At 48.5% G+C, this 70,973-nt stretch overlaps 1 protein-coding gene and 1 pseudogene across 1 annotated transcript; both read left to right on the top strand.

Annotated features, from left to right (window-relative positions):
- The first annotated feature begins 10,417 nt into the window (after positions 1-10,417).
- Positions 10,418-32,864, top strand: LOC139359272 (uncharacterized). The gene is made up of 3 exons (XM_071081902.1): positions 10,418-10,580; positions 24,113-24,594; positions 32,354-32,864. The coding sequence occupies exons 1-3, from the start codon at positions 10,418-10,420 to the stop codon at positions 32,393-32,395; spliced, it is 687 nt and encodes a 228-aa protein (XP_070938003.1). The 3' UTR covers positions 32,396-32,864.
- Positions 32,865-57,514: 24,650 nt separating this feature from the next.
- On the top strand, positions 57,515-58,393 carry LOC139359325 (zinc finger protein OZF-like; annotated as a pseudogene).
- The last annotated feature ends 12,580 nt before the right edge of the window (positions 58,394-70,973 follow it).

Here is a 70,973-nt window from a genome sequence, read left to right as displayed (position 1 = left end):
AAATCCCATTTGGTCATGATGAATAATCTTTTTATTGTATTGTTAAATTCAATTTGCTAGTATTTTATTGAGGATGTTTACATCAATCATAATTAGAGATATTGACCTTTAGTTTTCTTTTTGTGATGTGTCTATGTCTGTTTTTTTTTTTTTTTTTTTTTTTTTTTTTTTTTAATCAGGGTTATATCTGGCCTTGTAGGATGAGTTTGGAAGTATTTTCTCCTCCTTCATTTTTTGGAAACAGTTTGAGTATGAATAGTATCAGCTCTTCTATAAATGTTTGGTAGAGTTTTGCTTGTTTGGGAATGAATGCCTTTATTTCTCTTTCATATTGGAAGGATATTTTCATCAGACATATTAGTGTACGGTGAAAGGTTTTTGTTTTTTTTTCCCTTCAGCACCTTAATATGTCATGTCACTCTTTCATGACCTATAAGGTTTATACTGAAAAGTCTGCTTCCAGATGTGTTGGAACTCCATTGTATATTTGTTACTTTGCTCTAGATGCTTTTACTCTTTACTTTACTCTTGACTTTTGAGAGTTTAATTATTAAATGCCTTGAGGTTGTCTTCTTTGGGTTAAATCTGCTTGATGTTTCATAACCTTCCTGCACTTGGACATTGACATATTTCTCTAGGTTTGAAAATTTCTCTGATATAATCATTTCGAATAAACTTTCTACCCCTATCTCTTTCTTTACCTTCTCTTTAAAGCCAATAACTCTTAGATTTTCTTTTTTGAGACTGTTTTCTAGATTCTGTAGGCATGCTTAATTGTCTCGTTATTCCTTTTTCTTTTTACGTCCTCTGACCATGTATTTTCAAATGGCCTGTCTTCAAGCTCACTTCTTCTTTCTTCTGCTCAATTAATTCTGCTATTAAAAGATTCTGATGCATCTTTCAGTATGCCAGTTGCATTTTCCATCTCCAGAATTCTGCTTGAATTTTAAAAAATTAATTCAATCTCTTTGTTAAATCTATCTGACCACATAAGATAAATTTTCTCTGTGTTATGAATGACTCTGAGTTTTCTCAACACAGCTATTTTGAATTCTGTTTCTGAAAGGTCACATATCTCTGTTTTTCCAGAATTGGTCCCTCATGCCTTGTATAGTTCATTTGGCAAAGTCAGAGTTTCCTGGATGGTATTGATGCTAGTAGATGTTCTTTGGGGTCTGAGCATTTAAGAGTTAGGTATTTATTGTAGTCTTTAGGAGTTAGGTATTTATCATAGTCCTGAAAAGAATGCTTTTCAATATCCTTCCTTCTTAGGAAGGCTTTCCAGATTTTTGAAAGGACTTGGGTGTTATGGTCTAAGCTCTGTTGGCCTTATGGGGCACCCCAAGTCCAGTAATGCTGTTGGTCTTGCAGATTTGTAGAGCTACCCCCTTCATGATCTTGGGCTATGTCTGGAAGAATTCTCTGGATTACCAAATAGACACACTTGTTCTCCTCTCTTACTTTCTCCCAAACAAATGGAGTCTCTCTCTCTCTGTTATGAGCCACCTAAATGTGGGGGTGGAGTGCAACAAGCACTGCTGTAGCTACCACCAGAAGAACTGCACTGGGTCAGGCCTGCTGTCAGTACAGCACGGAGTCTTGCCCAAGGGTTTCTGTAATCGCTGCCTGGTTACCACATATGTTTGCTCAAGGTCCTGGAGCTCTACAATCAGCAGGTGGCAAAGCCATCCAGACCTGTGTCCTTCCCATCAGGGCACCCCCACCACAGTCCCATGGGAAGTTCTGCCAGACTACTGCCAATGTTCCCTTGATGGCCAAGGGCTCTTCAGTCATCTTGTGGTAAATGCTGCCTGGCCTGGGACTCACGCTTCAGGGCTGTGGGCTCCCTTCTGATCCATGGCAGGTTCAGAAATGCTTTCCAAGAGCCAACACATGGAATCAGGGACCTCAAGAGCCCACATGGTGCTCTAGCCCCCTATGACTGAGCTGGTGCCTAAGATGCAATGCAAACATATCCTTTATGTTTCACTCCACCTTTCTTAACCAGAAATATCTGAGCCAGCAAGTCTCAGAGTCTCACCGAAGGCTTTCAATGTACCACCTGGGTATTACTGCTGGTCATTTAGGCCCCAAGGGCTCTTCAGTTACCAGGTGATGAAGCCTGCTAAGATGGGGTCCTTCCCTTCAAGGCAGCAGGTTCCCTTCGGTCCTGTGCTGTGTCTAGAAATGTTCAGGGCAAGGGCCTAGAAAGGGGGCCTCAGACTCTGACTGGCATTCTATTCCACTGTGGTTGGGCTTGTATCTAAGATACAAGGCAAAGTCCTCCCCACTCTTCCTTCTTTTCTCCTCAAGTGGAATAAAGGGTTCTCTTTTGGAGCTGCAACTTGTATTAATAAATCCTTGGGTTACAGGAGAAATGATGTCAGCACTCCCTTAGTCACCCCAGCCGATGTTTAAGTAGCTGTCGGGCCTCCTCAGCGTTCTGGCTTTGGGCCCAGTTCAGCACCAGGATTCACCTAGGCATTGCAGTCCTTGTGGTCTAGACTGCCTTTCAAATTTATTTAAGACTCTAGAGTATTTTCTTTCACAAAAAACAAAGACTGTTTCTCCTATGTCTTTGGTGCATCTATTAGCAATATGACGTTAATGCCAGGTACTGTTAGTTCTCGCTTGATTTTTGGTTCTTATGAAGGTGCTTTTTTATGTAGATAGTTGTTGAATTGGGGTTCTTGAAGATGAAAAATATTGGTGAAATCTTCCATTCTGCCTTCTTGCTCTGCCTCCCTGAATCTCAGAATATTTTTAATATCACTTGTGATTTATTCTTTGACTAATTTTTCTTTCAGGAGTGTGTTGTTTAATGGCCACATATCTGTGTATTTCCCAAATTTTCTTATTGTATTTACTTCTAGTTTAATTTCATTATTGCCAGAGAACATATTTGCACAATTTCAGTTCTTTTAAATTTGCTGAAACTTATTTTATAGACTAACATATGGCTAATTCTGGAGACTGTTTTACATGAGTTTATGAGTGTGTATACATTAATGTTGGATGGAGTATTCTATAGATTAGAACTATTAGGTCTAGCAGGTTTCTAGTGTTGATGAAGTTTTCTATTTCCTTGTTAAATTTAAATCAAATTTCTCTATACATTATTGAAAGTGGGGTACTAAAGTCTATGTTATTGTTGAATTGTCTTTTTCTTTAATTTTGTCAATTTTTGCTTTAAGTGCTTTGGTTCTCTGTTTTTTTTTTTTTTTTTTTTTTTTGTTTTTTGTTTTTTTTGTTTTAAATACTTTAAGTTCTAGGGTACATGTGCATAACAAGCAGGTTTGTTACATATGTATACTTGTGCCATGTTGGTGTGCTGCACCCATCAACTCGTCATTTACATCAGGTATAACTCCCAATGCAATCCCTCCCCCCTCCCCCCTCCCCATGATAGGCCCCGGTGTGTGATGTTCCCCTTCCTGAGTCCGAGTGATCTCATTGTTCAGTTCCCACCTATGAGTGAGAACATGCGGTGTTTGGTTTTCTGTTCTTGTGATAGTTTGCTAAGAATGATGGATTCCAGCTGCATCCAAGTCCCTACAAAGGACTCAAACTCATCCTTTTTTATGGCTGCATAGTATTCCATGGTGTATATGTGCCACATTTTCTTAATCCAATCTGTCACTGATGGACATTTGGGTTGATTCCAAGTCTTTGCTATTGTGAATAGTGCTGCAATAAACATACGTGTGCATGTGTCTTTATAGCAGCATAATTTGTAATCCTTTGGGTATATACCCAGTAATGGGATGGCTGGGTCATATGGTACATCTAGTTCTAGATCCTTGAGGAATCGCCATACTGTTTTCCATAATGGTTGAACTAGTTTACAATGCCACCAACAGTGTAAAAGTGTTCCTATTTCTCCACATCCTCTCCAGCACCTGTTGTTTCCTGACTTTTTAATGATTGCCATTCTAACTGGTGTGAGATGGTATCTCATTGTGGTTTTGATTTGCATTTCTCTGATGGCCAGTGATGATGAGCATTTTTTCATGTGTCTGTTGGCTGTATGAATGTCTTCTTTTGAGAAATGTCTGTTCATGTCCTTTGCCCACTTTTTGATGGGGTTGTTTGTTTTTTTCTTGTAGATTTGTTTGAGTTCTTTGTAGGTTCTGGATATTAGCCCTTTGTCAGATGAGTAGATTGCAAAAATTTTCTCCCATTCTGTAGGTTGCCTGTTCACTCTGATGGTAGTGTCTTTTGCTGTGCAGAAGCTCTTTAGTTTAATGAGATCCCATTTGTCAATTTTGGCTTTTGCTGCTGTTGCTTTTGGTGTTTTAGACATGAAATCTTTGCCCATGCCTATGTCCTGAATGGTACTACCTAGGTTTTCCTCTAGGATTTTTATGGTATTAGGTCTAACATTTAAGTCTCTAATCCATCTTGAATTAATTTTCGTATAAGGAGTAAGGAAAGGATCCAGTTTCAGCTTTCTACTTATGGCTAGCCAATTTTCCCAGCACCATTTATTAAATAGGGAATCCTTTCCCCATTTCTTGTTTCTCTCAGGTTTGTCAAAGATCAAATGGCTGTAGATGTGTGGTATTATTTCTGAGGACTCTGTTCTGTTCCATTGATCTATATCTCTGTTTTGGTACCAGTACCATGCTGTTTTGGTTACTGTAGCCTTGTAGTATAGTTTGAAGTCAGGTAGCGTGATGCCTCCAGCTTTGTTCTTTTGGCTTAGGATTGTCTTGGAGATGCGGGCTCTTTTTTGGTTCCATATGAACTTTAAAGCAGTTTTTTCCAATTCTGTGAAGAAACTCATTGGTAGCTTGATGGGGATGGCATTGAATCTATAAATTACCTTGGGCAGTATGGCCATTTTCACAATATTGATTCTTCCTATCCATGAGCATGGTATGTTCTTCCATTTGTTTGTGTCCTCTGGTTCTCTGTTTTTAGATGCATAAATATTTATTATTTTATATTTGTCATGGCTTGACTATTTATGTCTCTGTCTCTTGTTACCTCTTTTTTTTTAAGAAAAAAATTGGTATTAGTATAGTTGATCAGTTATCTTTGGTTACTGTTTGCATGGCCTACGTTTTTTCATTCTTGTTTTTTGAAACTACTGTAGCTTTAAATCTAATGTTTGCTTTAGCAGACAATATATAGTTGAATTATTTTTTAAAAATCCCTTCTACCAGTTTGGTTTCATTTGAAGTCTATTTATATTTAATGTGACTACAGACAACATAAGATTTACTTCTGCCACTTTGTTATTGTTTTCTATATGTATAATGTCTTTTTAGTTTCTCTTTTTGCCTATTACTGCCTTCTTTTGTATTAAATATATATTTTATAGAAGACCATTTAAATTCCTTTTTTCTTTTACTGTAATATTTGAGTGATTTTCTTGTGATTGTCCTGGGAGGATAACAATTAACATCTTAGTTTATAACAGTGCTATGTATATTAATACCAGATTTGCTTCTGTCTAGCTTATTTCCCTCTCCCATCTTTATGCTCTTATTGGTATACAAATTCCAGTTTAAGGAGTTTTGGGGCTGAGATGACGGGGTTTTGTAAGTATAAAATTATGTCATCTGCAAACAGAGACAACTTGATTTTCTCTCTTCCTATTTGAATACCCTTTATTTCTTTCTCTTGCCTGATTGCCCTGGCCAGAACTTCTAATATTAGGTTGAATAGGAGTGGTGAAAGAGGTCATCTTTGTCTTGTACTGATTTTCAAAGGGAATGATTCCAGTCTTTGCCCATTCAATATGATACTGGCTGTGGGATTGTCATAAACAGCTCTTGTTTTTGAGGTATGTTCCATCAATACCTAGTTTGTTGAGAGTTTTCAACATGTAGGGATGTTGAATTTTATCAAAGGCCTTTTCTGCAACTACTGAGATAATCATGTGGTTTTCGTCCTTGGTTCTGTTTATGTGATGGATTATGTTTATTGATTTATGTATGATGAGCCAGCCTTGCATCCCAGGGATTAAGCTGACTTGATCATGGTGGATAAATTTTTTGATGTGCTGCTGGATTTGCTTTGCCAGTATTTTAATGAGGATTTTTGGATCATGTTAATCCAGGATATTGGCCTGAAGTTTTCTTTTTCTGTTGTGTCTCTTCCTAGTTTTGGTATCAGGATGATACTGACTTCATGAAATGAGTTAGGGAGTAGTTCCTCCTTTTCAATTGTTTGGAATAGTTTCAGAAGGAATAGTACCAGCTCCTATTTGCATTTCTGGTAGAATTCTGCTGTGAATCCATCTGGTCCTGGGCTTATTTTTGTTGGTAGGGTATTAAATACTACCTCAATTTCAGAACTTGTTATTTTCTATTCAGGGATTCAGCTTCTTCCTGGTTTAGTCTTGGGAGGGTGTATGTGTCCAGGAATTTACCTATTTCTTCTGGATTTTCTAGTTTATTTGCAGAGAGGTTTTTATAGTATTCTCTGATGGTAGTTTGTATTTCTGTGGGGTCAGTGGTGATATCTCCTACATCATTTTTTTTATTGTGTCTATTTGATTCTTCTCTCTCTTCGTTTTTATTAATCAAGCTAGCAGTCTGTCTATTTTGTTATTTTTTTCAGAAAACTAGCTCCTGAATTCATTGATTTTTTAGAAAGTTTTTCCTGTCTCTACCTCCTTCAATTCTTCTCTGATCTTAGTTATTTCTTGTCTTCTGCTAGTTTTTGGATTAGTTTTCTCTTGTCTCTGTAGCTCTTTTAAATGCGATGTGAGGGTGTTGATTTGAGATCTTTCTAGCTTCCTGATGTGGGCATTTAGTGCTATAATTTCCCTCTTAACACTGTTTTCACTGTGTCCCAGAGATTCTAGTACATTTTCTCTTTGTTCTCATTGGTTTCAAAGAACTTCCTGATTTCTGCCTTAATTTCATTATTTACCCAGGAGTCATTCAGGAGCAGTTTGTTCAATTTCCATGTAATCATGTGGTTTTGAGTGAGTTTCTTAATCCTGAGTTCTAACTTGACTGCACTGTGGTCTGAGAGATTGTTTCTTATGATTTCAGTTCTTTTACATTTGCTGAGGAGTGTTTTACTTACAATTATGAGGTCGATTTTAAAATAAGTGCCATGTGGCACTGAGAACAATCTATATCATGTTGATTTGGGGTAGAGAGTTCTGTAGATGTCTACTAAGTCCACTTGATCTAGAGCTGAGTTCAAGTCCTGAATATTCTTGTTAATTTTCTGCCTTGTTGATCTAATACTGACAGTGGGGCGTTAAAGTCTCCCACTATTATTGTGTGGGAGTCTAAGTCTCTTTGTAGGTCTCTAAGAACTTGTTTTATGAATCTGGGTGCTCCTGTATTGGCTGCATATCTATTTATAATAGTTAGCTCTTCTTGTTGAATTGTTCCCTTTACCATTATGTAATGCCCTTCTTTGTCTTTATTGATCTTTGTTGGTTTAAAGTCTGTTTTGTCAGAGGCTAGGATTGCAACCCCTGCTTTTTATTTTTCTTGCTTTCCATTTGCTTGGTAAATTTTTTGTCATCCCTTTATTTTGAGCCTATGTGTGTCTTTTTACATGAGATGGGTCTCCTGAATACCACGTACCAATGGGTCTTGACTCTTTATACAGTTTGCCAGTCTTTGTCTTTTAACTGGGGGATTTAGCCCATTTACATTTAAGGTTAGTATTGTTATGTGTGAATTTGATCCTGTCTTCAGGATGCTATTTGGTTATTTTGCACACTAGTTGATGCCATTTTCTCATAGTGTTATTGGTCTTTATATTTTGTTGTGTTTTTGTAGCGGCTGGTACCAGTTTTTCCTTTCCATATTTAGTGCGTCTTTCAGGAGTTCTTGTTGGGCACGCCTGGTGGTAATGAAGTCCCTCAACATTTGCTTGTCTGGAAAGGATTTTATTTCTCCTTCGTTTATGAAGCTTAGTTTGGCTGGATATGAAATTCTGGGCTGCAATAATTTGAAGTCAGGTAGCATGGTGCCTCCAGCTTTATTCTTTTGACTTAGGATTGTCTTGGCAATGCGGGCTCTTTTTTGGTTCCATATGAACTTTAAAGAATTTTTTTCCAATTCTGTGAAGAAAATCATTGGTAACTTGATGGGGATGACATTGAATCTATAAATTACCTCGGGCAGTATGGCCATTTTCACAATATTGATTCTTTCTGTCCATGAGCATGGTATGTTCTTCCATTTGTTTGTGTACTCTTTTATTTCACTGAGCAGTGGTTTGTAGTTCTCCTTGAAGAGATCCTTTACATCCCTTATAAGTTGGATTCCTAGGTATTTTATTCTCTTTGAAGCTATTGTGAATGGGAGTTCATTCATGATTTGACTCTCTGTTTGTCTGTTACTGGTGTGTAAGAATGCTTGTGATTGGCCGGGCGCGGTGGCTCAAGCCTGTAATCCCAGCACTTTGGGAGGCCGAGACGGGTGGATCACGAGGTCAGCAGATCGACACCATCCTGGCTAACCTGGTGAAACCCCGTCTCTACTAAAAAAATACAAAAAAAAAAAAAACTAGCTGGGCGAGGTGGCGGGCGCCTGTAGTCCCAGCTACTCGGGAGGCTGAGGCAGGAGAATGGCGTAAACCCGGGAGGCCGAGCTTGCAGTGAACTGAGATCCGGCCACTGCACTCCAGCCTGGGTGACATAGTGAGACTCTGTCTCAAAAAAAAAAAAAAAAAAAAGAATGCTTGTGATTTTTGCACATTAACTTTGTATTCACCTATTTCTAAGGCTAAAGTCCATTGCCTTCGTTGCCCTCAATAGACTCTTAAAAAAGGCTAAATTGGGCCACGTGCAGTAGCTCTTGCCTGTAATCCCAGCACTTTGGGAGGCTGAGGCAGGTGGATCACAAGCTTGGGAGTTCAAGATCAGCCTGGCCAACATGTGAAACCTCTCTCTATGAAAAATACAAAAATTAGTAGGATGTGGAGGCACACAACTGTAATCCCAGCTACTCGGGAGGCTGAGGCAGGAGAATCACTGGAATCCAGGAGGCAGAGGTTGCAGTGAGTCAAGATCATGCCATTGTACTACAGCCTGGGTGACAGGGTGAAACTCTGTCTCAAAAAGAAAAAAAGGTGGGGGGGGGGGTTGGCAAGCTAACACTTGAAATGGTGGTCCAGAGCTCTTAAATATGTCATCTTTGTAAATCTGATATATTTACTAAAATATTTTAATCAGATCATTTTCTGATTATAAGGGATAATGCAATTTATGGTAACTTTAATTTATTTTAGCCTATTTTATAAAGTTTATAAAGTTCAACAACCATTTTTATTTCAAATCAAGATGTAGTCTCACCATGTTACCCAGGCTGACCTTGCTCTCTCTTCCCTGTTTCTCAGGGGCCTACATGCTTCTCGGTCTGGCTGAATGTCTTCAACACAGATCGCTTCCCAGTCCCTCAGGGAAACACTCCTCGGAGATCCCTGTCCTGAGGGTCTCTCTCTCCAAACCTGTTTCTTCTGGCTTGGGCAGGTTCCATGACCCTGGAGCTCTTGGCATCCATACCTGTCTCCAACGGAGAAGCTGTCTTGCTCTCCCTGTTTCACCTCAAGGCTGCATGGCTTGCCTAGCATGAGCGGTAGGCAACCGTGACTGGCCTGGTCTTCTTGGACAGGCGGTGTGCCATTTACCCTCTGCACCGTCTCGTTCTTGAGGGACAGCCTCTCCTCTGCTCCTGGGTGGACTGACTCCCTGAATCTTCTGGCCCCGTCGAGGATACTGGGCGTTCTTAGATTTCCCTTGGAATCGATGGACAGGTCCCTTGGGATCCTCTTCACCGGGCACAGGCCTAGACAACGCTGTTGGTTTCGCCGTCGCCCCGTACGGCCGGGCTGGCACACATTACCATCGTCGGCTCGAGGACACGCCAGTGCCACGCGTGGGGCCACTGGCTTCACCGCGGAACCGCCCCTGTCCCTGTTTGCGCGTGTCCTGGAAGGCTGTAGCACCCTGCAGGAGCCCCGGAGCTTTTGCAACCGGGGGGCAGGCCTCCGCTCTTTCAGAGGCGGAGGGAGGCCTAGGGCTCATGGGTCTGTGAATTTTCAGCTGCCACCACGACTTAAGTCCCAGAGGATGATTCTGTGCTGCAGCGAGGCCCCGCCTGCCTCCGCAGATGATGGCGAGCCCATCCTTTCTCACCCGGAGGGGTCCAAATTCCAACTGAAGAGGAGTTCTGAGACCCCAGGAGAAGCGCTGAAGCTCCCCCTCTACCGGTGGAACTCGGCTCAAGGAGGTCCTGAAGACAGGACTCCGGGGGTCTTGGTACTGGGATGCCCGCGGCCGCTTCTCCCACGCCGCCCCCTGCTGGTGCCCAGATCCAATGGGCCGCCGGGGCTGCAGCGGGAGCCCCCAGTGGACCTCCCCCAGCCCCACCACACACACGGCCCCTCCCACCCCATTCCCGGCCCGGCGCCCGGCAAAGCCGCCGTTGTTTAAATGGGCCGCAGCCTGACTTACAGGTGGCTACAGCGAGTGGGCCCGAACCGGCAGGCCAAATGCGCGTCTGCGAGACGCCAGCGATCCTCCATTCACAGTGATTTCCACGGTTGTCTTAGAAACCAGCCCCTGAAGCTTGGCAAAGCAGGAGCCCTCCGTGGCGGTGCTTGGGTGTCGGGGCTGCGAGGCTCCTGCCTCACCTCTCCACGGGGTCGACAGGAACGTCTCTGGACGGACGCCGGGAGTCGCAACGCGCCGGCCAGGATGACAAAACCGCAGGCGGAGTCCGGGGGAAGCGGCGCGTCGTCCCAGCCTCAGGCCCGCCCGGACGGTGTTGGGGTGAGTCTCCCCAAAAGCCTTGCCCCCGTGATCTCCACGACAGGTCCGCCCGCCTGTCCGTGGGCTGCTCTCTCCCGCGAGGGGCCTTCGCGCCCGGAGCAGAAGCCTGCAGCGTCAGGGGGGCTGTGTGCCTGCGGGGGCTGCGTTTCTGTGCCGCTGCTGCCGTGTGACTGTGTGTGTCTGCGTCTCTCCCATCCTCTCTTGTCTCTCTGGCCCTCACTCTGTGTGTGTGTCTTTCCCTCTTTCTGCCGGTTCGTGGGTGCCTGCCCGTGTGCGCGGGTGCGTTCGGACGAATGCGCCCGGTGCGCCCAAAGGCGACTTCTTGCGCGTCGGCCTGGCTCTGCCGAGCCTCTTTCTTCTGCCTCTGTGCCTGGGTCTTGCGGCGGGGTCGTCACTGGTTTTCGCCGCCGTTCCACTTGGGGTCCCTGAGGGCCTCGACCGCGTGAGGAGATGCGTCTTCCCCAGCAGCAGTGGAAATCTCGTTACCCTTGCCGAGCGGACTCTCTCCTGGGATCAAGATAACCACAGTCCAGCCAGGGACAGAAGCCCCAGAGGATGCTCGTCGCCCTGCAGGAGGGGAGCAGACCCGCCTCAGAGGAGACGCTTGGACCTTTTCACGGCTCTTCTCTGAGAAATGAAGCCGCACCACGGCAGAAGCTTGAAGAGGAAGCCGGGAAGGGGAGATGCCAGGCCTCCCGGTCCCTGGAAGGCTGGCCTCTCCGGACAAGTCAGCCGTTGGGCAACCCTCCCCTTAGGCCCGCGGTGGTGGCACCGGGCAGTGTCGGCCTGGGCTCCGGCCTCTGCTCTGTCCTCCCTCTTGCTCTGTCTCCCCTGTCTCTCGGGGGCCTACACGCTTGTCGGTCTGGCTGAACGTCTTGGACGCAGATGGCTTCCCAGTCCGTCAGGGAGACACTCCTCGGAGATCCGTGTGGTGGCGGTTTCTCTCTCCAAACCTGTTTCTGCTTGCTTGGGCAGGTTCCATGACCCTGGAGCTCCTGGCTCCCATACGTGTCTCCCACAGGGAAGCTGTCTTGCTCTCCCTGTTTCACCTCATGGCTGGGTGGCCTGCCTAGCATGAGCGCTAGGCGACCGTGACTGGCCTTGTCTTCTTGGACAGGCGGTGCGGCACTTCCCCTCTGCACTTCCCCTCTCGTTCTTGAGGGACAGCCTCTCCTCTGCTCCTCGGAGCAGGTGGACTGACTCCCTGAATCTTCTGGCTCCCTCCTGGATCCCAGGCGTTCTTTGATTTCCCTTGGAAGCCACGGGCAGGTCCCTTGGGACCCTCTTCCACCCGGGCACAGGCCTGGACTCCGCTGTTGGTTTCGCCGTCGCCCCGTACGCCCGGGCTCACACGCATTCACATCGTCTGCTCGGGGATCGGCCAGTGCCACGCGTGGGGCCAATGGCTCCGCCGCGGAACCGCCCCTGTCCCTGTTTGCGCGGGTCCTGGAAAGCAGAGGCAGCTTGCGGGAGCCCCGGGGCTTCTGCAAGCGGGGCTAGGCCGCCGCTCTTTCGGAGGGGGAGGGAGGCCGAGGGCTCGTGGGTCAGTGGATTTTCGGCTGGCACCACGCCTTAAGGCCCAGGGGATGATTCTGTGCTGCTGCGAGGCCCCGCCTGCCTCCGCCGATGATGGCGAGTCCATCCTCTCTCACCCGGAGGGGTCCAAAATCCCATCTCAAGAGGAGTCCTGAGACCCCAGCGGAGGCCCTGAAGCTCCCCCTCCACCGGTGGAAGTCGGCTCCAGGAGGTCCTGAAGACAGGACTCCGGGGGTCTTGGGACTGGGATGCCCGCGGCCCCTTCTCCCACGCCGCCCCCTGCTGGAGCCCGGATCCGGCGGCCGCCGGGGCTGCAGCGGCAGCCCCCAGCGGCCCCCCCCCCACCCCCGCGCCCCCCTGCCCCGGCGCGCACACGCCCCCTCCCACCCCATCCCGGGCCCCGGCGCCCCGCGCAGCCGCCGTTGTTTAAAGGGGCCGCAGCCTGACTTCCAGGTGGGGAGCGCGAGTGGGCCCGGCGCGGCAGGGCCAGTGCGCATGCGCGAGGCGCGAGCGGCCTCTGGCGTCACAGCGGTTCCCACGGTTGTCTTAGAAACCGGCCCCCTGAGGCTTGGCAAAGCAGGAGCCCTCCGTGGCGGTGCTTGGGTGTCGGGGCTGCGAGGCTCCTGCCTCACCTCTCCACGGGGTCGACAGGAACGTCTCCGGACGGACGCCGGGAGTCGCAACGCGCCGGCCAGGATGACAAAACCGCAGGCGGAGTCCGGGGGAAGCGGCGCGTCGTCCCAGCCTCAGGCCCGCCCGGACGGTGTTGGGGTGAGTCTCCCCAAAAGCCTTGCCCCCGTGATCTCCACGACAGGTCCGCCCGCCTGTCCGTGGGCTGCTCTCTCCCGCGAGGGGCCTTCGCGCCCGGAGCAGAAGCCTGCGGCGTCAGGGGGGCTGTGTGCCTGCGGGGGCTGCGTTTCTGTGCCGCTGCTGCCGTGTGACTGTGTGTGTCTGCGTCTCTCCCATCCTCTCTTGTCTCTCTGGCCCTCACTCTGTGTGTGTGTCTTTCCCTCTTTCTGCCGGTTCGTGGGTGCCTGCCCGTGTGCGCGGGTGCGTTCGGACGAATGCGCCCGGTGCGCCCAAAGGCGACTTCTTGCGCGTCGGCCTGGCTCTGCCGAGCCTCTTTCTTCTGCCTCTGTGCCTGGGTCTTGCGGCGGGCTCGTCACTGGTTTTCGCCGCCGTTCCACTTGGGGTCCCTGAGGGCCTCGACCGCGTGAGGAGATGCGTCTTCCCCAGCAGCAGTGGAAATCTCGTTACCCTTGCCGAGCGGACTCTCTCCTGGGATCAAGATAACCACAGTCCAGCCAGGGACAGAAGCCCCAGAGGAGCTCGTCGCCCTGCAGGAGGGGAGCAGACCCGCCTCAGAGGAGACGCTTGGACCTTTTCACGGCTCTTCTCTGAGAAATGAAGCCGCACCACGGCAGAAGCTTGAAGAGGAAGCCGGGAAGGGGAGATGCCAGGCCTCCCGGTCCCTGGAAGGCTGGCCTCTCCGGACAAGTCAGCCGTTGGGCAACCCTCCCCTTAGGCCCGCGGTGGTGGCACCGGGCAGTGTCGGGCCTGGGCTCCGGCCTCTGCTCTGTCCTCCCTCTTGCTCTGTCTCCCCTGTCTCTCGGGGGCCTACACGCTTGTCGGTCTGGCTGAACGTCTTGGACGCAGATGGCTTCCCAGTCCGTCAGGGAGACACTCCTCGGAGATCCGTGTGGTGGCGGTTTCTCTCTCCAAACCTGTTTCTGCTTGCTTGGGCAGGTTCCATGACCCTGGAGCTCCTGGCTCCCATACGTGTCTCCCACAGGGAAGCTGTCTTGCTCTCCCTGTTTCACCTCATGGCTGGGTGGCCTGCCTAGCATGAGCGCTAGGCGACCGTGACTGGCCTTGTCTTCTTGGACAGGCGGTGCGGCACTTCCCCTCTGCACTTCCCCTCTCGTTCTTGAGGGACAGCCTCTCCTCTGCTCCTCGGAGCAGGTGGACTGACTCCCTGAATCTTCTGGCTCCCTCCTGGATCCCAGGCGTTCTTTGATTTCCCTTGGAAGCCACGGGCAGGTCCCTTGGGACCCTCTTCCACCCGGGCACAGGCCTGGACTCCGCTGTTGGTTTCGCCGTCGCCCCGTACGCCCGGGCTCACACGCATTCACATCGTCTGCTCGGGGATCGGCCAGTGCCACGCGTGGGGCCAATGGCTCCGCCGCGGAACCGCCCCTGTCCCTGTTTGCGCGGGTCCTGGAAAGCAGAGGCAGCTTGCGGGAGCCCCGGGGCTTCTGCAAGCGGGGCTAGGCCGCCGCTCTTTCGGAGGGGGAGGGAGGCCGAGGGCTCGTGGGTCAGTGGATTTTCGGCTGGCACCACGCCGTAAGGCCCAGGGGATGATTCTGTGCTGCTGCGAGGCCCCGCCTGCCTCCGCCGATGATGGCGAGTCCATCCTCTCTCACCCGGAGGGGTCCAAAATCCCATCTCAAGAGGAGTCCTGAGACCCCAGCGGAGGCCCTGAAGCTCCCCCTCCACCGGTGGAAGTCGGCTCCAGGAGGTCCTGAAGACAGGACTCCGGGGGTCTTGGGACTGGGATGCCCGCGGCCCCTTCTCCCACGCCGCCCCCTGCTGGAGCCCGGATCCGGCGGCCGCCGGGGCTGCAGCGGCAGCCCCCAGCGGCCCCCCCCCACCCCCGCGCCCCCCTGCCCCGGCGCGCACACGCCCCCTCCCACCCCATCCCGGGCCCCGGCGCCCCGCGCAGCCGCCGTTGTTTAAAGGGGCCGCAGCCTGACTTCCAGGTGGGGAGCGCGAGTGGGCCCGGCGCGGCAGGGCCAGTGCGCATGCGCGAGGCGCGAGCGGCCTCTGGCGTCACAGCGGTTCCCACGGTTGTCTTAGAAACCGGCCCCCTGAGGCTTGGCAAAGCAGGAGCCCTCCGTGGCGGTGCTTGGGTGTCGGGGCTGCGAGGCTCCTGCCTCACCTCTCCACGGGGTCGACAGGAACGTCTCCGGACGGACGCCGGGAGTCGCAACGCGCCGGCCAGGATGACAAAACCGCAGGCGGAGTCCGGGGGAAGCGGCGCGTCGTCCCAGCCTCAGGCCCGCCCGGACGGTGTTGGGGTGAGTCTCCCCAAAAGCCTTGCCCCCGTGATCTCCACGACAGGTCCGCCCGCCTGTCCGTGGGCTGCTCTCTCCCGCGAGGGGCCTTCGCGCCCGGAGCAGAAGCCTGCGGCGTCAGGGGGGCTGTGTGCCTGCGGGGGCTGCGTTTCTGTGCCGCTGCTGCCGTGTGACTGTGTGTGTCTGCGTCTCTCCCATCCTCTCTTGTCTCTCTGGCCCTCACTCTGTGTGTGTGTCTTTCCCTCTTTCTGCCGGTTCGTGGGTGCCTGCCCGTGTGCGCGGGTGCGTTCGGACGAATGCGCCCGGTGCGCCCAAAGGCGACTTCTTGCGCGTCGGCCTGGCTCTGCCGAGCCTCTTTCTTCTGCCTCTGTGCCTGGGTCTTGCGGCGGGCTCGTCACTGGTTTTCGCCGCCGTTCCACTTGGGGTCCCTGAGGGCCTCGACCGCGTGAGGAGATGCGTCTTCCCCAGCAGCAGTGGAAATCTCGTTACCCTTGCCGAGCGGACTCTCTCCTGGGATCAAGATAACCACAGTCCAGCCAGGGACAGAAGCCCCAGAGGAGCTCGTCGCCCTGCAGGAGGGGAGCAGACCCGCCTCAGAGGAGACGCTTGGACCTTTTCACGGCTCTTCTCTGAGAAATGAAGCCGCACCACGGCAGAAGCTTGAAGAGGAAGCCGGGAAGGGGAGATGCCAGGCCTCCCGGTCCCTGGAAGGCTGGCCTCTCCGGACAAGTCAGCCGTTGGGCAACCCTCCCTAGGCCCGCGGTGGTGGCACCGGGCAGTGTCGGGCCTGGGCTCCGGCCTCTGCTCTGTCCTCCCTCTTGCTCTGTCTCCCCTGTCTCTCGGGGGCCTACACGCTTGTCGGTCTGGCTGAACGTCTTGGACGCAGATGGCTTCCCAGTCCGTCAGGGAGACACTCCTCGGAGATCCGTGTGGTGGCGGTTTCTCTCTCCAAACCTGTTTCTGCTTGCTTGGGCAGGTTCCATGACCCTGGAGCTCCTGGCTCCCATACGTGTCTCCCACAGGGAAGCTGTCTTGCTCTCCCTGTTTCACCTCATGGCTGGGTGGCCTGCCTAGCATGAGCGCTAGGCGACCGTGACTGGCCTTGTCTTCTTGGACAGGCGGTGCGGCACTTCCCCTCTGCACTTCCCCTCTCGTTCTTGAGGGACAGCCTCTCCTCTGCTCCTCGGAGCAGGTGGACTGACTCCCTGAATCTTCTGGCTCCCTCCTGGATCCCAGGCGTTCTTTGATTTCCCTTGGAAGCCACGGGCAGGTCCCTTGGGACCCTCTTCCACCCGGGCACAGGCCTGGACTCCGCTGTTGGTTTCGCCGTCGCCCCGTACGCCCGGGCTCACACGCATTCACATCGTCTGCTCGGGGATCGGCCAGTGCCACGCGTGGGGCCAATGGCTCCGCCGCGGAACCGCCCCTGTCCCTGTTTGCGCGGGTCCTGGAAAGCAGAGGCAGCTTGCGGGAGCCCCGGGGCTTCTGCAAGCGGGGCTAGGCCGCCGCTCTTTCGGAGGGGGAGGGAGGCCGAGGGCTCGTGGGTCAGTGGATTTTCGGCTGGCACCACGCCTTAAGGCCCAGGGGATGATTCTGTGCTGCTGCGAGGCCCCGCCTGCCTCCGCCGATGATGGCGAGTCCATCCTCTCTCACCCGGAGGGGTCCAAAATCCCATCTCAAGAGGAGTCCTGAGACCCCAGCGGAGGCCCTGAAGCTCCCCCTCCACCGGTGGAAGTCGGCTCCAGGAGGTCCTGAAGACAGGACTCCGGGGGTCTTGGGACTGGGATGCCCGCGGCCCCTTCTCCCACGCCGCCCCCTGCTGGAGCCCGGATCCGGCGGCCGCCGGGGCTGCAGCGGCAGCCCCCAGCGGCCCCCCCCCCACCCCCGCGCCCCCCCTGCCCCGGCGCGCACACGCCCCCTCCCACCCCATCCCGGGCCCCGGCGCCCCGCGCAGCCGCCGTTGTTTAAAGGGGCCGCAGCCTGACTTCCAGGTGGGGAGCGCGAGTGGGCCCGGCGCGGCAGGGCCAGTGCGCATGCGCGAGGCGCGAGCGGCCTCTGGCGTCACAGCGGTTCCCACGGTTGTCTTAGAAACCGGCCCCCTGAGGCTTGGCAAAGCAGGAGCCCTCCGTGGCGGTGCTTGGGTGTCGGGGCTGCGAGGCTCCTGCCTCACCTCTCCACGGGGTCGACAGGAACGTCTCCGGACGGACGCCGGGAGTCGCAACGCGCCGGCCAGGATGACAAAACCGCAGGCGGAGTCCGGGGGAAGCGGCGCGTCGTCCCAGCCTCAGGCCCGCCCGGACGGTGTTGGGGTGAGTCTCCCCAAAAGCCTTGCCCCCGTGATCTCCACGACAGGTCCGCCCGCCTGTCCGTGGGCTGCTCTCTCCCGCGAGGGGCCTTCGCGCCCGGAGCAGAAGCCTGCGGCGTCAGGGGGGCTGTGTGCCTGCGGGGGCTGCGTTTCTGTGCCGCTGCTGCCGTGTGACTGTGTGTGTCTGCGTCTCTCCCATCCTCTCTTGTCTCTCTGGCCCTCACTCTGTGTGTGTGTCTTTCCCTCTTTCTGCCGGTTCGTGGGGTGCCTGCCCGTGTGCGCGGGTGCGTTCGGACGAATGCGCCCGGTGCGCCCAAAGGCGACTTCTTGCGCGTCGGCCTGGCTCTGCCGAGCCTCTTTCTTCTGCCTCTGTGCCTGGGTCTTGCGGCGGGCTCGTCACTGGTTTTCGCCGCCGTTCCACTTGGGGTCCCTGAGGGCCTCGACCGCGTGAGGAGATGCGTCTTCCCCAGCAGCAGTGGAAATCTCGTTACCCTTGCCGAGCGGACTCTCTCCTGGGATCAAGATAACCACAGTCCAGCCAGGGACAGAAGCCCCAGAGGAGCTCGTCGCCCTGCAGGAGGGGAGCAGACCCGCCTCAGAGGAGACGCTTGGACCTTTTCACGGCTCTTCTCTGAGAAATGAAGCCGCACCACGGCAGAAGCTTGAAGAGGAAGCCGGGAAGGGGAGATGCCAGGCCTCCCGGTCCCTGGAAGGCTGGCCTCTCCGGACAAGTCAGCCGTTGGGCAACCCTCCCCTTAGGCCCGCGGTGGTGGCACCGGGCAGTGTCGGGCCTGGGCTCCGGCCTCTGCTCTGTCCTCCCTCTTGCTCTGTCTCCCCTGTCTCTCGGGGGCCTACACGCTTGTCGGTCTGGCTGAACGTCTTGGACGCAGATGGCTTCCCAGTCCGTCAGGGAGACACTCCTCGGAGATCCGTGTGGTGGCGGTTTCTCTCTCCAAACCTGTTTCTGCTTGCTTGGGCAGGTTCCATGACCCTGGAGCTCCTGGCTCCCATACGTGTCTCCCACAGGGAAGCTGTCTTGCTCTCCCTGTTTCACCTCATGGCTGGGTGGCCTGCCTAGCATGAGCGCTAGGCGACCGTGACTGGCCTTGTCTTCTTGGACAGGCGGTGCGGCACTTCCCCTCTGCACTTCCCCTCTCGTTCTTGAGGGACAGCCTCTCCTCTGCTCCTCGGAGCAGGTGGACTGACTCCCTGAATCTTCTGGCTCCCTCCTGGATCCCAGGCGTTCTTTGATTTCCCTTGGAAGCCACGGGCAGGTCCCTTGGGACCCTCTTCCACCCGGGCACAGGCCTGGACTCCGCTGTTGGTTTCGCCGTCGCCCCGTACGCCCGGGCTCACACGCATTCACATCGTCTGCTCGGGGATCGGCCAGTGCCACGCGTGGGGCCAATGGCTCCGCCGCGGAACCGCCCCTGTCCCTGTTTGCGCGGGTCCTGGAAAGCAGAGGCAGCTTGCGGGAGCCCCGGGGCTTCTGCAAGCGGGGCTAGGCCGCCGCTCTTTCGGAGGGGGAGGGAGGCCGAGGGCTCGTGGGTCAGTGGATTTTCGGCTGGCACCACGCCTTAAGGCCCAGGGGATGATTCTGTGCTGCTGCGAGGCCCCGCCTGCCTCCGCCGATGATGGCGAGTCCATCCTCTCTCACCCGGAGGGGTCCAAAATCCCATCTCAAGAGGAGTCCTGAGACCCCAGCGGAGGCCCTGAAGCTCCCCCTCCACCGGTGGAAGTCGGCTCCAGGAGGTCCTGAAGACAGGACTCCGGGGGTCTTGGGACTGGGATGCCCGCGGCCCCTTCTCCCACGCCGCCCCCTGCTGGAGCCCGGATCCGGCGGCCGCCGGGGCTGCAGCGGCAGCCCCCAGCGGCCCCCCCCCACCCCCGCGCCCCCCTGCCCCGGCGCGCACACGCCCCCTCCCACCCCATCCCGGGCCCCGGCGCCCCGCGCAGCCGCCGTTGTTTAAAGGGGCCGCAGCCTGACTTCCAGGTGGGGAGCGCGAGTGGGCCCGGCGCGGCAGGGCCAGTGCGCATGCGCGAGGCGCGAGCGGCCTCTGGCGTCACAGCGGTTCCCACGGTTGTCTTAGAAACCGGCCCCCTGAGGCTTGGCAAAGCAGGAGCCCTCCGTGGCGGTGCTTGGGTGTCGGGGCTGCGAGGCTCCTGCCTCACCTCTCCACGGGGTCGACAGGAACGTCTCCGGACGGACGCCGGGAGTCGCAACGCGCCGGCCAGGATGACAAAACCGCAGGCGGAGTCCGGGGGAAGCGGCGCGTCGTCCCAGCCTCAGGCCCGCCCGGACGGTGTTGGGGTGAGTCTCCCCAAAAGCCTTGCCCCCGTGATCTCCACGACAGGTCCGCCCGCCTGTCCGTGGGCTGCTCTCTCCCGCGAGGGGCCTTCGCGCCCGGAGCAGAAGCCTGCGGCGTCAGGGGGGCTGTGTGCCTGCGGGGGCTGCGTTTCTGTGCCGCTGCTGCCGTGTGACTGTGTGTGTCTGCGTCTCTCCCATCCTCTCTTGTCTCTCTGGCCCTCACTCTGTGTGTGTGTCTTTCCCTCTTTCTGCCGGTTCGTGGGTGCCTGCCCGTGTGCGCGGGTGCGTTCGGACGAATGCGCCCGGTGCGCCCAAAGGCGACTTCTTGCGCGTCGGCCTGGCTCTGCCGAGCCTCTTTCTTCTGCCTCTGTGCCTGGGTCTTGCGGCGGGCTCGTCACTGGTTTTCGCCGCCGTTCCACTTGGGGTCCCTGAGGGCCTCGACCGCGTGAGGAGATGCGTCTTCCCCAGCAGCAGTGGAAATCTCGTTACCCTTGCCGAGCGGACTCTCTCCTGGGATCAAGATAACCACAGTCCAGCCAGGGACAGAAGCCCCAGAGGAGCTCGTCGCCCTGCAGGAGGGGAGCAGACCCGCCTCAGAGGAGACGCTTGGACCTTTTCACGGCTCTTCTCTGAGAAATGAAGCCGCACCACGGCAGAAGCTTGAAGAGGAAGCCGGGAAGGGGAGATGCCAGGCCTCCCGGTCCCTGGAAGGCTGGCCTCTCCGGACAAGTCAGCCGTTGGGCAACCCTCCCCTTAGGCCCGCGGTGGTGGCACCGGGCAGTGTCGGGCCTGGGCTCCGGCCTCTGCTCTGTCCTCCCTCTTGCTCTGTCTCCCCTGTCTCTCGGGGGCCTACACGCTTGTCGGTCTGGCTGAACGTCTTGGACGCAGATGGCTTCCCAGTCCGTCAGGGAGACACTCCTCGGAGATCCGTGTGGTGGCGGTTTCTCTCTCCAAACCTGTTTCTGCTTGCTTGGGCAGGTTCCATGACCCTGGAGCTCCTGGCTCCCATACGTGTCTCCCACAGGGAAGCTGTCTTGCTCTCCCTGTTTCACCTCATGGCTGGGTGGCCTGCCTAGCATGAGCGCTAGGCGACCGTGACTGGCCTTGTCTTCTTGGACAGGCGGTGTGGCACTTCCCCTCTGCACTTCCCCTCTCGTTCTTGAGGGACAGCCTCTCCTCTGCTCCTCGGAGCAGGTGGACTGACTCCCTGAATCTTCTGGCTCCCTCCTGGATCCCAGGCGTTCTTTGATTTCCCTTGGAAGCCACGGGCAGGTCCCTTGGGACCCTCTTCCACCCGGGCACAGGCCTGGACTCCGCTGTTGGTTTCGCCGTCGCCCCGTACGCCCGGGCTCACACGCATTCACATCGTCTGCTCGGGGATCGGCCAGTGCCACGCGTGGGGCCAATGGCTCCGCCGCGGAACCGCCCCTGTCCCTGTTTGCGCGGGTCCTGGAAAGCAGAGGCAGCTTGCGGGAGCCCCGGGGCTTCTGCAAGCGGGGCTAGGCCGCCGCTCTTTCGGAGGGGGAGGGAGGCCGAGGGCTCGTGGGTCAGTGGATTTTCGGCTGGCACCACGCCTTAAGGCCCAGGGGATGATTCTGTGCTGCTGCGAGGCCCCGCCTGCCTCCGCCGATGATGGCGAGTCCATCCTCTCTCACCCGGAGGGGTCCAAAATCCCATCTCAAGAGGAGTCCTGAGACCCCAGCGGAGGCCCTGAAGCTCCCCCTCCACCGGTGGAAGTCGGCTCCAGGAGGTCCTGAAGACAGGACTCCGGGGGTCTTGGGACTGGGATGCCCGCGGCCCCTTCTCCCACGCCGCCCCCTGCTGGAGCCCGGATCCGGCGGCCGCCGGGGCTGCAGCGGCAGCCCCCAGCGGCCCCCCCCCACCCCCGCGCCCCCCTGCCCCGGCGCGCACACGCCCCCTCCCACCCCATCCCGGGCCCCGGCGCCCCGCGCAGCCGCCGTTGTTTAAAGGGGCCGCAGCCTGACTTCCAGGTGGGGAGCGCGAGTGGGCCCGGCGCGGCAGGGCCAGTGCGCATGCGCGAGGCGCGAGCGGCCTCTGGCGTCACAGCGGTTCCCACGGTTGTCTTAGAAACCGGCCCCCTGAGGCATGGCAAAGCAGGAGCCCTCCGTGGCGGTGCTTGGGTGTCGGGGCTGCGAGGCTCCTGCCTCACCTCTCCACGGGGTCGACAGGAACGTCTCCGGACGGACGCCGGGAGTCGCAACGCGCCGGCCAGGATGACAAAACCGCAGGCGGAGTCCGGGGGAAGCGGCGCGTCGTCCCAGCCTCAGGCCCGCCCGGACGGTGTTGGGGTGAGTCTCCCCAAAAGCCTTGCCCCCGTGATCTCCACGACAGGTCCGCCCGCCTGTCCGTGGGCTGCTCTCTCCCGCGAGGGGCCTTCGCGCCCGGAGCAGAAGCCTGCGGCGTCAGGGGGGCTGTGTGCCTGCGGGGGCTGCGTTTCTGTGCCGCTGCTGCCGTGTGACTGTGTGTGTCTGCGTCTCTCCCATCCTCTCTTGTCTCTCTGGCCCTCACTCTGTGTGTGTGTCTTTCCCTCTTTCTGCCGGTTCGTGGGTGCCTGCCCGTGTGCGCGGGTGCGTTCGGACGAATGCGCCCGGTGCGCCCAAAGGCGACTTCTTGCGCGTCGGCCTGGCTCTGCCGAGCCTCTTTCTTCTGCCTCTGTGCCTGGGTCTTGCGGCGGGCTCGTCACTGGTTTTCGCCGCCGTTCCACTTGGGGTCCCTGAGGGCCTCGACCGCCTGAGGAGATGCGTCTTCCCCAGCAGCAGTGGAAATCTCGTTACCCTTGCCGAGCGGACTCTCTCCTGGGATCAAGATAACCACAGTCCAGCCAGGGACAGAAGCCCCAGAGGAGCTCGTCGCCCTGCAGGAGGGGAGCAGACCCGCCTCAGAGGAGACGCTTGGACCTTTTCACGGCTCTTCTCTGAGAAATGAAGCCGCACCACGGCAGAAGCTTGAAGAGGAAGCCGGGAAGGGGAGATGCCAGGCCTCCCGGTCCCTGGAAGGCTGGCCTCTCCGGACAAGTCAGCCGTTGGGCAACCCTCCCCTTAGGCCCGCGGTGGTGGCACCGGGCAGTGTCGGGCCTGGGCTCCGGCCTCTGCTCTGTCCTCCCTCTTGCTCTGTCTCCCCTGTCTCTCGGGGGCCTACACGCTTGTCGGTCTGGCTGAACGTCTTGGACGCAGATGGCTTCCCAGTCCGTCAGGGAGACACTCCTCGGAGATCCGTGTGGTGGCGGTTTCTCTCTCCAAACCTGTTTCTGCTTGCTTGGGCAGGTTCCATGACCCTGGAGCTCCTGGCTCCCATACGTGTCTCCCACAGGGAAGCTGTCTTGCTCTCCCTGTTTCACCTCATGGCTGGGTGGCCTGCCTAGCATGAGCGCTAGGCGACCGTGACTGGCCTTGTCTTCTTGGACAGGCGGTGTGGCACTTCCCCTCTGCACTTCCCCTCTCGTTCTTGAGGGACAGCCTCTCCTCTGCTCCTCGGAGCAGGTGGACTGACTCCCTGAATCTTCTGGCTCCCTCCTGGATCCCAGGCGTTCTTTGATTTCCCTTGGAAGCCACGGGCAGGTCCCTTGGGACCCTCTTCCACCCGGGCACAGGCCTGGACTCCGCTGTTGGTTTCGCCGTCGCCCCGTACGCCCGGGCTCACACGCATTCACATCGTCTGCTCGGGGATCGGCCAGTGCCACGCGTGGGGCCAATGGCTCCGCCGCGGAACCGCCCCTGTCCCTGTTTGCGCGGGTCCTGGAAAGCAGAGGCAGCTTGCGGGAGCCCCGGGGCTTCTGCAAGCGGGGCTAGGCCGCCGCTCTTTCGGAGGGGGAGGGAGGCCGAGGGCTCGTGGGTCAGTGGATTTTCGGCTGGCACCACGCCTTAAGGCCCAGGGGATGATTCTGTGCTGCTGCGAGGCCCCGCCTGCCTCCGCCGATGATGGCGAGTCCATCCTCTCTCACCCGGAGGGGTCCAAAATCCCATCTCAAGAGGAGTCCTGAGACCCCAGCGGAGGCCCTGAAGCTCCCCCTCCACCGGTGGAAGTCGGCTCCAGGAGGTCCTGAAGACAGGACTCCGGGGGTCTTGGGACTGGGATGCCCGCGGCCCCTTCTCCCACGCCGCCCCCTGCTGGAGCCCGGATCCGGCGGCCGCCGGGGCTGCAGCGGCAGCCCCCAGCGGCCCCCCCCCACCCCCGCGCCCCCCTGCCCCGGCGCGCACACGCCCCCTCCCACCCCATCCCGGGCCCCGGCGCCCCGCGCAGCCGCCGTTGTTTAAAGGGGCCGCAGCCTGACTTCCAGGTGGGGAGCGCGAGTGGGCCCGGCGCGGCAGGGCCAGTGCGCATGCGCGAGGCGCGAGCGGCCTCTGGCGTCACAGCGGTTCCCACGGTTGTCTTAGAAACCGGCCCCCTGAGGCTTGGCAAAGCAGGAGCCCTCCGTGGCGGTGCTTGGGTGTCGGGGCTGCGAGGCTCCTGCCTCACCTCTCCACGGGGTCGACAGGAACGTCTCCGGACGGACGCCGGGAGTCGCAACGCGCCGGCCAGGATGACAAAACCGCAGGCGGAGTCCGGGGGAAGCGGCGCGTCGTCCCAGCCTCAGGCCCGCCCGGACGGTGTTGGGGTGAGTCTCCCCAAAAGCCTTGCCCCCGTGATCTCCACGACAGGTCCGCCCGCCTGTCCGTGGGCTGCTCTCTCCCGCGAGGGGCCTTCGCGCCCGGAGCAGAAGCCTGCGGCGTCAGGGGGGCTGTGTGCCTGCGGGGGCTGCGTTTCTGTGCCGCTGCTGCCGTGTGACTGTGTGTGTCTGCGTCTCTCCCATCCTCTCTTGTCTCTCTGGCCCTCACTCTGTGTGTGTGTCTTTCCCTCTTTCTGCCGGTTCGTGGGTGCCTGCCCGTGTGCGCGGGTGCGTTCGGACGAATGCGCCCGGTGCGCCCAAAGGCGACTTCTTGCGCGTCGGCCTGGCTCTGCCGAGCCTCTTTCTTCTGCCTCTGTGCCTGGGTCTTGCGGCGGGCTCGTCACTGGTTTTCGCCGCCGTTCCACTTGGGGTCCCTGAGGGCCTCGACCGCGTGAGGAGATGCGTCTTCCCCAGCAGCAGTGGAAATCTCGTTACCCTTGCCGAGCGGACTCTCTCCTGGGATCAAGATAACCACAGTCCAGCCAGGGACAGAAGCCCCAGAGGAGCTCGTCGCCCTGCAGGAGGGGAGCAGACCCGCCTCAGAGGAGACGCTTGGACCTTTTCACGGCTCTTCTCTGAGAAATGAAGCCGCACCACGGCAGAAGCTTGAAGAGGAAGCCGGGAAGGGGAGATGCCAGGCCTCCCGGTCCCTGGAAGGCTGGCCTCTCCGGACAAGTCAGCCGTTGGGCAACCCTCCCCTTAGGCCCGCGGTGGTGGCACCGGGCAGTGTCGGGCCTGGGCTCCGGCCTCTGCTCTGTCCTCCCTCTTGCTCTGTCTCCCCTGTCTCTCGGGGGCCTACACGCTTGTCGGTCTGGCTGAACGTCTTGGACGCAGATGGCTTCCCAGTCCGTCAGGGAGACACTCCTCGGAGATCCGTGTGGTGGCGGTTTCTCTCTCCAAACCTGTTTCTGCTTGCTTGGGCAGGTTCCATGACCCTGGAGCTCCTGGCTCCCATACGTGTCTCCCACAGGGAAGCTGTCTTGCTCTCCCTGTTTCACCTCATGGCTGGGTGGCCTGCCTAGCATGAGCGCTAGGCGACCGTGACTGGCCTTGTCTTCTTGGACAGGCGGTGCGGCACTTCCCCTCTGCACTTCCCCTCTCGTTCTTGAGGGACAGCCTCTCCTCTGCTCCTCGGAGCAGGTGGACTGACTCCCTGAATCTTCTGGCTCCCTCCTGGATCCCAGGCGTTCTTTGATTTCCCTTGGAAGCCACGGGCAGGTCCCTTGGGACCCTCTTCCACCCGGGCACAGGCCTGGACTCCGCTGTTGGTTTCGCCGTCGCCCCGTACGCCCGGGCTCACACGCATTCACATCGTCTGCTCGGGGATCGGCCAGTGCCACGCGTGGGGCCAATGGCTCCGCCGCGGAACCGCCCCTGTCCCTGTTTGCGCGGGTCCTGGAAAGCAGAGGCAGCTTGCGGGAGCCCCGGGGCTTCTGCAAGCGGGGCTAGGCCTCCGCTCTTTCAGTGAGGGATGGAGGCCGAGGGTCCTGCACGCTTTTCGGTCTGTCTGAATGTCTTCAACATGGGACAATTTCCATTTCATCAGGAGATACTTCCTAGGCGTCCGGATCTTGATTGCTTTCGTCTCCTGTGGTATTTCTTATTGGTTGGACCGGTTTTATTACCCTGGAGCTCTGGACCTCATACCTATCTGGGAGGGGGGACTTCCATTGATCTCCATGTCTCAATTGATTGCTGCCTGGTTTTTCCGAGACCAGCGTGATGCGACCCCTCCGTGGCTGACCTTTGCCTGCCAGGAAAGGCAATGTTGCATCCCGCTTGTAATTTTTCGCTTATTTCTGAAATCCTTTCGGTTCCCCTGCTCCTGGGCAAAATGCCTTCAAGCACTGAATCTTTTGACTGCCACGGATTTCAAGTCTCCCAAGGGATTGGGTTTTGCTGGTTGTCAGGGGAGGTGGTGTCAGGGGAACCACCTGGTGGTGGGCTGTTTGTGGGGTATACTTTTTCAAAACGTCTCGGCCCCTCTGGCAGGCATCCCTGCATGTGGCTTGGACTCTAGCACAGGTCCTGTCTCACAGGTTTTCAGGTGTGCTTGGCTTTTCCTCAACTTTGTGTGGGAAATCCCAGTGGCCCCCGGGCACATGCCTGGACCTCACTATCTGCCTCAGCATCGTCCCAGATGACCTCAAAGACACACGCTCACTCCATCTGCTCTTGGGGGAAGTCAATGCCATGTGTGTTCACATTGGCTCTATCTTGGCCTCACCTTTGTCTCTTGTTGCATGTGTTGGGGAAAGCTGTGTCGGGATTTCGGAGTCCCCGGGCCTTGGAGACCAAGGTAAACCCCTGCCCTACTCAGGAAGGAGGGAGTCAATGGACTCATGGGCCAGTTTATTCAGCCAACAGCAGGCCATGCAACTCTTGGGATCTTTCTGTGCCCCAGCGAGGCCTTTCCAGCCTCACTACATTGTAACCCCATTCCTGATCACCTGGTCGGATCCATTATTGGATTCGAAGAGGTGTCCAGAGAGCCCAGCGGGCATCCCGAAGCTCCTCCTCCACCGGGAACCAAAGCAGGAAACCAATCAAGAAGGTCCTGACGATAGGACCCCTATGGGTCTGACCCTGGCTCTCGCGCAGGCCCCTCTCCTAGTCCTCTTCCCACCCGCCACCTCGGACTGCTCCGCTGCTACCACTGCGGCCCCAGTCCCCGCGTCGCGTCGCCACCATTTTTTAAGGGGTCCCCAGCCTGACTCTCTGGAGCAAAGGGGGAGTCAGCCTCGCCAGTGCTGATGCGCGAGGCCTGAGCCGCCGTTTTGGTCACAGTGATTGACACCATTTCCTGGGGATGGGTCCCTGAGACTTGGCGAAGTAGGAGCCCTGTGTGATAGTGCGTCAGAGTCGGGGCTGAGAGCAGTCCTGGCCAGGGCGTTAACAGGATGGTCTCCAGAGGCCGGGATTCACGGAGAACCAACCAGCAGGAAGAAACCTCAGGAGGAAGAAACCTCCGGCTGATCTCCGGGGAGGCAGCGTGAGATCCCAGCCTCAGGCCAGGATTCGTGGAGCGTCAAGGAGGCCTCTTTCCCAATCTTCACTTCACCTGCCACCGCCTCAGTCCCCACAGCCCCCGCTCCACCATATTTTTTTTTATGTAGTCAGTGTCTCACTGTCACCCAGTCTGGAGTGCAGTGGCGAGATCTCAGCTCACTGCAAAGTCTTCCGCCCGGATTCAAGTGATTCTTTTCCCTCCGCCTCCCGAGTACCTGGGATTAGAGGGATTAGTCAGAGTCAGGGCTAAGACCAGCTCTCACCAGGGGCATAGACGGGATGGTCTTGGAGGCCAGGATTCACGGAGGGTCGTCCAGGAGGAAGAAACCACGGGCAGAGGGCCGGAGAAGCAGCGCGGGATCCCAGGCTCAGGCCTGCACCAACTGATGGTGTGCCAGTGAGTCTCTTCAAAAGAGGAGAGGTTTGCTTGTGTGCCTGTGGGCTGCTCTCTTACCCACGGGTCATAGTCACAGAGAGCAGAACCCGGCAGCTTCAGGGGCTGCCTGGGAGTGGGTGTTACCCTGCCACTGCCATACGTCTTTGTGCATTTGTGTGTGTGCCTGCGTCTCTTCTTTCTCTCTCCTTTCTCTCTCTTTCGCTCTGTGTCCGTGTGTGTGTGTGTGTGTGTGTTGGGACACATGTGCCCTGTGTGCCGGAGGGTGGTATCTTGTACGTTGACCTTCCCTCTGGTCAGCCTCTCCCTGCGTCTCTGCCTGGGGCATGTGGCCGGTTGTCAGTCGTTTTTCCGCTGTTCCAGTTTGGGTTTGTGAAAGTATGGAGGAGTTGGGGAGCTGTGTCTATCTGGTAAGGATTTAAATCACCTCTCCACCCTGAGAGGCCTCTTTTCTAGGATTAAGACCTCTACCCCCGAGCCAAGGGTAATAGTCTCACCTGAGTAGTCATCGTCTACCTGCAGGAGCGGAGCAGAGCGACCTCAAAGAAGATGGTTCTCATTCCTCTCTCTCTTTCATCTCATTGAGAAATCTAGCCACAGGGTAACACAGGTTTTGAAAAGAAGGGAACGGGACCATGGCAAGGATCTGTGAGTGTGCAGGCTGTGTTTCACATATCATTAAACATAGTCTAGTGAGTGTTCTGCAGATAGCTGGCATTTAACTTTGTTTTATTGAATCAAACAAAGAAAAAATGCTGAGAAAAAAATGACACAACTTGCCTGCCAGTCCGTCTGATTGTTACAAATTTAATAGTAATTTTAATTTATCTCATGTAAAGGTCCTTGGCAGTGATACCTAATTTCCTAAGATAGCCTTGTTTTGTTTGGTATGATTAAGATGTCATGCATATCAGAGTATCTGGAAATTCTTCCCAACTCCCTTGACATAATGATTAATCACATTTCCAAAATAACATAACAAAACAAACAACAGAAAATCATTTGTCACTTAGTTCCTTCAAATTTGTTTATTTAAGTTGTGGTTCCTTCATGTGCGAAACATTTTTGTGTGTCTGGCACTCTTCCAGCCACAGATTTCATCTTAAACAACCTAAGTATTGAAATGCTTGTGCCCTTTGATTAATTTTTCCTACATAAATACTTTGATATAAAAGCTACATTGAGGCTGGGTGCAGTGGCTCACACCTCTAATCCCAGCTCTTTGGGAGGCGGAGGCCAGCAGATCACAGGGTCAGGAGATCAAGACCATCCTGGCCAACATGGTGAAACCCCATCTCTTCAAACATACAAAGAATTAGCTAGTGGAGGCCAGGCGTTGCTTCATACCTGTAATCCCACACTTTGGGAGGCTGCGGCAGGCAGATCAAGGAAGGTCAGGAGTTCGAGATGAGACCAGTCTGCCCAACCTCGCAAAACCTGTATCTATTAAAACTATAAAAAATTAGCCAGGTGTGGTGGCAGGTGCCTGTAATCCCAGCTACTCGGGAGGCTGAGGAAGGAGAATTGCTTGAACCCAGGAGGCGGAGGTTGCAGTGAGATGAGATCATGCCACTGCACTCCAGCCTGGGTGACAAGAGTGAAAATTTACCTGAAAAAAAAAAAGAAAGAAAGAAAGAAAGAAACCTTGTCTATACCAAAAATACAAAAATTAAACCCTGAAGGTCACGTCCGAATGAGAAAGACATTGTTTGGATCAAATTGTCTGACACTAAGGAATAGTGCAGGCTGGCCAAGTGAGGTGACTCACACCTATAATCCCAGCACTTTGGGAGGCCAAGGCAGGTGGATCACCTGAGGTCAGGAGTTCAAGACCTGCCTGACCAACATGGTGAAACTCCATGTTGAAGTTTCAACATGGTGAAACTTTTTTTTAGTCTCTACTAAAAAAAAAGTACAAGAAAATTAGCTGGGCGTGGTGGCACATGCCTGTAAATCCCAACTACTCAGGAGGCTGAGGCAGGAGAATTGCTTGAACCCAGGTGGCAGAGGTTGTGGTGGGTGGAGATCGTGCCACTACACCTTAGCCTGGGCAACAAGAGTGAAAATCTGTCTCAAAAAAAAAAAAAAAAAAAGAATAGTGAAGAGTTAGGGCAGATTTATTTTCAGAGAAGCAGGGAATCTGGAATTTTGGGTGAAATGTCCCAATTTCCAGAGGCTGAAAATGCTCTCAAAGGTAAAATTCAAGTTAGCCTATATCAAGCTTCTCCTTGTTCTATGTGTGAATAGCTAGTCTGTATCTTCACCTATGCATATTTAAAAATCAACCTTAAGAAGGCCCTTCGCCACCATAATCCTTCCACATGGTAGCAAGAGCCCAGCCTCTGAGACTATGCTTCCTTCCCGCCTCCCACTGGAATGCCTTCCCCCTAATCTCCAAGGTATCAAACCGGTCAGGGACAGCTGAGACAACCCTATTTCTGGGAGTCCCCCCCAACCCCTTGAAGTCACAGGCATCTCTGATGTCCCTGCCCTTCATCCACATCACTGAATAATTAAGTGCACACATCTCTGTACCTTTATTTAAACCATTCCATGTGTTTACAATTAACGATTTCATGAACGACTGTGGTATGGATGGAGCAGAAAGGAATGCTGAGGGAGGACTCTGGTTAGAATGAGCTGCTCTTCCAGGACTAGGAATGAACTTTCCCCAGTACCAACCAGGCAGCCTCCAGGGCAAGAAAAGGTAAGGGGATCCATCCTGTTGACAGCCAAGATGGAATTACAGGTAATTCTCACCTCTTTTTTGACTCTCAGGTGGAAACCCCCAGCCACAAGGTGAAGCACAGTCCACTCCAGAGCCCCACAGTTGGGGCCGGGGATGTCACAGAAATCACTAGGGCAGCCAGTTCCCATCCAGGGGGGGACCAGACTGACCCAGCACCCTCAAGCTTTGCTCCAAACTCAGGCCAGGGAGTGAAGCCCTTGTCCCCAAGCCACAGAGTGAGGGTTTGTCTCTAACCCTGTGGGCTCCAGTGAAAGGAAAATGGCCTGCAGGTGCCCACAGGAGAGCACCTGAGTTCTGACACAGCTCTACGGCTCCCAGCCTTCATTCCCATGAGTAACACAGGGACACACAGAGGGGCATGCTGACTGCCTATAGGGCACCCATGGAACATGGATGCACCCAGCAGATCCTGAAACCGGTCAGGTAATGAGGTGCAGAGGTGTGGGGAAGACCTGGAGGGAGGCCTTACTGGGTGCCAACCAGCCTAACCAGCCGGGGCCACAGACCAGAAGTGCTTCTGACATTAACCAGACACAGGGAAGGTGTGTAGGATAGGTAGTAGAAGTGACTGCAGAGGCCTCTGGGGATTGTAGTTTTGGAGCTAGAGAGGCGGGAAAGCAGTTGGTTTTGCCCACACAGGGTGCCTCTGACATCTGCACAGCACATACAACCAAGTTTAGGAGCCTACTGTTAAGATGCCCAAGTGACATTGACAAGTTTCGCTGGGAGCCAATGAGGTCTGCTGACCACAAAAGCATCGCAGTACTGCTGAAGGATTCTGGAAAATGTGGTGCAGGTTGGCCGGTATGCACTGACCTTCCCCTGAAGGTGACCTGAGCTCACCACGCAAGTCTCCTCCCTGGTGTGCCCTTCCCCGAGCAGATGCCAGATTGGGACAGAAGCAGCTCAGGGAGAGGCGATGCTTTGCCATGACTCCTGGTTTGCAGGTGACACTAGCCCTGTGTTGCCTACAGTAGGAGGGTGTACCAGGACAGGGAACCCCAAGGATGTTTTCAGGAAGAGCAAGATTGGCTTGCAGCAAACTCCCGGAATGGAGATGGGGAGAGTCTTGTAGCATTTCCCCGGCATTTTAGGGGATGGAGCCTGGACCTGGGTGAACAGCAAAAGACCGCCTGGTGGTAGTGGTGGTGAGGATGGGAGACTTGAGCCAGAAATTCCTGAGGATCTTTTTTTTTTTTTTTTTTTTTTTTGACAGAGTCTCACTCTGTCACCCAGACTGGAGTGCAATGGTGTGATCTCGGCTCATTGCAACCTCTGCCTCCCAGGTTCAAGAGATTCTCCTGCCTCAGCCTCTCAAGTGGCTGGGATTACAGGTGCCTGCCACCATGCCCAGCTAATGTTTTTATATATATTTTTAGTAGCAATGGCGTTTTGCCATGATGCCCAGCCTGGTCTTGAATACTCGACCTGAAGTGATCCACCTGCCTCGGCCTCCCAATGTGCTGGGATTACAGGCATGAGCCCCCAGGCCGATCTCATTTTTATCTTTTCTCTTACAGGTTTTTATTTTGTCTTTTTTTTTTTTTATCTTACAGGTGCGGCTTGGAGGAAACTTCTGGAGGGTGGGGTGGTGCTGAAGAGGAGGCAACATTGTAACAGTTTTGTTCAACATGGGTGTTTTCTTTATGCATCAATTTGTATTTTTAAAGATATTACATTAAAATTTTGTTTATCTTGATTACTGAGTTTTTTTGGTGCCCCATAATTTCTCTATCCATAGTCCTGAGCCTTGATACAAAGTGAGGACCTGGCCTCTGGGCATCAAGCAGCCAGAAATTCCCTTAGGAGCTTTCTCTGAATTGTTGAATTGTGAGTGATTATTTTCCTTTCCTGACTTCCCTAATATCCACAATTTCCTCGTAATCATCCTCCAAAGCCACACCCACAAGGCACCTCTGAGACCTATCATGAAGCAGATATTCAAAAATTATTTGTAAATCTTCACACACCACCCCTGCCACAATGTCTTCCAACATCACTTTGCCTGGAGAATTAAAAAACAAGGTTTGCATGTTGAGTATCAGCCTCTCCCATTGGGTGGGTGTTTAGGAAGGAGGATCACCCAAGAGTCTTATTCCAGCCCAGGTAAATGACCTTGCCAAAGATTTGATATCCACAAATGTGGAATCCTTGTAACAGAACTCAGTGGGAACCAAAGTCAGGCATGGGGCTGGGCTTTAAGGAGCACAAACGAAAAGGAAGGACTAGAAAACTTCAGAAAGGTACTGGTGGGGGATGGCGGGGTTGGGGGAATGGGGGACAGTGAGGATGTGGGACCCTGAGATAATCCGAATCCCTATGTGTAGACGTATGTGTACAAAGGCTGTAAAGAGAGACCCAGGCTGATGGGGTATCTGTAATCAAACATAATGTGGCAGCAGGTCAAGTGATAAGGGGACTCTGGAAAAACAGAACAAGCAGCAAAATGAGCAGTATCAAATTCCACAGAACTTAACCAACACCAAGACACTAAGAAAGGTATTCCAAGAAGGATCCAGGTGCCTGTGCAAAGACCAAGCAGTGAGCAGACGTGTGTGTTAGTGATTCCATTAGCATGAACTGAACATCATCTAATACAGCAACTCACAGTTCTGTGTGCATCAGACTTATCTGGGGGACTTGTTAAATACAGATTGTTGGGTCTCACTCCTAGAGTTTCTGGTTCAGTGTTTTGCGGTGCAGCCTGTGAGTCTGTATTTCCAGCATGTTATTCAGGTACTGCTAATACTGTTGGTCCAAGGACTTTGCTATGATCTAATTTAATACTAGGTTTGGGGAGGTACTAAAGAGCAAAGAAACAACAGAGGAAGGGACCTGAAGCCTGTAGGGGCTTCTCTGTAAACTCAAACATAAAAGGCTTCAAGGCACTCAAAGAGCATTTACAGCATCATGTCTACAAATACAAGATACCACGCAGGGAGTGCTCCATCAAGTAGAGAGATGAGCCCACTGAGTGTCCCTGTCTCAGTCTGTTTGTGTTGCTATAACAGAATACCACAGACTGGGTGATTTATAAGCAAGAGTTCACTTGGTTTACAGTTCTGGACACTGGAAAAGTGAGGGGCCTGCATCTGGTGAAGGTCTTGCTGTGCCGTCCTACGGTGGAAGGTGGAAGGGCAAGAGAGTGACCACATGTGAGAGGAGGGAGGGGGAAAGGGAGAAAGGGAAGGAAGCCATCCTCATTCTTTTATCAGGAACCCACTCCCAAGACAACTAACCCCCTCCGCCTTCATCCATTCCTGAGGGCAGAGCCTTTATGACCTAATCGCCTCTTCATGGTTCCACTGGGCAGCACTATTGCATTACGGGTTGAGTTTCCAGCACATGAACTTCGGGGAACACCTTCAAACAGCAGCAGTCCTCGTGCAAGCCTTCCAGAAAACCTGCATGCCTGGCACTCTGGAATCCCTCTTTCCCACCCCTTCTCACTGCAACTCTGACATCATGATCCCTCATCATTTTCCATTCAAGCACAGGAAAGAACATAATCACTACACACATTTTTTATGAACCATTCCTAAATTAAAATAATTCTATCACTCAAATAGAAATTTGCAAAAATAAATTTTCATTTTTGAAATGAGTGAATATGAATTTGAATTTTTTTCTTTTTTTTTTTGAGAAGGAGTTTTGCCCTGTGCCCCAGGCTGGAGCGAAGTCATGAGATCTTGGCTCACTGCAACCTCTGCTCCCTGGGTTGAAGCAATTCTCCTGCCTCAGCCTACCGAGTGACTGGGATTATCAGCACCCGCCAACATGCCCAGCTAAGTTTTGTATTTTTTTTTTTTTTTTTTTGAGCTGGAGTTTCACTACTGTTGCCCAGGCTAGAGTACAATGGCGTGATGTTGGCTCACTGCAAACTCCGCCTCACAGTTTCAATCGATTCTCCTGCCTCAGCATACCAAGTAGCTGGGATTACAGGCATGCACCACCACACCCGACTAATTTTGAATTTTTAGTAGAGACGGGGTGTGGCCATGTTGGCCAGGCTGGTCTCGAACCCTTGACCTCAGGTGATCCGCCCATCTCGGCTTCCCAAAGTGCTGGATTACAGGTATGAGCCTCTGCACCAGGCCCTGAATATGAAATTCTATATTGGTTTAATGGAAACTCTAAAATATATAGAAAGTAAAAATAATTACCAAAACTGTTCAATGATGCAAAGCAACACATACAGTGAGATCTTACATCCTAAAACTTATAGACCTAAATATGTTATTTTAAAAATCAAGCAGAAACATAAGGGGCTGTATATACACCTTTCAAAATAAGCTTTCTGGCCGGGAGCAGTGGCTCACGCTGTAATCCCAGCACTTTAGGAAGCCGAGGCGGGGGGATAACCTGAGGTCAGGAGTTCAGGACCAGCCTGGACAACATGGTGAAACCTCGTTTCTACTAAAAATACAAAAATTAGCTGGGCATGATGGTGGGCACCTGTAATCCCAACCTCTCAAGAGGCTGAGGCAGGGAGAACTGCTTGAACCCGGGAGGCGGAGGTTGTAGGGAACTGAAACATGCCATTGTACTCCAGTCTGGGCGACAGAGCAAGACTCCATCTCAAGAAAAATAATAATAATAAAAAATAAAATAAAATAAGCTTTCTAGGTTCGGCGCAGTGGAAGGTGGAAGGGCAAGAGAGTCACTACGTGTGAGAGGAGGGAGGGGGAAAGGGAGAAAGGGAAGGAAGCCTTTCTTTGGGAGGCTGAGACAGGCAGATCACTTGAGGTCAGGAGTTTGAGACCAGCCTAGCCAAAATGGCAAAACTCTGTCTCTACTAAAAAGACAAAGATTAGCCAGACTTGGTGGTGCACATCTGTAATCCCAGCTACTTGGGAGGCTGAGGCCGGAGAATCGCTTGAACCTGGAAGCCAGAGGTTGTAGTGAGCCGAGATTGCACCACTGCACTGCAGCCTGGGTGACAGAGTGAGACTCCATTTCAAAAAAACAAACAAACAAATAAAAAAACCACTTTTTGCAGGGGTGTGGGGTAGACAGGAATCGAGGCAGAGAGAGCAGTGGGGATGTACATAAAATCACCCTCCAGAGCTGTGCTGTCCAAAAAGACTGCTGAGCACTTGAAAGATGGCTAGTCCAACCTGAGAAATGCTGTAAGTGGAAAACACATCTTAAAAAAAATTCTGAATACTCGGAATAAAAGAAAGAATGGGCCGGTGTGGTGGCTCACACCTGTAATCGTAGCACTTTGGAACTCCAAGGCAGGAGGATTGCATGATCCTGGAGTTTGAGACCAGTCTGGACAACATAGCAAGACCTCATCTCTTCAGGGAAAAAAAAAAATTAGGCCAAGTGCGGTGGCTCACACCAGTAATCCCAGTACTTTGGGAGGCCAAGGTGGGTGGATCACTTGAGCTCTTGAGTTCCAGACCAGCCTGTACAACATGCCAAAACCCTGTCTTAACAAAAACATACAAAAATTAGTCAGGTGTGGTGCCACTTGTTTGCAGTCCCAGCTACTTGGGAGGCTGAGGTGGGAGGATCATTTGAGCCCTGAAGGTTGAGGCTGCAGTGAGCTGAGATTATGCCACTGCATTCCAGTCTGGGTGACAGAGCGAGACCCTATCTTCCAAAAAAAAAAAAAAAATTAGCTGGGCATGGTGGTGGTCAGGACTAGTCTGACCAACATGGAGAAACCCTGTTTCTACTAAAAATACAAAAGTAGCCAGGTGTGGTGGCACATGATTGTAATCCCACCTACTCGTGAGGCTGAGGCAGGAGAATCCTTTGAATCCAGGAGGTGGAGGTTGCAGTGAGCTGAGATCATGCCATGGCACTCCAGCCTGGCAACAGAGTGAGACTCTGTCTCAAAAAAAAAAAAAATACAATTTTGGAGGGAAGTTTTAAAATCAATCAGTAAGCACCCCCCCCCCCAGGTTTATCCTTATGTAAAGTGACCCCACTGCACATGCAGGATTAAATAAACCTTGAAAATATTATGCTAAGTGGAAGAAGCCAGTCACAAAATACCACATATTATGTAATTCCATTTAAATAAAATGTCCAAAATACGACAATACATAGAGACAGAAAGTAGATTAGTGGTGGCTCAGGGTTAGGGGAGTTGGGGGGAAATGGAGGGTTACGGGGTTTACTTTGGGGTCATGAAAATGATCTAAAATTTATTGTGGTGATGTTTGCACAACAGTGCAAATATACTGAAAACTGTTGAATTTTGCAGTTTAAATGGGTGGTTTCTGTGGTATGTTATTAATATTTCTCAATAAAACTTCAAAGAAATATATAGTGCCTGTGTGTCTTTTAATGTATTATTCCTCCAGAGTTCAGTCCACAGTTTTACACTTGATGAAGAAATTAAGAGTTTATTTCTTCTTCTTTTTTTCTTTTTTGAGACCGAGTCTCCCTCTGTTGCCCAGACTGGAGTGCATTGGCATGATCTCGGCTCACTGCAACCTCCAGGCTAATTTTTGTATTTGTAGTAGAGACAGTGTTTCACCATGTTGGCTAGGCTGGTCTCGAACTTCTGATCTCAAGTGACTCCCCCACTTTGGCCTCCCAAAGTGCTGGGATTGCAGGCGTGAGCCACCGTGGCCTGCCCAAGATTTAGTTTCCGTTGTTTCAGATGCCCTAGGATCATTTTATTCTACCTTAATTTCTGACGCATCATCTCAGTGGAAATTTTACATTAGGTCCCAAAGTATTTTACTCTTTTTAAGTTTTTATCAGCTGGGTACAGTGGCTCACACCTGTAATCTCAACACTTTGGGAGGCCAGCGTGGGAGTATCAGTTGAGCCCAGGAGTTCAAGACCAGTCTCTGTAACATAGTCACACCCACATATCTACAAAATAATTTTTTTTAAGTAGGTGGCATATTGGTGCATGTCCGTGGTCTCAGCTACTACACGGGCTGAGGTAGGAGGATCACTTGAGCCCAGGAGGTGGAGGCCATGGTAGCCATGATTATACCACTGCACTCCAGCCTGGGTGACAGAGCAATACCCTGTCTAAAAAAGTTTTTTATAATTAGAATTTTTTTTTTAGAAAACAAACTATACACTTAGTGACTTGATACAAATGAATGACTTTGATAATCTAAAGAAACCAAAATAAATAAATAAATAAATAAAAACCCACAGCCATTTTTCTTATATGAGTCTCTGGTGTCTCGAAGTTGTAAGAATTATGAATTATGATTAATAACAAATACGCATGACAAGGATTCAATAAGGGATAGGCATTAATAAATTGCAATGCACACTTACTGGAGTAAGGCCTTTAAAGATGTACAAGAAAAAGAAAGAAAGAGAAAAGGCATTGAAAAACTGCATTGCCTACCAAAACGCTAAAGTTTACGTAAGTCCATTAATCAGCACACACACACACGCACACACACACAAACACACATGCAATGGGTGTGTAAAATGGTCAACACAGTCTCCCTTGAATGTATCCTCTTATTAATAGGTTTGTGGGGGTAAGAGATGAGGTTCTATAGATCCTGGTATCAGGGATGGGGAATCTGTGAGGTCCCTGGGTTGAGAGATGAGGGTCTGTAGATTAGGGATGGGTGGTCTTTGGGATAGTGATGAGGTCCATGGAGTCAATGATTGTGGGTATGTAGGGTCAGTGATGAGGGAATCTGGTGTCAGTGATGGGATGTGTGTGGAATCAATGAGAGAGTGTGGAATCAATCTGTGAAAACCAGACTTGTGGTGTCATCTCTCAGGCTGATGCGTCCTGATCTGTGTGTCAGTGGTGGAAATTCAATGGGCTCAGAATGTGGCTGGCAGGTTCCTGCCACTGGGTATTCTGGGTCTGGCCAAGCGCACAGATTCCCTTACCTGGTCCTGGCTGGAGAGGCCCTTCTCAAGGACTCCTCACGTGAAAGGTGGGTTGGTGGTGGTTTTTTTTTTTTTTTTTTTTTAAGGGACATTTGGCTTTTTCTTTTGGGTTTCGTTTTTACAGTTAGAGACCACAGACACATGCAGCTTTTAGGAAGAAATTTTTGTCTGGGTGTTCGCTAGGTCCTTTGGGCCAAGCTGTCTAATGGGAGCGAAGCTGACCATTCCCTCAGTGCAGTTCACATCTAGAGGGTCACTTTAAGGTGTCCACACAGTGGCGTGCAAGTGACTTGTGGCTTTGGGTGGGAAGAAACAACTAAGAAAGTCCCAGGAGCGCTCCTCGGGCTGGATCTGTCACAGCTGGAAGAAAAGCCTCCCTAACCCATCAGGCGCCAATGGGAGATGCCTCTGGGCTGTGAGAGGCTGGCAGAGATGGGACCTGCAGACCCAGAGAGTTCGGGCACAGAAGCCTGTTACTGCCAGATGTTGAGACGTTGTCGTGGGAACAAGGGCCTTTCGGGTCAGATCAGAGCCTTTCTCAGACAATTCTTTCGGTAACTGGGGAGCTCCTGTGCAGCACACACCCCTATGAAGGCCTAGTGCTGTCTCCTGCAGAGTCTTCTTTGGTCTGAGAGCCACTTGTTTCTTACATCCCTGCACTAATCTCGCCATCTGCTCCTATGTAGCCCAGGCATTTGTCCTATGCTGATCCTCTCTTTCCTGATAGGCGGGCTGTCTCTCCAGCTTCTGTGAGGACAGTTCAAATTATGGGGGAGAGGGCAGGTGCAGGGCAGCAGTGCCAAGGGGGAGTGTGGGTGAGTTGTGGGAGCAGGGGCTCATTTTTCTTTGCAGCTCAGATTCCTAAGCCTGTGACTTTGAGAATCGGTGTCTTCCTTGCAACATTTCAATCTGAGGCTCTTGGGGAGAGGGCAGAGGTGGAGCTGGATGGAAGTGTGGTAGGGAGAGGGGTGGGTGTAGGAACACGGAGAATGTATCAGGTGGTGTCTTTATTCCTGGCACCTTACTTTACCTGCTGGAGTTTCCTAGTCTGCTCCTTGACCCTGAAGGGGTCTGAGGGGGGATGTTGGTTGCCAGTATGGGTGATTTTGCCTCACTGCAACCTCCGCCTCCCAGGTTCAAGAGAGTCTCCTGCCTCAGCCTCTCTAGTAGCTGGGACTACAGGTGTCTGCCACCACACCTGACTAAATTTTTTATATTTAGTAGAGATGGGTTTTCACCATGTTAGCCAGGATGGTGTCGATCTCCTGACCTCGTGATCCACCTGCCTTGGCCTCCCAAAGTGCTGGGATTACAGGCATGAGCCATCGCACCCAGCCCAGAATCTACAGTTTAACAAGATCTGAGGATGATCCTTATGTGTGTAAAAGTTTGATAAGCACTGCTCTATCTAGCCCACTGGTTCCCAGCCCAGGCCTGCACATTAGAATCCCCTGGAGAGGCTTTTCAAAAGTACTTGTGCCCAGGTCCCACTGTAATGCACTTGATTTAGGAATGAGCCAGGGCGTGGGTTTAGTTTCAGAGCTCTCCAGGTGATCGTAATGTGCAACCAGGGCTGAGAACCACCGCTATGGGTATCACCCTCAGTTAGAAGAGTTCCCCATCAGGGCACTGTTTTGAACATTCTGTCATGAAAGTTTGAAAGAGCAGCCAAAAGCTGCAAAGCCATAACTACCTGCTGAGAACAGAACTGGAGCAGGTGCAGGCAGATTACTCTCTTTCATGCTTCTCCCCTCTCACCTCACAAATGTCTCTTCCTTTTGCTTGCCTTTGACCTCCCATTCTTTTAGTTTCTTTTTTGCTCTCCCTTAATGATATATAATATTAGTTAATTTAAAAATTGGTTATAATTATATAACTATGTAGCTAATTATATAACTATATATTAATTATATAGTAGTTAATATAAAACACTTTCCACAGGAGCCTATCATTTTAGTATGTAAAACACTGAAATGTATATAGACGACCCTTGAACAACATGTCCACTTCTAGGCAGATTTTCTTCTGCCTCTGCCACCCCGAGACAGCAAGGCCAACCCCTCCTCTTCCTCCTCCTCCTCAGCCTACTCAAGGTGAAGATGATGATGCAGGCCTGCAGTTATGATGATCCACTTACACTTGATGAACAGTAAATATCTTTTCTCTTCCTTATGATTTTCTTAATAACATTTCATTTTCTCTAGCTTACTTTATTGTAATTATATGGTGTATAATACATATAACATACATCATATGTGTTCATCAACTGTTTCTGGTTTCAGGCTTCAGGTCAACAGTAGTTAAGTTTTGGGAGAGTCAAAGATTAAACCTGAATTTTCAACTGCATGGGAGTAGGTGTCCCTAACCCACATGTTGTTCAAAGGTCAACTGTATTTAGTTTTAACATATGAAATCTTATTAGATAATATGAACAGGAGATAGCTTAAAAGCCCTTGTATTCTGAAAGCTACATGGCTTTGATGTGCCATTTTAATAACAGGTAAATTGAATGTTTTGGATTTCTGTCTGTAAAACAAAACCAATGCAACTACTAGTTGAGATGCTTTGTATTTGCATATGGCCCTTGACAGACACCCCCAACCCCTAATCCCCAGACACACTCCTCAGAATTTGACCCTAATCGAAGTTTTCACCCTATTTTAGGGCACATGTTTATGCAGTGTGTACTATGAGAGCGCACTTAGTGCAGTTAGATTATGCAGTCTTCTGGGACAGTTTGGCCATTCCAAGGGGCTTTGCCATACAATAAAAACCATTAGCACTGAATTTCAAAGACATTAGGCGAGGTGAAAGAAGCCAGACACAAAAGACTACCGATTGTATGATTCCATTTGTATAAAATGCCCAGAAAAGGCATATCTATAGAGACAGAAGGTAAATTAGTGGTTACCTGGGGTGGGAGAGAGAAATAACTGCAAATGGACACTGCGGGGTTTTGGTGGGGGGAGGGGATAGAAATGTTTTAAAATTAGATTATTCCTATTGTGGCATAATTCTATAAATAGATTCAAAAAGTATCCAATTGTACTGGTAAAACAGATGCATTCATTGATATGTAAATTATACCTCAATAAAGCTACTTAAAAATAGCAAATAACCAAAAAATTAGCACTAAATATTTCTCCACCTCAAAATAAGCTCTTTCACCCTCATCCTTTTCCAGTAATATCCGGTGAAGAGGAAGGAGCAAAATGGTTTTAACGCAGACTCACTTATTTAAGAAAAGTATATATTCCCATTGCCGGTGGTTCGTTACCATTTTTATTTGCTTTCGAGTATTCTGAGGTCTGGCAAGGCAAGGAAAGGAGGGAGAGGGGGAAAAAGGAGGAAAATTTGAAAAGAAAAGCTATCGGACTTCTTTTGTTTGTTTTTGATACGGAGTTTCGCTCTTGAATCTGGGAGGCGGACATTTTTAAAACAGCTGCCTGGGGAAGCGGCCGGACGCAGGGGAAGGCGGCTCTGCTGGAAAGTGTTAACCCCACGGGCGCAGACATCTGGCGGGAGCGAGGGCTTTGGCAGAGCCCGGGCCGCCCTTACTAGTCTGTACAGGGGAGCTGTCCCACCTGCTGATTTATCATTCCCTAATGTCACGGGGATGGGATGTTGAAATTGTGGCTAGAATGTGAAATACGAAAACCACGAAGACTATGGTTTAGCGTCTGGGGAAGATCAGCTTTAACCTGCAGAACATCTTGTAAACGGGAGGCATCCTTGGCCCTCGCCTGTAGGTTTTTTACTCCAACACTCAAGCTGGGGATCTGGGTGGGCAGAACGTTCTTGGGTTAGAGCAGACAGAGACAAGAGTGGAATTAATAAAAGCAAAACCACTTCTGTGCTGCTATGGGGATAGTGCGGGCGAGCGCCGGGAGGACCAAAGTAAATTTTAATTAAACAGAGACCTGATGTTGAAGGATAAATAAAACAACGTGGGGTGTAAACAGCTTAAATCAGGGATTCAAATGACACCTGCGAGTGACTAGACACGAGGTGGATCCTGATAATTTGTAGTCTCGGAGAAGATGCAGATGAGTAGGATAATACCCACAAATTTTGCTCCTTAAAAGAAATAATAGCTTGAATTTTAAGGAGGTACGAAATAAGAGAACTAAGTGGGAGAATGATTTTAACAGTTATCTGTGGAGGAAAAGGTAAGTTAGCAAAGGAAACACAAAACTACATGTGTGTAAATCTTGCATCAAAAAAAGTAAAAGATCAATGCTTTGTGTGATTTCTTTCTTTCCTCCTAGGATTTACATAGTGTGTTGAAGTTTTTCCTTTTCTTTTTCTTATTTTTTTTTATATTTCCACCGTTCAGCATGCCCCTATTTACAGGGAAAAATGCAGTTTCCACATTGTTTGTTGGGTTATCAAAATAAGCGTTGACCACCGTTCCCTCAATGCTTACGGTTTGTTTTAATTACTTCCTGTCATACCAAATGCATCTACCATATGGATTTTAAGAATTGGCCTCAAGATATGGGCATGCTGTGTTGAAAAATAGGACAACTTGACTACTGAATCTTCAGGTTCATTCATTTGTTCATTTATTCATTCATCCAGAAAAACGACCGCCCCAGGCACTGTACAGAAATGAACAAGTCTGCCTGCCTTCACACAGCACGCTATCTGCTCAAAGGGATGATACAAAAAGTAAGTGTGTGTGTGTGTGTGTGTGTGTGTGTGTGTGTAGCTGGTACCCAGCTAGAGTACGGAGTCCATTTTGCAACAATAGGCGGAAATATATATAAAGGAGTTCTTTTTCTGTCCAGCAATATCGGGCAGTGGAACTTTGCCAGAAGTCAGTAGTTCAGGTAACTGAAGATAATCATTCTTAAGAACCAATTAAAAAATTGTAAAAGAATGTTTGCTGAGAGTCACTCTAAAATATCGCACTTACTCCTTTGCCTTCCTTTCGTTTGGTCATGATGACCCTTGACTACAGTTGCTTTAATACAGGGAGTCAGGGGCCTGGGAGGTTTTTGTTTACTTGTGTGTTTATTATATGTCACAGTTTCATCCTTATTGCTGTGTGATTTGGGCCCATTAACCTCACTAGTTGTGCTTCTTCATCTGTAAAAGGAGGGGATGGACCTCACTAGAAGTTCTTTAAAGGCCTGTTCTAGTTTTGATGTTCGTTGCTTACGTTGTGCCATTAGAAAAGTCCCAGTGCCTTTACACCATGGACGGTAGCACGCCCCTTTGGAAAACGCCCGTAGTATGTGAGGACTTGGGACCCTTGTCAGGATCAAGGCTGTGCTTGTTAGAATTGTGTCCAAGGTACCTGTGAACATGTTCTGAGGGAGGCTGTGTGAAGCTCTTGGAAGTTTCCAGGTCGTGAACTTGTCAGCCTCTGTGAACTTGTCAGGATGCTCACAGGCTTCTTTTTGTTTTATTTCTCTCTCACTCCTAATTATTTATTTGGCTTGTTTCTGCTTTCAGTCATAGTCTGGAAAATTGAGGGCACTTTAAACCTTATCTCTAGATAAATGGAGTATAACTACACATATACACCTTCCAATTGTGCTATTCTGTGGCAGAGGGAAATTTTTCCTGCTGTGCATCTCTAAATTTGCAGAACAATGGCACAAAATACATTCCACTTTTCTGTGCATCAATTTAAGTTAGCTTCTTCTCTGAAACTGCTATCAAGGAATTCAGCAAACATTTAGTAAGTAGGCACCTTCTCTGCTCCAGCCCTGGGAGAGTTGCTGAAAATAGAGAGATGAAAAGCCTGATCCCTAACAGGGTGAAGTTCCCTGGTATGTGCAGCTCACTGGCATAATGTCATGACACAGCCCTGCATGGCCCACTGGTCTCACCACACTCTCTCATGGGTTTGTCATTCAGATGCATTTGTATGTTTTGCTCCAGATAAAGACCTAAAAAGTGCAAGTGAAATCCCACTGTTCTGTTAAAATAGAAAACATGTTTGATGTTGCCTATATTTATGCCTTCTCCACATATTTGATAATTAAAGGGTTATTTTCTATCATAACAATATGATGTAATACATGATTATTCTGGAAATCTTAGAAAATACAGAAAACTTGGAAAAAAGGAATAAAAATCTGCATGAGTTGCTCCACTTAGAGGCAACTACTGGCAACACTCTGGCCTATTTCCTTCAGGTCTATATTCTTACTTACCAACACTTTGCCAGGCACTGTGCTAGTGACACTGCAATGAATGACTGCATCCTCCCCTCAGAGCTCACAGCTTAGAGACCTTGTGTTAAGTGTGATGACCTGGAAGTACAAAAACTAAGTAGGAGAGGCTTGACCTCGGGGCACTTCCATGGACTCTGGGTTTAGGAAAGGGTTTCCAGAGGGAGAGATATTTAAGTTGAGACCTAAAGAATCAAGGGAAGTGGTCCAGGAGATGGGAAGGGTGGCAATGGGGGGAAGGTGTGAGTGAAACATGGCACTGGGATGACTGGAGGGCAGAGGGCTGAGGCCTCCAGGAGGAGGAGAGATAAGAGATGGTGCTGCAGAGGTAAGCCAGGCCCCAGGCAGGCAGCTTATCAGCCCAGTTATTAATATTCTGTAGCAACAACTTTGGGTCCTGAGTCTTACTGGTTGTATTTCATTTTAGATTCTGCACTAAATACCATAGCATAATCTTGTTTTATATTAATATAAATTACTTTAATGGATATATAATATTCCCCCAATGGATGAGGCATCATTGACTTAACTGTGCCCCTTTTGTTGAAGATGAATCTAACAAGAATTTAAAACAGAAAAGAGACTTTTTTTTCTTCATATTCCACTCCCCTTGTAGTTCTCCAGTCTCCAGATAATGGTAAAACTGGAACATTCTAAGCAAGGTAGATATATTCATGCTTTTTTACCCCAAATCAGAACTTGAACCATCAACCAGAATCCACTGCCTCAGGACTCCTGGCAGCAGCTGTTAAATTCCCTTCCAGAAGCAGAATCAACACAGCTTTCATTTCTTCCTCTAAGCAGCCTACTCCTGCATCCAAAGAAAGATCAACGCACAGAACCAGTTTCTAGGTAATACCAAATCCCCTCTTCCTTCCTCCACTGATCTCCCCCTCCTCCCCCTACTCTGAAGAAACTCGGATCAGAATCAGTTGACAAAAATATCAACCTTTTATTACAGAAAACACTTTAGAAGGAAGAATCATCGCAGACAAAAATCGTTTATGACAAAACACACCCTTTCATCCCTCTTAACCCAGGAAAGTTACGAGCACTCATTCGTACCTTCATTCATTGGTTTATTCAACAAGTACTTATTTGGTGTTAGGCCACCCTCTGAGTATAGAGTAAGGGCCAAAACCAACCTAGCTGCTGCCTTGCAGCTGAGAAAAGAGTCTGACATCACCTGTTATCATTGGCCCCTGAGATTCTCTGCTGGAGTCTCCAGAGACACTTCCTCTTTCCAGACTTTGCCATGTTCTTTAGTAACTCTAGGCCTTCATCTGTTCATTTATTCATTGTTTCATTTGCTCATATGTTCAGTTAGTATGTGTCATTGGTGGGCAGGACTATTTGGTTTTCACAGAAAAAAAAAGTCAGTACATCAACAAACAGTGGCCGGTGAAATAGGGAATGTGCTGGAACAGGGGAACAAATACCTAATCCATGGGGTCAAAAAAGACCTCCCTGAAGAGGAGCCATTTAAACTGAGATCTGAAGAATGTGTAGGCATCAGCCAGGTGAAAAGAATCAGAAGGATGTTTTACCAGAAGAGGCAGGATGTACGAAATCCTGGGAGTGAAAGCCGCTGTGATGAAGCTCGAAAAACCAAAATGAGTGCAGCAAAACTTGAGTAGAAAATGCCAAGGAAGAACAGTAACAACTGAGGCTTCAGAGGTGGGTAGGGCCAGGCCCTAGAGCCTTGTAAGCCATCCTGCGCAGTTTCAGAAGCTATTGAAGAGCATTCGGTGGAGGGGATTGACACAGATTTGCATATTAGAAACATCATTCAGACTTGTAGGGAATATGTATTGGAGGAGGAGAAGGAAGAGGAGGACAAACAATGGAATAGGGAGACTTGAGACATCTGGAAGCTGATATAATATTCTAGGTGCAGTGGCTCACACCTGTAATCCCAGCACTTTGGGAGGCCTAGGCGGGCGGATCACGAGGTCAGGAGTTCGAGAGCAGTCTGGTCAACATGGCGAAACCCTGTCTCTACTAAAAATACAAAAATTAGCCAGGTGCGATGGCACACGCCTTAGTCCCAGCACTCCGGAGTCTGAGGCAGGAGAATCGCTTGAACCCGGGAGGCGGAGGTTGCAGTGAGCCAAGACCGCGCCATTGCACTCCAGCCTGGGTGACAAAGTGAGACTCTGTCTAAACAAAAAAAAAAAAAAAAAAAAAAAATTCTAGCCAAGAGATAATGGAACCCTGGGAGATATGGATAAATTTTAGAGCTATTTAGTAGGAGACATACAAAAACTCAATGAATGATTAGATGTGGAGGGTTGGGGTCAGCCAGGAACATTTCTAGGTTTCTGGTTTAGGCAACTGGCTGAAGAGTGAGTCTCTTGCTACTGTGGTGTTCACTGTTTATTCCCAGAGAATGGGAACTATCTATTAAATGAATCAATGAATGAATGGAAGAATACAGACAATCATTTTAAAAGGAGATGAAATGATACGTTCCGTTTTGGACGTGGTGGGCTTAAGGCATCTGTGGGATATCTGAGTGGAGAAATGTCCATGAGACCGTTGTATCTGCAGGTCTGAGCTCCAGAGAGAAGTTTTGGGCACAGCCTTTGCAGTGCTATGCCCTGTGTAGAGTGGGAATAACAGCCCCTCCTCTGCTTCAGATCACCATGAGAATCAAATGAGGGAAGACAACAGTGGTGCTCTGAAAATAGTCATATGTTGGAGGAAAGGGATTAGGTTTCGAACCAGCCAAACCTGATTTTAATCTGTACTTACCTCTTTATGAGCTGTGCATTCTTGGGTAAGTCAATTAATGTCTCTGAGCCTTGGGTTTTCATCCACAAAATGGAGTAGATATCACCTCTCTCCTAAGGTTACCATGAAGCTTAGGTTAACTAAGCTTCCTTCAAATCTGGTGCTATATAAAGGCTCAAAATGGTGTCATCACCATTATTGTTTCGCAATGTGTAGTAATGTCCTTAGTCCTGTCCTTTTTAATTATTTTGAGGAGCTGTAACTTTGAGTCTATCTACCCTCCACCCACTCAAAATGTCACACACACCTGTTTCATGAATCTTCTTACCTTTCTCCATCACATTGTAGCTCTACACTGTGTCTTCCTCCATAGGCCAACTAGACCAAAAATGGTAACATGTATGTGAGCTTCATACTGATACCTCCATGAGGAAGAGATACAAAGCTTAGGTTCTAAAATAAAAAGAACTTGCTTCAAACACCCAACTTCACCACTTGTAGGTGGGTGACCTTGGGCACATCATTTAAACTCTCTAAAACTCGGTTTCCTTGTCTGTAAAATGAAAATAATAATAGTGCTTACCTCACAGCTCATAGGAAGAAACAGAGAAAACTGAGAAAGTGGCTCACCAAGGAGTCTCAACTCACTGAGGGTGAATATTGTTTTATCTGTATTAGCCTGGTGTCATACTGCTAATAAAGACATACCTGAGACTAGGTAATTTATAAAGGAAAGAGGTTTAATTGACTCACAGTTCCACATGGCTAGGGAGGCCTCACAATCATAGTGGAAGGCAGAGGAGCAAAGTCACATCTTGAATGGCAGCAGGCAAGCAAGAGAGAGTATGTGCAGGGGAACTCCCCTTTATAAAACCATCAAATCACGTGAGACTTATTCACTATAACAGGAACAGCAGGAAAAGACCCGCCCTCATGATCCAATTACCTCCCACCGAGTCCCTCTCATGACACGTGGGAATTATGGGAGCTACAGTTCGATATTTGGGTGGGGACACAGCCAAAGCACATATCAGTATCTAAAACCTGCCACTAATTATGTTCCATCAAACCTCCTTTCCTGTTAGATAGTAGCACCCTTAATGGTATTTCATTCTGGTTCTATAACTCGCTTGGCCATTTTTTGTTTTCTCATTTTTATTGTTGTTTTTGTTGTTGTTTTAAGTAGCCTTATTTCAATCCTTTGGATTAATTCTTATTCAGTGAAAACCTACAGATTCTGAAAGTTGGCTGCCTGGATTGGAATCCCAGCTCTGCCACTTACTAACTGAGAGCTTTGGGCATGTTACTCAACCTCTGTGCCCCAGTTTCCTCATCTGTAAAATGGGGATAATGATAGTAGCTACCTCATAGGAACATTGCCGGGGTTAAATGAGTCAATATGATTAAGGTGCTTAGAAGAGTGCCAGGCACAGGAAGTAAGTGCTATGAAAGTTTTGCTATTAGTATACCAAACTCGAAGTCCTCATCCTCTTCACCAGGCAAGATTAGACCTGAGCTTTGTCTCCTTACAGTTCTGGTGTTCACTTCCATCATCCTTCTTCTCCCTCAATATTACCAGAATGAGACCAGTATTGGGGTCTGAGGAAGAAGTAAAAGACAGTTGTTGTCCCATTTGACCCAGCAAGGAGACATTCTCTCCTATCCAGCAGTAATGCACTATGCATGGGCTTGATGCTGACCAGTGGTGCTTCCATAGGCCCTCTAAGGAGAGCCCCCTCCTGTGTACCTCCCATAGCCATTGATTGTCCTTTCAGACTCTTGGCTTGTATCTTCCTGCCCCAGCTCACAGCATCCTGCTACATGCCTCAGATGTTCCATTCAGCAGTGGTCACAGGCTCCTGAACTCACCTATTCTTGGTAGCAAACTATTAGGACCATGGGCCTATGCAGAATCAATTTTATGTCCCAGCTGGGACTAAAACTCCAGGTCAGGGGACACGAAGATGGGTCTTGCCCTCTCTCTACCCACAGCCCTCACCAAGTAGCTCACCCCAGGGCTGTTCACCCACACCCTGGACACTGCGGCATCCAACTGAATTAAAGGGCTCACTGGTTCTTAAACAAGCCAGGAGCTTATAGAGCCCACATCCTGCCACCTCGACAAGGGTTTCCCAGAGGCCTGCCTCCCTTGGCTTGAAAAAGGGAAGCAGCTCCCTCGGCTCCCACAACAGGCCAGATTGGTCTTCCTCTAGGCCTTTCCTTATAGCCAGCATTGTGGGGTTGGGGCTGGAGGAGAGATGCCCACACATTCTGAAAAAGTGGTTCCCCCAGTAGCCCCATGCCACAGTTCCCTGACGCTAGAAAGTAGGGTTCTTGACCAGGTGCGGTTGCTCATGCCTGTTATTCCGGGACTTTGGGAGGCTGAGGCGGGGGGATCGCCTGAGGTCAGAAGTTCCAGACCAGCCTGGCCAACATGGTAAACCCCATCTCTACTAATAATATAAAAAGTAGCTGGGCGTGGTGGTGACACATGCCTGTAATCCCAGCTACTTGGGAGGCTGAGGCAAGAGAATCACTTGAACCAGGAAGGCAGAGGTTGCAGTGAGCCAAAATGGTGCCATTGCACTCCAGCCTGCACGACAAGAGTGAAATTCCATCTCAAAAGGAATGAGAGAAAGAAAGAAAGAAAGAAAGAAAGAAAGAAAGAAAGAAAGAAAGAAAGAAAGAAAGAAAGAAAGAAAGAAAGAGGAGAAGAGAAGAGAAGAAAAGAAAAGAAAAGAGAAAAGAAAAGAAAAGGAAAAGGAAGGGTCCTTGATCCCTTTCTTAGCTGCAGGCTTTGGTTACCAATTTATGTACATGACATACAACACCATCCTGTGACATATAATTTTTTTAAAAAAAAAGAATTTGCACATTGTTTTCAAAGCATATTTGAATGAGTAAATGAATGAAAACCAGTCATATTATAAACCCATATTATAAATATAATAATAAACTCATCAATTAAGTGACAACAATAATAAACTATAATATTATAAATATGATCATTGTATAATAATATTTAAAGGCCAGGTGTGTTGGCTCATGCCTGTAATCCCAGCACTTTAGGAGGCCAAAGTGGGCAGATCACAAGGTCAAGAGATGGAGACCATCCTGGCCAACATGGTAAAACCCTGTCTCTACTAAAAATACAAAAATTAACTGGGCATGGTGGCACACACCTATCATCCCAGCTACTTGGGAGGCTGAGGCAAGAGAATCGCTTGAACCTGGGGGGCGGAGGTTGCACTGTGCCAAGACTGTGTCACTGCACTCCAGCCAGTGCCACAGTGAGACTCCATCTCAAAAAAAAAGAAAAAGGAAAAACAACATACAAATTGTGTGACTAATGAATATGAACATATTTCTTTCTTTTTATAAAATGTTTTGAATCTTGGTGTTTGATTATGAAATATTCTATTTATGTACATACTTCTTATACAAACTTGAATACAATTTTCATTAAAATGTTTCCGTTACTTCTGCCTTTTTTTCATCTTCCTTCTGCTTGTCCATGACTTCATGTTTTCCAGAGGAACTTACGAGTCCTCAGTAAATGACATCTTAAACATATTTTTGGATTTTTCTGTCTATCGTCTGCATTATAATCCTGTTGAAAGTAAGATCCATGTTTTATTTTTCTGATCAGTAGTTTGAGAACTCATGAGATGCTGTTAAATCTATGAATTTTTTGTGTGGAAATATTGACCAGTTCTTTTTTCTTTTCTTTTCTTTCTTTTTATTTTTTTCTTTGAGACATAGTCTCGTTCTGTCACCCAGGTTGGAGTGCAGTGGTGCAATCTGGGCTCACTACAACCTCCATCTCGTGGGTTCAAGTGATTCTCCTGCCTCAGCCTCTTAGGTAGCTGGGACTACAGGCATGAGCCACCACACCTGCTAATTTTTTGTATTTTTAGTTGAGACGGGGTTTCGCCATGTTGGCCAGGCTGGTCTCAAACTCTTGGCCCCAAAGTGCTGGGATTATAGGTGTGAGCCACCATGCCCAGCCATTCAATTATTATTTCATATGAACATCTTTAAGCATAAGAAGTGCTGAATGAACAGTAAAACAATCTCTTATGTACCCATCATGTAGATTCAATAATTAATATTTTGCCATGCTTTTATATGTCCGTATCCGTGCGTTTCTTTTTTGTGCTGAGACATCATGATGTTTCACTCCTAAGAAATTAAATATGTATTTTCTACCAAAAAAAGGAGCTCCCAGTCAGGCGTAGTGTCTCATGCCTCTAATCCCAGAACCTTGTGAGGTGGAGGAGGGCAGATCACCAGATGTCAGGAGTTGGAGACAAGCCTGGCCAACATAGTGAAACCCTGTCTCTACTAAAAATACAAACATTAGTCAGGTGTGGTGGCGCATGCCTGTAATGCCAGCTACTTGGGAGGCTGAGGCAGGAGAATCACTTGAATCCAGGGGCCGAGGTTGCAGTGAGTTGAGATCGCAGCACTGCACTCCAGCTTGGGCAACAGAGTGAGACTCCGTCTCAAAAAGAAAAAAAAAAAAAGGTGCTCCCCATATAACAAAATGCCATTATCACACCTTAGAAGATTAACCATATTGTCCTAATATTATAGATGATCCAGTCTTTGTTCACGTTTTTCCAATTGTCCCCAGAATGCCTTTCATCATTTTTAAAATTCCAGGATATAATCAAGTTTCAAGCTTTGCATCTGGTTGCTATATCTTAAAAATCTAAACTTTTCTTTCTGGTCAGGTGTGGTGGCTCACACTTGTAATCCCAGCACTTTGAGAGGTCAAGGCGGGCAGATCATTGGAGGTCAGGAGTTCAAGACCACCCTGGCCAACATGGCAAAACCCCATCTCTACTAAAAATACAAAAATTGGCTGGCCGGGGTGGCATGCACCTGTAATCCCAGCTACTTGGGAGACTGAGGCAGGAGAATCACTTAATCCTGGGAGGTGGAGGTTGCAGTGAGCTGAAATGGTGCCACTGCATTCCAGCCTGGGGGACAGAGCAAGATTCCATCTCCAAAATAAAGAGAGCACATTCTGGGAGCCACTTCCAGGAATATGTATAGATTCTAAAAATGTTAAAAGATAAGCACCAGGTATATCAGCTCACACCTGAAATCCCAGCATTTAGGTAGATGGGAAGGTAGGAGGATTGCTTGATTTGAGGTTGGGAGTTGGAGACTAGCCTGGGTCACATAATGAGACCCCCATCTATACAAAAAGTTTTTAAAAGTAGTAGGGCGTGGTGGCCTATGCCTATGTTCCTAGCTACTCAGGAACCTGGGGTAGAAGTATCCCTTTGAGCCCAGGAATTCAATGCTGTACTAAGCTATGACTGTGACACTGTGCTCCAACCTGGGCAACAGTGAGACCCTGTCTCTTAAAAAGTAAATTTAAAAAAAAAAAAACATAGGCGGGGGTCAGGCTAAGCCAAAGAAGGACATGAAGGACATCATGTTTGATAAGTATCAGTGTCACTGAGGCTCAGCAGGATCTTCTTCTGGGCCTGTGAACTTGTTTAATTTCTGCTTAGCAAGCTCTTCCTCCAGGCCGCATGTGGTGGCTCACGCTTGTAATCCTAGCACTTTGGGAGGCCGAGGCGTGTGGATCACCTGAGGTCAGGAGCTCGAGACCAGCCTGACCAACATAGTGAAACCCCATCTCTACTAAAAATACAAAAGTTCCTGGGTGTGGTGGCATGCGCCTGTAGTCCCAACTACTTGGGAGAGTAACTGAGACAGGAGAATTGCTTAAACCCGGTGGTGTGCGCCTGTAATCCCAGTTACTTGAGAGAGTAGCTGAGGCAGGAAAATCGATTGAACCTGGGAGGTTGAGGTTGCAATGAGCCAAGATGGTGCCATTGCACTACAGCCTGGGCAACAAGAGCAAAATTCTGTCTCAAAAAAAAAAAAAAAAAAAAAAAGAAAGAGAGAAAGAAAGAAATGAAAAGAAAGCAAGCTTGTCCCCCATATACCTGTAAGGATCATTATCTTAATTTTCTTCATGTCTTGACATGATTCTTGCCTTGTCAGAGATCATCCTATCTGAAATTGAAGCTATTTACCGTTTCCCTAATTTTGTTTCCATAGCACTTAAAACTTTTTTTTTTTTAATTTGAAATGGAGTCTCACTCTGTCACCCAGGCTGGAGTGCGTTGGTGTGATCTCAGCTCACTGCAACCTCCCACTCCCGGGTTGAAGTGATTTTCCCGCCTTAGCCTGTCAAGTAGCTGGGATTACAGGCACCTGCCACGATGAGCAGGTAATTTTTTTTTTTTTTTTTTTTTTTTGGTAGAGACAGGGTTCACCATGTTGGCCAGGCTGGTCTTGAACTCCTTACCTCAGGTGATCCACCCACCTCAGCCTCCCAAAGCATTGGGATTACAGGCATGAGCCACCGCACCCAGCCCTGGCTCCCTGGCTAATTTTTATATTTTTAGTGGAGACAGGGTTTCACCATATTGGCCTGGCTGGTCTCGAACTCCTGACCTCAAGTGATCTGCCTGCTTCATCCTCCCAAAGTGTTGGGATTACAAGCCAGAGCCACTATATCCAGATTGCTTTTTAACAAACCATCTCTATTCTTATTTCCACAAGAATGTAAACTTGATGAGAGCTGTTTATCCCTAGAGCCTAGAATTCTGCCATGCACATGTAAGGAGATAAGTATTTGTTGAACAAATATTTTCAGCAGCTGTTCTTAGACTGTTTGGTCTCAGAAACTCTTTACTTTTTTTTCTGTAGAGATGGGGTCTCACTATGTTGTCAAGCCTGGTCTTGAATTCCTGGACTCAAGAGATTCTCCCACCTTGGCCTCAAAAATGTTGGGATTACAGGTGTGAACCACTGTGTCCAGCCTTGTTCTTTCTTTCTGAGAACATTTATAACCTCTGTATTTTCTGTTTTGAAATGTACGGTAATGTGTCTAGGTATGGGTCTTATTCTTACTCAAGTGGGCCCTTTGACTTACAGTAGAGGCATTTTTTTGTTCTTTGAATATTTCCTCCAATGAGTTTTCTTTTCTTTTGGAACTTCTTTTACTCAGCTTTTTGTTTCCTTGGTGTATACTCTGAATTTGTCATTGAAACTTCTACCATGAAACGACACTTTTCATTTGTGATCCTATTTTATCAGCCAAGTGAGCACCTAGCCATGCCTGAGTTTGCTAGGGTGAGGCAGGCTATGCCTTCTGGAACAAGGTGTCTTCTTATTGATGAATGTGGATACGCTCCACTTTATCATTTCCCCCCCACTCCCCACAGTCTTAATTTCGAAGGGAACTTTCCTTTCCATTTCTTGCTTACAAAATCCTGTTATTGTTTAACTGACAAAATATCTTCTACCTATTCCAGATTGGTTTTAGTGTTGTTTGCTGGGCCTTGCCTTTATTTCCTCGTAGCTTTTTTTCTCTTGATTTTGATGTCTTTCGTGTTGGTGGAATTAGTGGAATATTTGTTAACAGCTCACTAAAAGGTGATCATAAGCTCTTTTGTGCCCAAGTGCTTGTATCTGGTAGGCTTCAGTGACTGAAAAGTGAAATGCTTAGTGAACCATTGGTCTCCGTCTTACAGAAGGATTACACTGTCTGACTCCAGTGAACTCAGCCACGGCCAAGTCCTTTCTTTTAGCCAATGAAATATGAATACAAGTGACACTTATCATCTTGCAGGGGCATCTTAATGAGGTTTTGTTTGTTGGTTGGTTTTGTTTTGTTTTGTTTTTTTTCTGAGTCCTGCTGTGTTACCCAGGCTAGAGTTGGAGTGCAGTGGTGTGATCTCAGTTCACTGCACCTCTGCCTCCCAGGTTCAAACGATTCTCATGCTTCAGCCTCCCAAGCAGCTGGGACTACAGGCGCACACCACCACTCGGGCTAATTTTTTGTATTTTTAGTAGAGATGGGGTTTTGCCATGTTAGCCAGGCTGCTAATGAGGTTTATTGTGGGCCTTTCAGTTTGTCCAGAGAAGGATCCTCTCATATCCTGCCCATAGGTATATATACCTGGTTGCCAGCATCTTTTGTCTTCAGCTGCAGAACGGTGCTGCAGGTCTTACCATATATGTAGGTTTAATTTCTGATTTTCATATAGCAGCTCATTCCTGTCATCTCATTTGCTGAATGACCCTGAGCTCTGATTAAATTTCTGCAGAGGATAAACTTCTATTTCATGTGAAGGTGTGGCCAGTCCTTTGTTCTCATGAGTGGACAGTGTGTGTTCAACTGCTCCTTACGCTTTTTTTCAGCCATCATCGTTTATTCCTTTTGAAAAACCTAATTCCCTTCATTTTCTGAGTCTTTCTGATATTTTGTGGTACAAATCACTGGCGTTCTCTTCTGCTGTACATTTCCATTATTTGAGTTTCCTCAGATAACTCTGTTGTGCACTGAAATCTTCCATATCCTTTCCATTATTGAAAAATCTGTTAATATCTGTTGCTGTGTACCAGCGTTTCTTCTATACTTTTTTTCTTGTGAGTTTGTACCACTTTCGTCTTTCTTATCATTTTACTGGGGTTTTGGGAGGAAGTACTTGTTGGTTGATCTATTCTCTTTCTGTTAAATATGAGCATTATTTAACCAGGTGTAGTGGTTCATGCCTGTAATCCCAGTTACACGGGAGGCTGAGGCAGGAGAATGACTTGAACCCAGGAGGCGGAAGTTGCAGTGAGCCAAGATTGCACCACTGCACTTCAGCATAGGTAATGAGCAAAATTCTGTCTCATAAATAAATAAATAAATAAATAAATAAATAAAAATATGAGCAGTATTTTTCTTCCTTAGCATCCCAGGTGGACTTTCTAATATTTATGTAGTCATCTTTTTCTTCTATGTAACAGTTCTTCATTATTTGTTATACAACTTGCTAAATTCTGAAATAGAAAGGGTATTTTACAAGAGTACTCTCAGCTTTGTGGACCCATTTATGTTAATTTTCTACCTAGATCACCTCAAGTAGGGTTCCCTTCTCATAATTTAGTTGGAAGCATTAATAATATAGACGCTTTTCATATTGGGAAATGGGCTACCAGAGTTAATCTCAAAAAAGCACAGTTTGACGTTTCATTGCTAGTAATGGGAAAATTCACAAATAAAAGTGACGGTAATATAAAGGCAAGATGAAGGGCTTACCATGTGCCAGCCATGGTTCTGAGCACTTTATGAATTAACTCCTTTGTGCTATGGTTCTTTATACTCCATTTTAGAAGAAGCCCGAGAAGATGATGAAGAGATAGACAGGCACAAGGACTTGAGGGCATGTTGATTCATCTCCAGTAAAGACTGAGGAAAAGAGCATTGAATATAAGAAAAAATACTTCCTCTGTTCTCAGACCTTATTTCTTTTAAGGTCACACCTTTTTGAAGTTTTGAGTTTGTATCACAACCTGGACTGAAATCATGAGGGAGCTCGTGTAGGAAAAAATCATCAAGGGAGTTAGTTGGGAACTTCTCTACCACAGCTTACTCCTTATGGTATTAACCCTCTTTAAGTGTAAATACCTTTGGTTTAAAACATTTGTTCCTCATCTGACACCAGAGTGTTCATACTGGAGAGAAGCCCTGTGAATTTACTGAATGTGGGGGAACTTTTACTCACATGTCGCATTTCATCAAACGTAGAAATCATGCTGAAGAGAAACCCTGTGCGACTAAGGAGTATTGACAAACCCTTAGCTAGATGACAACCCTCACTGAGAAGCTGCAAATTCATGCTGGAGAGAAAGCAGTGAAGGTAGCAATACTTTGCTGAATATTAGAACATTTTTCTGGAGAGAAAGCATTGAATGTACTGAGTGTGATAACATTTCCTCTCAAACCGTATCCCTTACTCTGCATTTAGGAGGTTACACACAGAGAAACCTTATAAATGTAAGAGATGTGGAGATATCTTAAGCCAAAAGTACATCCTCATTCATCAAGAAATTTGTACTGGAGAGAAACCTTGTGAATATGAGAAAGCTTCCATTCAGATGTCACACCTCAGCTGGCAGAGAATTTACAGTGGGGAAAACCCCTTTGCCTGTAAGGTATGTGGGAAAGTCTCCAGCCACAAGTCAAACCACACTGAGCATGAGCATTTTTACATGAGAGAGAAACCTTTTGAATGTAACAAGTGTGGGAAAGCCCTTAGCCAAAAGGAGTATGTCATTAAACATCAGAACACCCATGCCGGTGAGAAGCTTTTTGAATGTATTGAATGTGGAAAATCCTTTAGCCAGAAGGAAAACCTCCTTATGTACCAGAAAATTCACACTGGAGAAAAATCTTTTGAAAGTAAAGATTGCAGGAAAGCTTTCATTCAGAAGACAAACCTCATCAGACACCAGAGAACTCACACAGGAGAGAAGCCCTTTGTATGTAAGGAGTGTGGAAAAACCTTTAGTGGTAAATCCAACCTTACTGAGCATGACAAAATGCAAATTGGAGAGAAGACTTTTAAACGTAGTGAATGTGGAATAACCTTTGGTTAGAAGAAGTACCTCATACAACGTCAGAACATTCACAGTGGAGAGAAACGCTATGAATGTAATGAATGTGGAAAAGCCTTCTCTCAGCAAACATCACTTATTCTACATGTGAGAATTCATCCAGGTGATAAACCTCATGAATGCAATGCTTGTGGAAAAGGCTTCTCTCAGAGCTCATCTCTCACGGTGCATGTGAGAAACCATACTGGTGAGAAGTCCTATGGTTGTAATGAATGTGGGAAAGCTTTCTTTCAGTTCTCAACCCTTGCTGTGCATTTGAGAATACACACAGGTAAGAAGCCTTATCAGTGGAGCGGCTGTGGGAAAGCTTTCAGCAAGAAGTCACACGACATTAGACACTAGAAAATTCATCCTCACTAAAAACCCCATGAACGCCTAGAAAGTGGGAAAGCTTTCATCAGAAATTTGCACCTCATCATGCACCAGAAATAATCCTTCTGAAGCAAAGCACCACAAATGAGGTTAACTTTAACAACTAAAAACTCAAGGGACACAGAAAATTTGTACAGAAGACAAAGACACGCATATGATAAAGAGCCTGTGTCCAACAAAGAAACCTGCAGCAGAGATAATGGTAAAAGTTTAGGCACATTTTCACTAAAAATTGCAACACAAAATGGACGCCTGTTTTTTATTGCTACACCATAGATCTGGAGATCTTCACCAATAACAAGAAAAATGAGTGTAAATATTGGAAAGGAACAGACAAAAATAGATAACATGGTCATCTACAACTAATATTAAGACTCCTGTGGTATTGATTCAACAGAGCAGAAGAGATTTCAGAAAAAGACCTATGCACTTATTAGAATTTGGAATATGATACAAACAGCATCAGGAAGTGAGGAAATAATGGAACTATTATTTTAAGTAGAGGTAACTTGTTCTCCAAGGGGGAAAAAATACATCATGAACTATACACAAAAGTGAATCCAGAGGTTAGAAACAGAAATATGAAAAAGCTATATACTAAAATACTTATGACCTTGGGAATAGGGAAACATTCCTTGTAACAACTTCAGAAATACTTAGCAGTTCTACTTGTGAGTATGAATGCTCAGGAAACATATATTAGGATGTTTACTGTGGCTTGATTTGTAGTAGCCAAAAATTAGAAACAACTGAAAAAGCCCATCATGAACAATATGGGAAATTCTTATGGAATGCTATGTATCTGTAAAATGCAACAAATGAAATCCACTTGTATTAACAGAAAGATCCCAAAGTTGTTGATGGGGGATCAAGTTGCGGCGCCATGCAGCTAGTACAATGACATTTTGTAAATTTGAATTAAAAGTTCCCTCACAAAACTCAGTACTATCTATTGGTAATGGATGCATATATGTATGTACATGTTTTTGAAATGGATTGCAAGAATACAGACCAAACTCTCGATAGTGGTCACTTGTCAAGAGTGGAGAAGGGAAAGTAATGAGTGTGGGAGGTGCGGTGGGTATTGGTTAAAGGGGACTTCCGTTTTGTATATAAACATCCACTTCTCTTTCAAAAGACTTCAAGTAAATATGAGAAGATACTGATTGATTCTGGATTGTGGTATATGGATATCTTGTCTTATTTTTTGTACATTTCTGTATTTTTAACATTTCTCAAAATTAATAAGAATGGGAGTGAGGATGTGAATGCTATCTGTGGAAGTCATGTTATACTGGATTCATTTCCAATCAAATACAAAACATTTTATAGAAAGTATTTCTAAAATTTTATCACAGATGAGTGGATGGACTTGCTCTCTATGTAATATGAAATTAATCTATTTTATTAAAATTTAAAAGGACAGTACAATCTAAATCTCTTGTAATTATTTTAACATGTTATACACACTATATCAGGGTCCCCAACTCCCCCCCAGCTGCATGGCAGGAGGTGAGTGGCAGGTAAGTGAATATTGCCACATGAGCTCCACCTCCTGCCAGATTAACGATGGCATTAGATTCTCATAGGAGCATGAACCCTATTGGTAACTGTGCATGTGAGGAATCTAGGTTGTGTGCTTCTTATGAGAATCTAATGCCTGATGATCTGAGGTGGAACAGTTTCATCCTGAAAATGTCCCATCCCCATTCCCCTAGCCCCACAAACCATCCGTGGAAAAATTGTCTTCCATGGAACTGATCCCTGGTACCAAAAATGTTGGAGACTGCTGCACTATATGATCTTTTTCTTTGTGTTTCTAACATTTTGCAAAACGAGCTTAGAAAATTTCAACTTTTTGTTAAACAGACATGTGCAGGCGTCATATAATTAGTCTCTTTCAGTTATGCTAATTTTGGAATGTCAATTTTCCTGTCCTGCATATTTCCATGGGACACATGTGCATTAAATATTAAATTTTTGATAAAATCTTGTTTTTTTTTTTTTTTTGTTGTTGTTGTTGTTTTTGGTCTTGCTCTGTTGCCCAGGCCAGAATACAATGGCAGGACCTTGGCTCACTGCAATCTCCTTCACCTACTGGGCTCAAGCAATCCTCCTACCTCAGCCTCCCAAGTAGCTGGGTCTACAGGCACACACCACCATGCTGTGCTAGTTTAAAAAAAATAAAATAAAATTTGTAACCATGGGGTCTCCATATATTGCCCATATATAAACTCCTGGGCACAAGTGATCCTGCTGTGGCCTCCTAAAGTGATGCCATTACAGGTTTGAGTCACCATGCCTGGCTAATTTTATTTTTAAAAGCAGAAAATAGCTTCCCAGAACTTCCACAGTTCAGTGCATTAGATGTCAACACCTGCATGTCAGTCTTAACCTGCGAGCTATGTCACTCCTCCCACTGCTGTTACAGAGAGAGAATGGGATGGGTATGAGAAACATGGCAAAGACCCTAGAGAGAGTTCCATTTTGTAAACCAGCCCTTCCTGAAGAATTTTTTAATCCTTCATCAGTGTAATATAAAGAGTGTTATGAAAGGTTTTCTTAAATAGTGGTGGATGTCAACAACACACAGCATTTGAGCTTGATTTTGAAACCTTAAAGAAAAAAACTCATTAAATGCCACTGCATCACTGTATCTTTAGGCTTTTAGGAGGAATTAGATAGTTAAATATCGAAATGAATTTGTATTTTCTAAGATGACATACCCCATCTTTTTCTCTGCTTTCCCTCTTTGCACATATATTTCACGTTTTAAGGTGTTCTCTTTATGATACGGTTGGCCCTCTTTGTCCATGGATTCTGCATCCATTAATCATTGAACCCTGGATGGAGAGTATTAAAATATACAACAATTTAAAAAATACAAATGTTAATATACAACTATTTGGATAGCATTTACATTGTATTAAGTATTATGAGTAATCTAGAGATGATTCAAAGAATATAGGAGGATGTGTTTAGGCTGTATGTAAATGCCGTGCCATTTTATATGAGGATCTGGAGCATCCATGAATTTAGGTGTCTGTGGGGGTGTCCTGGAACCACTTCCCCTTGGATACCAGAAGGATGACAGTATTAAGAAAAAACACAAGCTGTTTGATGAAAAATCTGGCATGGGAATTTTGCCTATTGACCACTGCTCAATAGCAAGGTTGAACATGACTTTGTCATACAAGGCAATGATAACATATTTTGGCATTTATTTAGCCTCTAGTTCCCTCCCCCACATCCCCCTGCAGAATGTTTTTATCTAAATTCGTGGTTCTTCAGTGTACATTAAAATCACCTAGATAATTTGTTGCTGGGCCCTTCTCCAGGGTTTCTGATTCAGTAAATCAGGTCGGGGTTAGAATTTGCGTTTCTGAGAAGTTCCCAGAGAATGCTGATGCTGCTGTACCAGGGACGACAGTTTGGAAACCCCTGTTCTAACCATTTTATCTTCAGGAAAGTTTTGTTGGATAGTAGCATGCATCCAATTATTTTCCCATTGTATATCTAGGGAAAGAAGAAGGCTGGGTGCGGTGGCTCATGCCTGTAATCCCAGCACTTTGGGAGGCTGAGGTGGACAGATTACTTGAGCCCAGGAGTTGGAGACCAGCCTGGCCAACATAGTAAAACCCAGTCTCTATAAAAATACAAAAATTAGCTGGATGTGGTGGCACATAACTGTAGTCCTAGCTACGTGGAGGGATGAGGCAGGAGGATAACTTGAGCACAGCAGGTAGAGGCTGCAGTGAGCTGTGATTGTGCCACTGTGCTGTAGCCTGGGTGACAGAGTGAGACCCAGTGTCACAAAAGGAAAAACAAAACAATACTTTCATGTCTACTTAGGGAGAGAGCCAAAACTAAAGCAAGTTTTGACTTCTGACTATTTCAGTGCAATAGATAGGTGAGAAAGCTCCTGTACATTTTTTGAGAAGTATTTGCCTAAGGCTTTTATGCCAGTTTGGTTCATCTTTGTGTGTGCGTGTGTGTGTGTTTTAATTGCTATAAATGAATACTTGAAACTGTATAATTTATATGGAAAATAATTTTATTTTGGCTCAGGGTCCCTGCAGACTGTACAGTAAGCATGGTGCTGGCATTTGCTTTAGGTGAGGCCTCAGGGAGCTTACAATCACAGTGGAAGAAGGGGATGTCACAATTCACATGGCAAGAGAGGGAGGGAGACAGGGTAGGTGTCACACTCTTAAACAACCAGATCTCTCCTGAACCACCAGAATGATAATTCACTGATCACCAAGCATTAAGCCATTTATGAGGGATCCGCCTCCATAATCCAAACACCTCCCACCAGGCCCCACCTCCGGGGTGACAGAGTGAGACCCCATCTGAAAACAAAACAGCCAACAACCAGAGTGAATGTGGAGATAGGAAGCGGTGATAGTGTGTAGACTACTCTTTTTTTTTTTTTTTTTTTTTGAGATGGAGTCTCACTCTGTCGCCCAGGCTGGAGTGCAGTGGCCAGATCTCAGCTCACTGCAAGCTCCGCCTCCCGGGTTTACCCTATTCTCCTGCCTCAGCCTCCCAAGTAGCTGGGACTACAGGCGCTCGCCACCTCGCCCGGCTAGTTTTTTGTATTTTTTAGTAGCGACGGGGTTTCACGTGTAGACTACTCCTGAAATGTTTTGCTGGAAGGCCAGATGTGGGTCAGTAGCTTGAGGCAGATGCAAGATTTAGGAAGGGGTTTTGTTTCTTTGTTCCTAAAGATGGAAGATACAGAGGATGTTTGTAAACTGATGGTAGTGACCTAGTAAGAAAACTGCAGTACAAGGCCGGGTGCTGGTGGCTCATGCCGGTAATCCCAGCACTTTGGGAGGCCGAGGCAGGCGGATCACCTGAGGTCAGGAGTTTGAGACCAGCCTGGCCAACATGGTGAAACCCCGTCTCTATCAAACAATACAAAAATTAGCCGGGCATGCTGGCAGGCGCCTGTAATCTCAGCTACTCGGGAGGTTGAGGCACAAGATTAGCTTGAACCCAGGAGGCAGAGGTTACAGTGAGCCAAGATCATGCCACTGCACTCCAGCCTGGGTGACAGAGCAAGACAGTCTGAAAAAAAAAAAAAAAAAAAAAAGGAGAGGAAAAAGAGAAAGAAAACTGCAGGACAAAAGTATTTGAGAGGCTGCGAGAAGACCAGCCTGTTGGCCCAGTTAGTGTTTAATAGGAACTGGGATACTTCCTCTTTGGAGGGGAGGGAAGAGATTATGTAGGTGCCAATTCACGCAGATCTGAGAATCTGATAGTGGGGGAACTAAAAGTAGTTCCTATCTGGTTAGTTGTATTTTCTGAGTAAAATGTCAGCTGGATAAAAGGGAAGATGTTGTTTGTTTGTTTATTTATTTATTTATTATTTTTGAGAAGGTGTCTTGCTCTGTCGCCCAGGCTGGAGTGCAGTGGCACAAAAGGGAGTATGTTATACTTCAGTTGAAGCATGCTCATAGGCCCCAATACAATGTATTTTGATTAAAGCTCTGAAATTTTTCAGTTACGTTCCCTTTTTTCTTTTTCTCTTTCCTTGATTTTTCTTTTTTTTTGTTTTGGCGTGGGGGCTGGGGGGGAGATACAGGGTCTTCCTCTGTCTCCCAGTCTGGAGTGCAATGGTGTGATCTCCGCTCACTGCAACCTCCACCTCCCGGGTTCAGGCAATTCTTCCGCTTCAGTCTCCTTCCCAGTAGCTGGGATTACAGGTGTGCCTCACCACCCCTGGCTAATATTATTTTGTAGAAAGTAACTTTTTCTCTCATCAGGCAGCCTTCATTTCAGACATCCCTCAGATGTGTCTAACAGAACACATCCGGGGTTTTGTGGAACTGACTTAGAACATGCTAATATTCCAAGCAACATTAGAAGACTTTCCCTCTGATTATTTTTCTGCTTTCAGCTGAATAGCAAACTTGAGAGACGTATTCAGATGTCCTGCCACATGAAAGGGAATGTTGTGAGTGTGATTGAATGAAAATTGCACTATAAAATGAAACCATCATTAGAACTGAAGAGAAAATGCAGGTGGTTTGAGGACTGGTAAATTAACTTCAAGGCAAGTCTGCATGGCTTGGTATAAATATTACATAGACCTAGGGAATTTCCGGCACTGTTATGTCAGCCCTGAGGCTCCTCCTCCACAGGTGGAAGTCGGCTCAAGGAGGTCCTGAAGACAGGACTCTTGGGGTTTGGCCCTGGGATGCCCGCGGCCCCCTCTCCCACGCTGCCCCCTACTGGACCCCGGATCCAGCCGCCACAACAGCTGCAGCAGGAGACCCCCCCCCCCCCGGCCGCCGCGCAGCCGCCATTGTTTAAAGGGGACGCAGCCTGACTACCAGGAGGCGAGCGCGAGTCGGACCCGCCAATACGCATGCGGGAGGCGCGAGCCTATGCTCCCCTCACAGTGATTCCCACGGTTGTCTTAGACACCGGTCCCTAAGGCTTGGCAAAGCAGGAGACCTCAGAGGCAGTGCTTGGGTGTCGAGGCAACGAGGCTCCTGCTAGACATCTCCACGGGATCGACAGGAACGCCTCTGGCTGCCAGGAGTCGCCAAGGGCCGACCAGGATGAGGAAACCACCAGTCCAGTCCGAGGGAAGCGGCGCTGAAACCCCACCTCACGCCTGCCCGGACGGTGTTTGGATGAGCCTTCCCAAAAGTTGTGCCCCCGTGATCTCGAAGACAGGTCTGCCTGCGTGCCCGTGGGCTGCTTTCTCACCCAAGGGCCCTTCTCGTGGACAGCAGAACCCCGCAGCCTCAGGGGTTTCCTGGGGAGGTGGGGGGGGAGGGTTGTGTTTCGGTGCCGCTGCTGTATGACTGTGTGTGTGTGTGTGTGTGTGTGTGTGTGTGTGTATGTGTGTCTCAAATTCTCTCCTCTCTCTCAACCTCTGTCTGTTTCTTTCCCTCTCTCCGTCGGTTTGCGTGCGTGTGTGGGTGCCCGTGTGCGTGTGTGTGTGTTTAACGAATGTGCCCTGGGCGCCAGAAAGCGATGTCTTGCATGTCGGCCGGTCTTCGGTGAGCCTCTTTCTGCGTCTCTGCCTGGGTCACGTGGCCGGTTGTCCATCGTTTTCCCGGCCGTTCCGCTTTGGCTTCACGAAGGCCTCCACCATGGGAGGAGATGCGTTGCTCCCGGAGCAATTGAAATCTCATCCCCATCCTGAGTGGCCTCTTTTCGAGGATCAAGATGATCACGCTCCAGCCAAGGACAAAAGTCCGGCAGGAGCTCATCCTCCTGCAGGAGAGGAGCAGACCCACGTCAAAGAAGATGGTGGTATCTTTTCACGGCTCTTCTCGGAGAAATGAAGCCACACCACGTCACAGTCTTGAAGAGGAGGCCGGGAATGGGAGATGGCAACAATCCCTGTGCCTGGAACGCTGGCCTCTCCGGACAAGTCACCCATTTGGCACCCCGCCCCTTCATGCCCGTGGCGGTGGCACGGTGCTGCATCCTGCCTGGGCTCTGGCCCCTGCTCTGTCCTCCCTCTTGCTCTGTCTCCCCTGTTTCTGAGGGGTATAGCTGCTTCTTGGTCTGGCTGTCTTCCACGAAGATCACTTCCCAGTCCATCAGGGAGACACTTTGTGGAGATCCGCGTGGTGATTGTTTCTCTCTCCAAACCTGTTTCTGCTTGATTGGGCAGGTCTGATGACCCTGGAGCTCGTGTCTCAGACAGGGAAGCTACCTTGGTCTCCATGTTTCACCTCACGGGTGGGTGGATTGCCGAAAATGAGCGATAGGCGGCCGTGACTAGCCTTGTCTCCTAGGACAGGTGCGGTGTTGCGTTTCCTCTGCACCTCCTACCTCATCCTTGAGGGACATCCTCTCCCCTGCTCCTGGTGGATTGACTCCCTGAGTCTTTTGGGAGTAACGAATGTCAGAGAACCAACGGGACTGGGCTGGGACTGGGGCTCCCTACAGGCGAGATTGTGTCAAGGCTGCCTGGGCATTGGAGGTTTGAGGGTGCATTGAACTTTTCAGAAACCTCTTTGTTCCTCCAGCAGGCTTTTCAGAATGTGGCTTGGACTCATGCAAATAAAAATTTAGGTTTTGAAAGGGCCCCTTTCTCATTGGTACTCTGGGTAACATCGCTTCAGCACAATCATATGAAAGAGAAGCCTTATCAATTTTGCTGTCCCTCAGGGCTCTTACAAATGCTTGATAAATGTTTAGGGAAATAAGAAAATGATTGAGGAAGGAAGGAAGTCAAACACCTGCCCCAGAACAATCATAGATATGTTTGGATACTTGTTCATTATTTGCCCCAGATAGAAAACGTTTTTAATCAAAAGGCAAAAGTTATAATGAGGATAATGATATTGCCTGGGGCAATGTTGAGACAAGTAAGATGAAGATCAAACAAAGGTCCTGAGTCCTTTGTCCCAAATCCCTGCTGGGGACCCAAATACTTTTGATACAGCATCTTGCTACCTGAGGAATGCAAGGAGAATAATACTCCTAAGCAAAGAGCCTCTATTTTCCCATAGGACTGACTGTAACTATATGAGGAACTGCTACATATTCTACAGTGCTTGATAGGCCATTCCCATCTAACAGGAGCTGTTTGGCTTGTGGATAGCAGTTCCAAGATGAACAAATGACATTGTGTTTGACAATCACTGCTCTTACTAAAGAAGAGTCAAGCAAATGTTTTTATGTTGAGTTATTTATAGCTTAGAAGAATTGGGCAAAGTGTGTTTTTGTGAGCAACTTTATTTTTCTCTAGGTTATCCAAAATTTGAAAGGTATGAGTATTCTGATTAGGTGACAATATAGTTATTTGCTTAAGTAAGTGTATCTTTGATTGTAAAATGGGATAAATGGAGACACTGGTTATTTTACCCAGGCTTTGACTAGAATAACTTAATTTTAGGTAAAATTACAACAAACCCAACTTGACAGGAGCCTGTATGGCCAAGTAATTGTTTCTGCACTTTAAGTGAATACTCAGGCTGTACTAGTCCCTTCTCACACTACTATAAAGATATTACCTGAGACTGGGTAATTTATAAACCAAAGAGGTTTAATTGACAGTTCTGCATAGCTGGGGAGGCCTCAGAAAACTTATAGTTAGGATGGAAAGGAAAGTAGGCACCTTCTTCACAATGTGGCAGGAGAGACTTTGTGTGTGTGTAAAGGATACAATGTCAAACACTTATACAATCATCAGATTTCATGATAACTCACTATCATGAAAACACATGCATGACACAACTCCCATGATAGAATCACCTCCCACCAGGAGGGATTACAATTCGAGATGAGATTTGGGTGAGGACACAGGGTCAAGCCATATCACAAGCCAACCATAAGCCTAAAATTTATTTTTCATACAAATTGTTCTTACTATAACTTCTCTTTAATAAAAAAGAAGAGCTAGAGAAAGAGAGAGAGAGATTGTCTCAAGGGAAAACATTAATACTCATTACTAAATGTCAGCTCTGGCTTTTATTTTCTTGAGTACAAATTGAATCATAAAATTTTTCTGTTATTTTATTTTACTTTAAGTTCCAGGTTACAAGTGCAGAATGTGCAGGTTTGTTAAATAGGTATACATGTGCCATGGTGGTTTGCTGTACCTATTGACCCATCCTCTAAGTTCCCTCCCCTTACCTCCCACAGCCCAACAGGCCCTGATGTGTGCTTTTCTGCTTCCTGTGTCCATGTGTTCTCACTGTTCAACTTCCACTTAGTAGTGAAAACATGTGGTGTTTGGTTTTCTGTTCCTGTTTTAGTTTGCTAAGGATAATGGCTTCCAACTTCATCCATGTCCCTGAAAAGGGCATGATCTCATTCCTTTTATGGCTGCATAGTATTCCATGATGTATATGTTCTACATTTTGTTTATCCAGGCTATCATTGATGGGCATTTGTACTAGTTCCATGACTTTGCTATTGTAGATAGTGCTGCAATAAACATATGTGTGCATATGTCTTTATAGTAGAATAATTTATATTCTTTTGGGTATATATCCAGTAATGGGATTGCTGAGTCAAATAGTATTTCTGGTTTTAGATCCTTGAGGAATTGTCATACTGTCTTCCATAATGGTTGAACCAATTTACATGCCCACCTACAGTGTAAAAGCATTCCTATTTCTCCACAGCCTGGTCAGCTTCTACTGTTTCTTTATTTCTTAATAATCGCCATCCTTACTGGTGTGAGAGGGTATCTCATTGTAGTTTTGATTTGCATTTCTCAAATAATCAGTGACGTTGAGCTTTTTTAAACATGTTTGTTGGCCATGTAAATGTTTTCTTTGGAGAAGTGTCTGTTTATGTCCTTTGCCCATTTTTTTTTTTTATTGGGTTGTTTTCTTCTTGTATATGTGTTTAATTTCCTTGTAAATTCTGGATATTAGACCTTTGTCAGATGGGTAGATTGCAAAACTAGACCTTTGTCAGATGGGTAGATTGCAAAACTTTTCTCCCATTCTGTTGTTTGCCTACTCACCCTGATGATAGTTTCTTTTGTTGTGCAGAAGCTCTTTAGTTTAATTAGATCTCATTTGTCAATCTTGGCTTCGGTTGCAGTTGCTTTTTGCATTTTCATCATGAAGTCTTTGCTCATGCCTATGTCCTGAATGGTATTGCCTAGGTTTTCTTCTAGGGTTTTTATGGTTTGGGGCTTGACATTTAAGTCTTATGTTTGAGGTTTTAAGTCTTAAGTTTAAGGTTTAAGGAAAGGTTCAAGTTTCAATTTTCTGCATATGTGTAGTGAATTTTCCCAGCACTATTTATTGAATAGGAGATTCTTTCCCTATTGCTTGTTTTTGTCAGGTTTGTTGAAGATCATATGGATGTAGATGTGTGGTGTGATTTCTGAGGTCTCTGTTCTGTTTCATTAGTCTATAGATCTGTTTGGGGTACCAGTACCATGTTGTGTTGGTTACTGTAGCCTTGTAGTATAGTTTGAAGTCAGGTAGTGTGATGCCTCCAGCTTTGTTCTTTTTGCTATTCCAAACAATTGAAAAAGAGTGACTTCCCCCTAACTCATTTTATGAAGTCAGCATCATCCTGATACCAAAACCAGGGAGACACACACACACACACACACACACACACACACACACACAAACTTCAGGCCAATATCCCTGATGAACATTGATGCACAAATCTTCAGTAAAATAATAGCAAACCGAATTCAGCAGCACATCAAAACACTTATCCACCGCAATCAAGTCAGTTTCATCCCTGGGATGCAAGACTGTTTCAGCGTTCACAAATAAACATAATCCATCACATAAACATAACCAAGGGCAAAAACAACGTGATTATCTCAATAGATGCAGAAATGGCCTTTGATAAAATTCAACACCCCTTCATGTTAAAAACTCTCAATAAAGTAGGTATTGATGGACCATAATCTCAAAATAATAAGAGCTATTTATGACAAACCTGCAGCCAATATCACGGTCAATGGGCAAAAGTTGGAAGCATTGCCTTTGAAAACTGGTACAAAACAAGGAAGCCCTCTCACCATTTCTATTCAACACAGTATTGGAAGTTCTGGCAAGGGCAATCAGGCAAGAGGAAGAAATGAAGGGTATTCATATAGGAGGAGGGGAAGTCAAATTGTCTCTGATTGCAGACAATATGCTGTTATATTCAGAAAACTCCATAATCTCGGCCTCCAAACCTCTTAAACTGTTAAGAAACTTCAACAAAGTCTCATGATACAAAATCAATGTCCACAAATCACAAGCATTCCTTTACACCAACAATAGACAAGCAGAGAGACAAATAATGAATTTTATTCACAATTGCTAAAGAAATGAATAAAATACATAGAAATACAGTTAATAAGGGATGTGAAGGACCTCTTCAAGGAGAACTACAAACCACTGCTCAAGGAAATAAGAGGACATAAACAAATGGAAAAACATTCCATCCTCATGGATAGGAAAAATCAATACTATAAAAATGGTCATAATCTCCAAAGTAATTTATAGATTCAATACTATTCCCATCAAACTACCACTGACATTCTTCACAGAATTAGAAAAATCTACTTTAAATTTCATACAGAATCAAAGAAGACCCCGTATAGCCAAGACAATTCTGAGAGTCCTGAAAATTTTTATAGTTACAATAATCTTCTAATGAGTATAAGATTATCATGTTTTTCATATTTTCAGTTAGTGACCTAATGAAATAGGGTATTTTTTCTCTCTTGACACCCAAATACTCTTCTGATGGTCAAAATATTAACATCATTTATCTCTCCTTGTCTCACTTCAAATGCAACAAGAATCATGGCGTTGTGAAGACTAGAGATGCAAATCTCCCTCGTTTGGCATCCCACTGGACCCAATATGTTTTTCACTGCAAATGTCCTACTGCTATGACTATGCAAGGACCCTCCCTCTAGGCCCAGAGACTGTTGCAGAAGAGATGAGTGCATGAGATTGTAAGGGCTGGTTTTGAGGGATACAGTTAGCTCAGACCCTCCAAATCAAGGAGGGTACACAGGTGCCTAAACAGCTTGTAAAACAAACAACTTTGCTTTCTCAGCTATTATGTGGCACCTTTTTATCCACCCCAACCATAAAAAATGTACTGCTTCCTG

Source organism: Macaca nemestrina, chromosome 17, assembly GCF_043159975.1.
Source record: "Macaca nemestrina isolate mMacNem1 chromosome 17, mMacNem.hap1, whole genome shotgun sequence".
Classification (NCBI taxonomy): domain Eukaryota; kingdom Metazoa; phylum Chordata; class Mammalia; order Primates; family Cercopithecidae; genus Macaca; species Macaca nemestrina.
The sequence above is the reverse complement of the archived record's forward strand: the minus strand, read 5'-3'. Positions and strand labels throughout refer to the sequence as shown.

Excerpts from the sequence above, each read along its gene's own strand:
- LOC139359272 (XM_071081902.1), top strand. The coding sequence starts at position 10,418 with ATGGGCCGCAGCCTGACTTACAGGTGGCTACAGCGAGTGGGCCCGAAC. Across the intron at positions 10,581-24,112 it reads AGCAGGAGCCCTCCGTGGCG|CCCGGATCCGGCGGCCGCCG; the intron begins GTGCTTGGGTGT and ends CCCCTGCTGGAG. Across the intron at positions 24,595-32,353 it reads CCCGCCCGGACGGTGTTGGG|GTGCGGCTTGGAGGAAACTT; the intron begins GTGAGTCTCCCC and ends TTTATCTTACAG.